Source organism: Juglans microcarpa x Juglans regia, chromosome 2S, assembly GCF_004785595.1.
Source record: "Juglans microcarpa x Juglans regia isolate MS1-56 chromosome 2S, Jm3101_v1.0, whole genome shotgun sequence".
NCBI classification, from domain to species: Eukaryota; Viridiplantae; Streptophyta; class Magnoliopsida; order Fagales; family Juglandaceae; genus Juglans; species Juglans microcarpa x Juglans regia.
In genome coordinates, this window is record NC_054597.1 from 218,878 (window position 1) to 278,730 (window position 59,853).

At 35.5% G+C, this 59,853-nt stretch overlaps 7 protein-coding genes across 8 annotated transcripts; 3 read left to right on the forward strand and 4 right to left on the reverse strand.

Annotated features, from left to right (window-relative positions):
• Nucleotides 1–8,272: 8,272 nt before the first annotated feature.
• On the forward strand, nt 8,273–10,276 carry LOC121253188 (nucleoplasmin-like protein ANO39). Its single transcript, XM_041153135.1, has 2 exons — nt 8,273–9,006; nt 9,841–10,276. The coding sequence occupies exon 1, from the start codon at nt 8,388–8,390 to the stop codon at nt 8,988–8,990; it is 603 nt and encodes a 200-aa protein (XP_041009069.1). The 5' UTR covers nt 8,273–8,387; the 3' UTR covers nt 8,991–9,006; nt 9,841–10,276.
• Nucleotides 10,277–21,407: 11,131 nt separating this feature from the next.
• On the forward strand, nt 21,408–25,132 carry LOC121251774 (protein AUXIN SIGNALING F-BOX 2-like). Its single transcript, XM_041151128.1, has 4 exons — nt 21,408–21,553; nt 21,903–22,542; nt 23,589–24,084; nt 24,169–25,132. Exons 2-4 carry the CDS (start codon nt 22,091–22,093, stop codon nt 24,934–24,936), a joined length of 1,716 nt encoding a protein of 571 aa, XP_041007062.1. The 5' UTR covers nt 21,408–21,553; nt 21,903–22,090; the 3' UTR covers nt 24,937–25,132.
• Nucleotides 25,133–25,768: 636 nt separating this feature from the next.
• LOC121251777 (cysteine-rich and transmembrane domain-containing protein WIH1) lies at nt 25,769–27,730 on the reverse strand. The gene is made up of 3 exons (XM_041151133.1): nt 27,580–27,730; nt 27,175–27,436; nt 25,769–26,043 (listed from the first exon to the last, which is right to left on the reverse strand). Exons 1-3 carry the CDS (start codon nt 27,620–27,622, stop codon nt 25,989–25,991), a joined length of 360 nt encoding a protein of 119 aa, XP_041007067.1. The 5' UTR covers nt 27,623–27,730; the 3' UTR covers nt 25,769–25,988.
• A 1,417-nt stretch (nt 27,731–29,147) lies between these two features.
• On the reverse strand, nt 29,148–33,712 carry LOC121251775 (translocon-associated protein subunit beta-like). Of its 2 annotated transcripts, none has more exons than XM_041151129.1 (6): nt 33,409–33,712; nt 30,358–30,456; nt 30,152–30,260; nt 30,006–30,077; nt 29,880–29,885; nt 29,148–29,487 (listed from the first exon to the last, which is right to left on the reverse strand). In XM_041151129.1, the coding sequence occupies exons 1-6, from the start codon at nt 33,582–33,584 to the stop codon at nt 29,368–29,370; spliced, it is 582 nt and encodes a 193-aa protein (XP_041007063.1). In that variant the 5' UTR covers nt 33,585–33,712; the 3' UTR covers nt 29,148–29,367. The 2 variants fall into 2 exon arrangements, with proteins under 2 accessions (XP_041007063.1, XP_041007064.1); XM_041151130.1 differs by lacking the exon at nt 29,148–29,487 and adding an exon at nt 29,493–29,779.
• Nucleotides 33,713–36,953: 3,241 nt separating this feature from the next.
• On the reverse strand, nt 36,954–38,130 carry LOC121251776 (CASP-like protein 1F2). Its single transcript, XM_041151132.1, has 3 exons — nt 37,809–38,130; nt 37,559–37,685; nt 36,954–37,356 (listed from the first exon to the last, which is right to left on the reverse strand). Exons 1-3 carry the CDS (start codon nt 38,033–38,035, stop codon nt 37,132–37,134), a joined length of 579 nt encoding a protein of 192 aa, XP_041007066.1. The 5' UTR covers nt 38,036–38,130; the 3' UTR covers nt 36,954–37,131.
• A 1,514-nt stretch (nt 38,131–39,644) lies between these two features.
• LOC121251772 (acyltransferase-like protein At3g26840, chloroplastic) lies at nt 39,645–51,273 on the forward strand. Its single transcript, XM_041151121.1, is given in 15 exon segments — nt 39,645–40,260; nt 41,779–41,830; nt 42,817–42,872; nt 43,195–43,353; nt 43,829–43,933; nt 44,574–44,680; nt 45,164–45,285; nt 46,405–46,513; nt 47,719–47,849; nt 48,290–48,377; nt 48,379–48,660; nt 49,228–49,341; nt 49,836–49,921; nt 50,053–50,162; nt 51,053–51,273. Coding segments are annotated over 15 exon segments (2,067 nt in total). The 5' UTR covers nt 39,645–39,905; the 3' UTR covers nt 51,244–51,273.
• A 1,285-nt stretch (nt 51,274–52,558) lies between these two features.
• LOC121251771 lies at nt 52,559–57,894 on the reverse strand. Its single transcript, XM_041151120.1, has 7 exons — nt 57,767–57,894; nt 55,772–57,000; nt 55,164–55,717; nt 54,796–55,047; nt 54,353–54,433; nt 53,386–54,033; nt 52,559–52,765 (listed from the first exon to the last, which is right to left on the reverse strand). The coding sequence occupies exons 2-7, from the start codon at nt 56,511–56,513 to the stop codon at nt 52,712–52,714; spliced, it is 2,331 nt and encodes a 776-aa protein (XP_041007054.1). The 5' UTR covers nt 56,514–57,000; nt 57,767–57,894; the 3' UTR covers nt 52,559–52,711.
• Nucleotides 57,895–59,853: the final 1,959 nt, after the last annotated feature.

The window sequence follows — 59,853 nt, forward strand, 5'->3', positions numbered from 1 at the left end:
GACCTCACCAATCATGTCAATAAATGGATTCAAGTATTATGTTGTGTTTGTGGATGACTATTCGAGGTATACATGGTTGTTTCCTTTGAAATTGAAATCAGATTTCTTTATCTGTTTTGCTAAGTTTAAATGCCTCATTGAGAACCAACTCTCCACTAAGATTCGCCAACTTCAAACTGATGGAGGAAGGGAATACTTATCTCATAAGTTCATTGAATTTCTGTCTTCTCATGGAATTCATCATAAAATCTCATGTCCACATACACCTCAGCAAAATGGTACTGCCGAGAGAAAACATAGACACATTATAGAAACAAGTCTCACTCTCTTAGATCAATCCAAACTTCCTACAAATTACTGGGTTGAAGCCTGTCAAACTGCTATTTATCTAATAAACAGATTACCCTCTTCATCCATCAAATTCTCCATTCCATATACCAAACTGTTTAAACTTAGAACTGACTACACTCACTTGAGAGCTTTTGGTTGTGCATGTCACCCTTATCTCAGGTCATATACCAAGCATAAACTTGAATTTCGCAGCAAGCAATGCATTTTCCTTGGCTAAGCTCCAGTCACAAAGGATACCGATGCCTTGATCCAATCTCAAGCAAGATATTCATCTCAAGACATGTGATATTTGATGAGCTTTTGTTTCCTTCACTGGACAAGACCATTCCTGGATCTTCTCCCAGTAGCCATCCTCCTCAAGGTACATTTCTTATCAATAACTCTCCACTTCCTATTGATCAATCTATTGATGATTCTTCTGGTGTTACTATAAATGATAGCATACCTTCTTTAATTCATTCACCAGAGAGCACTTCACAGATCAGTACACTTTCTGAACTGCCTGATCAACAATCTCACCCTGCATCACAAGCTCAACCACCAATAAATACCACCTCTCTGAGCCAAATCCTACCTCCTGAACAACCGTCATCTCATATAGTCACTAGGTCCCAAACTGGCAATCTCAAACCCAAAGATTTTTCAGATTTTCAGTTATATTATTCAACCAAACATCCATTAAAAGCCCTTACTGCAATCTCATTACCCAGTGAGCCCACTACCTTTCTTCAGGCTTATTCAAATTCCCTTTGGATGGCTGCTATGGAGAGTGAATTCAATGCCTTGCTGGAGAACAAAACTTGGTCTCTCTGTCCACGACCTCCCAACAGAAATATCATTAGCAACAAATGGGTTTACAAACTGAAAACCAAACCTGATGGGACCATAGACAGATACAAGGCAATGCTAGTTGCCAAAGGATTTGAGCAAAGAGATGGAATTGATTTTTCAGAAACTTTCAACCCTGTTATAAAGCTAGCAACTATTAGACTTCTCTTAGCAGTTGCGTTTCAGTTCAATTGGCCACTTAAACAACTGGATGTTTCAAGTGCTTTTCTGCATGGGCAACTTGCTGAGGAAGTATACATGGAGCAACCAAAAGGTTTAGTAGACTCTAGTTATCCACATCATGTATGCAGACTTCACAAGGCCCTCTATGCCTCAAACAAGCTCCAAGAGCCTGGTTTCACAGGCTGTCTCAAGCCTTGCTAGCTCTCGGGTTCACAGCTTCTTTGGTGGACACCTCCCTCTTCATGTTGCACAAACCACCAGTTCATTTATTTGCACTAGTTTATGTCGATGACATTATTGTCACAGGTACTCATCTGACTCATATAAATTAGCTCATTCAGCAGTTACAGATTGAATTTAAGTTGAAGGATCTTGGGAACCTCTCATACTTTTTAAGTATACATGTACATAGGACTGATCAAGGTCTTCACCTTAATCAATCCAAGTACATTGTAGACCTTCTTCATTGGGTTGGTATGGTTGGAGACAAACCTTATGCAGCACCTTGCACTTCAGCAAGTGATTGACAAAGTTTGATGGTGATCCTCTTGAGGATATCTCTCTTTACAAACATATTGTAGGGTCACTACAATATTGCACACTTACTAGGCCTGACATTGCCTTCACTGTGAATCAACTCTGTCAATTCTTGCACTGCCCTACAACAGCTCATTTCACTACAGCAAAAAGGGTTCTCAGATACTTAAAAGGGATAGCAGATCATGGTTTATGGTTTACTTCTGGTCCTTTGACTCTCCAAGCCTGTTGTGATTCAGATTAGGCTGGGGATCCTATTGATCGAAAATCTACAAGTGGTTTTGGGATTTTTCTTGGTAATTACTTGATCTCTTGGCAATCTAAGAAGCAACCAGTTGTCTCAAGGTCAAGTACTGAGTCATAATATCGTTCAATGGCTATTGCTACAGCAGAATTATATTGGTTAAGAATGCTATTCAAAGAACTTCAGCTACCACTCTCTTCTCCACGAACACTCTGGTGTGACAACTTAGGAGCTATTTCACTTGCCTCCAATCCCATCTTTCATGTAAGGACAAAGCATATAGAAATCGATTATCATTTTATTCGAGAGAAAATTCTGCATAAGGATATTGAGCCCCAGTACATCTCCACAGCTGATCAATGTGCAGACATCTTGACTAAAGGACTAGCATCTGCTCGATTCCTATTTCTTAGAGACAAACTCATTATCACTCCACTTCCCATGAGTTTGAGAGGGGCTGTTAAGATAAGTTCATAATCCAATTCATCACAGGACTCTTCCAGCTTATGAATAGAAACTTATCTTCAGTTTTAGTTTTGTTATCTTTATCTTTAATAACAGATTGTATTTATCTTACTCATATAACTTATCGTGTAAATAGATAACTCTTGTAACAAACATTATCTATAAACGTCTTTATATAGAGATCAATACAACAAGAGCCATCATTCTGGCCTTTCTCCAAATCTATCTATATTTTTACAGTTACCGCATATTTACATGGATAACTAGATAATGATATATACATGAAAATCTCTAAAGGATATAAACTGCCCGAAGCATATAATTCAAAATCCAAAAGTATTTATTCTATCAAGCTACAAAAATTATTATATGGATATAAACTGCCCGAATCATATAATTCAAAATCCATAAGTATTTATTCTATCAAGCTATACAAAATTTTATATGGATAAAACTCACCCTTTAAGTACTCAAATGGTTGTTCGATCACTTGACATTGAGAATGACCCTTTTCGTCTTCAAGGGAAAGATGATGAAATTATTGGTCATGAATTACTATATCTTAGTGCAATTGGTGCTTTAATGTATTGATTCACTAAAAAATGAGTAGTACAAAGACTATCCCAAGTGCATGAGGGTGTCGCGTAATAATTAGGAATAAATTCCTATATCGTCTCCTCATGGAAAGTTACTTAAAATTAAACTCGTTTAAAATGGTGAAAATATTCACAAAAAAAAATAAAAATGAAGGTATGTGCAATGCATGGAAGAGTGCAACAAAAATGAAAATGACACTAGTCATGGACTAGATTCATATTTTTGAATTTTTGAGTGTTGAAATGAAATGTAAAAGACTAACAAATTAGAATTAATAATCAAATAATCAGCTAAACTAAACAATCTTAATTAATCTAAAAATTAAACAATAAAACTGATATTATTTAAGTCATAATTAAACTTTAATCAATCTAATATACAATGGAACTAAGAGATTAATAAAATTAAGTTAAGAATTAAACTAGATTAAAAAGTAATTGACAAAATATGAACTGAAAATTGAAAAGTCCCAAAATCAAGATTCTAGGGTTCATCCTTGTATTCAAATCACAAATTCTCAAAATTAATCCATAGCAATTGTAATCACTATTCAATGAAATCTTAAAAGAGCAAGAAAAATAGCGACATTAAGTAAAATAAATAGCAAATAAATTGCCCAAATTTCTAAGCCAAAAATCTCAAAATTACTCCATAAACTTTAAACTAAAATTAAATAAATAGTAGAGAGTGAAAAGAGCAAGCCAAATGAATGGAGATAGAGGTGGTAGGCAATCGAGGAGGCGGTTGGAGCGGCAATTGGACCCTGGAAGAGTTCTTCAAATGTGCGGCGCTGCTCTGTAAAAAGTCCTCAATTTCGTGCTAATGATATGCTTAAATAGGGTAGGAAAGAAACCTTAATGTCTTCATATTCTTGTACACAAAATTGCTTAAATTTTAAGACTCAACTTGGCAGCCACGTAAGTGCTTCAGGAGTTCGAATTTGGAAATCCTTATTAGAGACAACTTTGTAGCCCTTTAAGATAGATTTCCAACGCATCAAGAATCGTATCAATATGATATTTGAGCGGAAAGTTATAATTAAAATACTAAAGTGTGTCCATTCTGAAAACTTGACTTTTCTCAAGCTTTTCATTTCTTAACCTTTTGGTACCTTGACTTTTTTCAAGCTTTTCATTTCTTGACCTATAAAAACAATAGAAATTAGAAAAAAAAAGAATAATAGAATCTCAAAAATATATTGTGCATGTGAATGAATATTATCCAATTAAATCACAAGTTATAAAATTAAGCATAAATCATGCTATTAACCAATTTAAATCACAACTCGGATTTATTCATCTTAACCATTTGTCCATCTAAAACCAATAATAATGTAATAAAATAAATAAAATATATTAGTTCTAAATGTATGAAATATGCAATAACTCAGCTCAATCATGTATCTTGCAAATTCTACAAGACCTGATATTGCATTTTCAATCAATTTACTAGCAATATATAGTTCTGCACCAACTCGAAGACATTGGAATAGAATCGAACATGTCCTACGTTACCTTCGTGGTACGATCGACATGTGATTATTTTATCCAAAAAAATCAAGCACAAGATTAATTGGATATGTAGATGCAGGTTATCTATCTGAGCCGTATAAAGGGTGTTCTCAAACATGATACATATTTACATATGGAGGTACAACTATTTCATGGAAGTCTGTCAAACAAACAATAGTAGCCACTTTTTCCAATCACTCAGAAATTATTACAATACATGAAGCAAGCTGTAAATGCATTTAGTTGAGATCAGTAATTTAGCATATTCAAGAAAAGTGTAGTTTACCCACAATCAAAGGTGGTCCAACAATATTATATGAAGATAATGCGGCATATATTATGCAAATAAGAAACGGCTACATCAAAGACGATAGAACCAAGCATATTTCACCAAAATTCTTTTATACACACGAGCTTCAAAAGGGTGGTGACATTGATGTCAAGAAAATACAATCAAGTGATAATTTGACAGACTTATTCACTAAAACTTTAGCAACTGCAACATTCAAAAAGTTGGTATACAATATTAGAATGCAACGGCTCAAGGATCTTTCATAATGAACAATTGAAGTTTTGCATATCTACGAGGGGAAGTCAATTATCATCTAGATTGTACTCTTTTTTCTTCGCTAAGGTTTTTCCTATAGGGTTTTACTTTACAAGGTTTTAATGAGGCAATCCTAAAACATTCAAAAATACATTAGAATGTTGTACTCTTTTTCCTTCGCCACAAGTTTTTCCCACTTGATTTTTTTGGCAAGGTTTTAACGAGGCATATTCTTTGTGTATGGTCATCCAATGAGAAGTGTTGTAAATTCATGGAATGTATTTGATGGATGACCATTAGAATTCTTTCATGTTCATATATCCCTATTCCCCATGTTCATGTATCCCTATTTTCCAAGTTCATGTATCCCTATTTCCCATGTATTGTTATTCCCTAAGTTCATGTACCCATGTATCCTCCATACCTATAAAATGGTGTCTTGAGGAGCATTTGGGAGAGACTTATAACAAGGAAGTTGAGAGAAATAATACTTAGTTCCTGAAGAACTAATTCTAGATATTGTGTTCTTTTAATTCTTTTGCTACTTTTATTTAGTTTTACAACAGTTAAAAATATTTCTAAGATATTTCTTAGAAAAAAATGAAATATATATGTTTTAAATGATGAACAATAAAAAAAAATTGCTTATATGATAAAAACCAAAGTAAAAGAAAATGAGGAATTAAATGAAATATCAATAAAAAAAATTACAGAATAAACAGTACCCGCTACATGTAGTGGGTTATTATAGCTAATTGTATTTTATAATTCCCTTTATATAATTAGATGAAACTCATTTTTAGAACAATTCTTCGAATAATTTATATTTTTTGTATAATACAAAAACAATTGAGACTGCTCTTAATATTTGGATGAAAAAAGACCAACTTCTTCAAATAATGATTCAAACACTCCAATGATAATATTGGATTACAACTCCGACATTACCTTTCAATTCGTATCTCTTGCTCAGATCACCCTTAATGAGTTCTATATGCATGGTAATTGTTGTTCAATACGAGTTATTCTGTCAGTTGCAACGTCTAGGAACTCTTTAGCCACTGCATCGCCCCGATATCAAAAAGGCCTTGAATTTTCGAGCTCAAGTAGATCAAGTTGCGTTTTGACAGTGAATTGAGATTAAATGAATTAAGATAAAAAATTCAAGTTGAATAAAATATGATTATAATATTATTTTTTAATATTATTATTATTTTTAGATTTAAAAAATTAAATTTTTTATTATATTTTATACGAGAATTTAAAAAAATTATCATGATCGAGATGAAGTGAAATAAGATAAAATATTTTTACAATTCAAACGAGATGAAATGAACCATTCTCTCTACTCTTTAAACATTTTACTCATAGAAACTAGAAAGTTTTTGTACGTCCTAATTCTTATCTGTATCCTACAAATTAATCATTCACTTTCTTGAGAAACATACACAGAATCTCTTCAGATTATCATCCAGTTTGCAACAAACTCATTAGCCCATATAAATTATAAATTAAAAAAATGATAAAAATATTCTTGATTAAAGCATAAATTTTGTAAATAAAAAATAAATAAAATATATTAAGAAAATGAAAAAATAATAATAACAACAGTAACAATAACGAAGACTTAGATATTCTTATAGGGACAACCGGGATGGGAAACTTTTAGGGATTGACTAATTTGTTAATGTCACGTCATATATTAAAAAAAGATGAGATGACGAAACATAAGCAAAAACGGAAGATCTTTGTGTGTATTGTTTTCTCCAATATTGGTTTAAGAGACTTGGTAAACTAGAAGTTCTTAGTTCTTTTAAGGGCTTTTCTTGTATTGATGGATTCCATTTTGCATCAAGAAAGGTTCCGACTTCTTTTGGCTATTTTTATTTGTGTGTATTTGTTCAACTAATCTTACTGTTAGATCATTTGTGCAATTTATTAACATCTTTCCATAGATAGAAATCGGCAACTGTTAGAGACGAAGAACTCTCAAGAGTTGGTGAGAACTGTTTCCTTATGTGAGGGAATTAAGATTCAAGAAAAATCCAAATACTCAAACCTTCAATTTTTCCATTTGAGTGACCAATCAAATATTGAAATTAGAGCAAGAAAACCAAGTGTGAATGTGAAAGAGACCAAGAAAGTGAGGGAATTAAAGTGGAAATTTTGGTTTGGATAGTGAAAATATCTAAAAAATGTTGAAAATGTTTGTAAATAGTAATAAAAAAATAATGAAAAAGTAATAATAAAATATTAAATAGTAGTAAAAAGTAAGTGAAAAGTAATGAATAGTAGAAAAGTATGTGAAAAGTAATAATAAAATAAAGAATAATAGTAAGAGTACTTGAAAAACACTAGAGTTTGCTTACAATCGAAAATGGGAGATCCCAGATAGGTCTTGACAGAGATGAGTTTTGATTTAAGGGATATTTGTTCCTTGTAGATGGTAATGTAATTTGTATACAAAGATAATGTTTTAGATCATGTTTCAAGCTCTTGATGTAAGGCACCCGTGTTTCAGAGCGAGTTTGTTTGTTCTCTATTACTCTAGTGGCTTAGTATCAGCCAAGTCTGGAGTGGAGAAGACGAAGGGAAGGGGTTGGCTTCATGCGAATGGGTTAGCTTGGTGGAGAATATGTGGGTGCAATAGTGCGTTTTGAAAAATCCAAATGAAACGGTACGTTTCATATTCACATGGGCACCGATTCCCTAAGGGCGGTTGCACACAACATTTTTTATAATGATACCCTTACACCTCTTTTAATACTAATTTACTACTCAGCTATTATTTTCCTTTTACTTTTTGAATCTAGATTAAAAATTTTAAAATTTAACATTCTTATATAATTTAAAAATAAATAAATTCAATCAACAAACGTAAACATGTAATTTAATAAAAAATAAATTCAATTTTATAAAAATTATTCAAATAGTAAAATGTAAAAAATAATAATAATAATAATAATAATAAATGAAGTGTAAGGTATAATTACCTTTATAAATTATTTTATATCACTCTCTTCTCTCCTATACACGCACGCCCCAAAACCCTAAACGTCAAAGAGTTCAGACTCGAGAGCCCCAAATTTCACACTGACTGCAAAATCTTTGAGCAGGCAAACTCATGGCGGAGATAAAGCACCAAGAAGAACCGACATTGTCCTCGAAGCGGAAACCCGATCTCACCTGCGATGACAACCCCAAGAAAACTACGAAACTAGAAGCCCCTCCCGATAACAACATCGATTCCTCGGTTTTCAAAGAGAAAAACAACTTTCTAGAATCTTCTGAACACGATTCTTCAATAGCTCAAGAGAAGGACTGTAAATTCGAGACCGATTTACTCGCCGAAGCCGAAGCCGAAGCCGAAGATGAAGACGAAGATGAGGACGAGGACGACTATGATGACGAAGAAGAGGACGAAGACGAAGACGATGAAGATGGTGAGGACGGTAATGGGAAGGCTGAGGTGGACCAGAGGGGAAAGGGGATATTGAGGGATGACAAGGGCAAAGGCAAATTGATTCTGGAAGACGACGACGAAGACGAAGATGACGGTAGCGATATATCGAATGGTGAAAGCGATTTATCGGACGATCCGTTAGCGGAGGTCGATTTGGATAACATTCTGCCGTCCAGGACTCGGAAGCGGACGATTCAGCCTGGGGTTTATATTGCTAGTGATCTTGGTAACAACGACGATGATAGCGACGGTAGCGATGCGTGAGGATAAGGAATGGAAGGTTAGTGAAAATTTTTAGTAAAATTTTGGGATTTTGGATTTTGTAATAGTTTTTAGTGATTCAGTGAGATTTATGTTGTCTTAAGAATATAAATTAAAAAAAAAAAAAAAGCTCTGGGAACTATGGCGGTGAGGGTGAGAATGGTGAGGTCGTGTTGTAACCCAAGGCTAAATGTGATTATGGTTTTCGTTTTCGTTTCATTTTGATTACATCTTTATTTGCTTTGATATTGAGAAAGTAGAATCACACGTCCTTCTGCTCGTTGCAACGTTCGATTTTGACTTTTTTGCCTTTGTGAAAATGCGGAGGCTGAAGCTACTTTACCAGTGATGTGGGTGTATTCATGCAAAAGAACCTCAGAAATTTGCAATAATTGATCAAGTGATAGGGGAGAGAGATCATCAAAACCCAGCATAGTTTACAACGTCGGAACACATAGTTTACAACTAAACAGTTGCCAACATTTGGTGATGCTAAATCTTCTTCGGCCAACTTAAGCATGTCTGCATTAACATATGCGCTACGCAGTTTTCAGTTGTTCGAGGGAGGGGACCTCTCTTGTCCATGAATAAACATGTTACTAAGCTTGTGATAAAATTCTCAAGCAAAGTAGAAGGCCCATCCCAACAGAGGTATATTTTTTAAGTGTTGGTAGGATTCGTGGTATCATTTAATTGTCCACTTTCATGAGATGAAATATCATGACATTCGATTCCCCTACCCCCAGTTTTTATCTAGAAGCCAGATTTGCTCCAAAGTTCTTCACATTGGAGTTTGATGTGCTTTCTGTGTCTAGATTGTCTGAACAACTAACTCCTGATTCTTGTTCTCCAGCTCATCATGAAATCCTGGGGTCCAGTGTTTGTTGGCAGTGCCATCACTGGGGGTTATGGGCAGTCGGGACAGTAGGTATACGTGGTTATTTCTCGGAAACTGACTTGCTACAAGAGGGAAATAGGAGGCTGTTAAGAATTTGGTTTGGGTTGTGTTTGATTTGCAAGACAAAGCTACTTGTAAGCCCAGTGTATATATACTACGTGTGATTGAACTCTTAGTGGTAGTTTATTATATGCAAAAAAGAAAAAGAAAAAAAACAAACACACTGACAATTTTTTTTTTATTGGCATCGGAATAGCGTCCCAACTAATCCACAGTAATGCAGTGTCATTTTTTAAAATTGAGAAACTGGCTATTACTCGTGGTATGAACTATTTGGAATTGGACACCTGGTTTGGCATCTCTGGTTCAAGGTCCATTGAATGTGTTGGTAGTGGTTGTGGATTTTTTTTTTTTTTTTGTTGCGACTTTATTGCAACCGTTATATAGAGTGAAGTGCAAAAAGAGAGGACGGGATGCTGATTATGTATATGCTTACTGGCCAAAACAAAGGGGAATTCGATGTGGTTGATAAGACTTGAATTGCATGGATAGCTACTGCTGATTTATCAATAAAAGGAGATTTGGCCTCCGCAAGAAATGGCAATATTATTAGACAATGGCTATATGGATGGGCTCTTTGCTTGACAGATATCTACTCCTTCAAGACTCGCGCAACCTGATCATTGATTTCCTTCTTTCCAACCATTTCAAAACCCCATTTATGCCACCCCGCGACTGCACCATATCATCAACAGTAGGTATGGTACTAATTCTCTTGGAACTTTGCTCATTGAAGATTGTTTTAAGTGTTTGGTCGCAAGTAAGTTTTATATAAAATTGCGAATAACTTGCACGGATGAAACATATAATCAGAGTTCATGATCTTGGACCTCGTAGGTCGGTAGTAAATGTTGGGCCGAATTTAATTTTTCCACACATGTACCTCAGTTGGGCCGGATTATAACCCATTTTCAAGCCCTCTCCATTCTTTTCAGCTACGTAGACATAGATAGAAACATCCAAGAGGCCCAAAAGTATTCCCCACTTGATACTCTCTCTTTCACTCATATTCCCACCAAGTCCAACGGTGGCATCACAGTCCCAGAATTTAAACCCTTTAAAACTGAAACTGAAACTGAAACTGAAAGTACCTTATCCTAACCGGTTCAGTGGCAGAGAGCAGGTATCATGGTCGAAATGCTATTGGAATGTACTGAAACTTGATTAAAAACAAATTGGGGATGGGCACATGTGGTAGTGTTCATTTCCAAACTTCCAATTCTCTAACCTGGACCAGCTGACATGAGCACCAAGAGATTTGCAGTAGTGGAATTGCCTTTTCCTCCGTCTTTCTTTTTTTAAAAAAAAAAAAAAAAAAAAAAAAAAAAAAAAAAAAAAAATCAACCGACTACTTATGTGGTCCTTTTACCCTGCTCTCATTTTCCTTTTGGCCTTGTTTAGCGACCACGACCAAATTGTCCTTGGTGATTGGTGACTACTAGGAAGCTATGTTGGTGGGACAGTCGTTCATTTTGGGGGACCAATTTTGGGCAATAAAAGCGACATCTTTAGTTTCGTCTCCCTCTTTAAATAAGTTATAGATCAACAATGATGCATAGTAGGCCTCATAATGCAGGACCACGTTGGAGGGCCATGCGTTAGGATATGATGCCGCATGCTGCTCATAAATTACACTCGGGTTCCACGTACAATTTTCCTGGAATCAAGATTGCGTAGCATGAAATGAAAGTGTACGTGTATCCCCCCTTCATTTGCCTTTGAATATATATTTTATATATTATATATGAGTACGCACCTATAATTAATTAATAATAATCCTCTATTCATGATAACTGGAACTCAATAATATATATATATTATTGATTGTTAATAATCATGGGGAGTTGTTTTAGATAATAAAAAAGAAAAGGTTGCGTATGTATAATATAACCCTTTAATATTTTCAATTGTAGTTTATAATCATTGAAGTGAAGTGAAGTGAAGCATATGGAGATGGAAATGATAATGGCAACTGTTAAAGGTTCCTGTCCCTCCCCCTCCCCCTCCCCATCTCTTTTCCAGGCCTCTCGCTTTCAATTATATATATAAATATGTTCTTAGATCTTCTCCTCATTCTTACTATTTTATATATATAATTTGATTTCCACTGATCTAATATTGGCCTTATGTAACCACTCCTTCCCAAATATTGCAGATTACGATCCGGTCCCTCATTGGGTCAATAATTTCTGTCAACGAACGAACGTCATCGCGTATACGTATTTGTTGTTGATTTGTTCGTGGGGATATAATATAGTAGCCACCAGCCTAGCTACCTAATACCAACAAAATTTGCCAGCCAGCTTTCCACATGACCCTTATTTTATTTTTATTGATCTAAATTAAAGCCATTGATCATATTCTAATATATTCACACACTACGCATGATTTGTTGAACCCATTGGATATAATTAAGGCGGCCATGATAAATACGGCCAGATTAACTTTTTATAATTATTAAAAAATAATTGTTTATTTATGATCAATTATTCTAATATATAATTATTTGTGAAAATAATTAATTTTTATTAAAATAAATTTATTTTCATTATAAATATTTATTTTTATTATAAATAATCTGTCACAAATTTTTTTTTTCCTTGATCGTCGATTTATTTCTTTATTATAAGACAGGTAGCTAGCTAGCAACATTGACTCGTTAGATCGATCTTCACGTCCATTTTCTTTTTTTTTTAATTCTCTCGGTCATTGTCTTGGTATGCTTTTTATTTGGGGGTGTAGACCCAGCTCAGCTAGCTAGCCAGGCCGAATTGAAGCTAGCTGCTTCCGGTTCAAATTAATTTATAAGGTACTGCTAGCTAAAACGGCTCGCATGCTTGGCTACCTCATGATCTGTACGTTGTAAACCATTATATGTATATAAATGTGATATATGAAGTTGAAGTTGAAGTTGAAGTTGAACCCTATATATGTATATATTATATAATGTGCTAGATAGCTGCTAGCTACTGCTAACAAAGTAAAATTTTACTTTAGAGATACCCCACCATCACATGGCCACCGGCCATACTCCTCGATATTGTGATGCATGGTCCACTTTAGAGATGAATTTAATAAACGGAATTATTACATATATATATATATATAGCTAGGAAAAAGAAATGTGAATAAGAAAACATGATTGGACGGAGAAATTTTGGGCTACAAGCTAGCGTTAATTAAAAGTAGAAGGAAAAACTACTTGTATGTGGCACACAATTAATGAATTAGCTAGGTAGGTGGGGTATGCTCTTATAAGCTATTATTCATAGATGATAATTAATGACTTCATACTACAAGAAAAATAGATTTTTGTGATCAATTTATTATAATCAAAAGACTTTCACAACTAATTTTATTTGTAAATAATCATTTCGCATGAATTAACTGGTCGCAAATAAGTAGTTTTCTTATAGTGTCAAGGATTTGATCATGGTCCTTAATTCACATGGAATGCCGGCCATATAATACAAAAAACAACAATATATATAATATTTACCCCTAGGCCGTGGATTCAGCTAGGGTTGTGCATGTAACTCGATCACCCGTTGGATCCAATGAGACTCACCCGACCCGAATCGAATTTTTTTTCATGTTATTATCTGAGCGGGTCTCCAACCTGGCAAATAATGGGTTCGTATTTTACATGTCTACCCGTCCGAGCTTTTCAAGTATAAAAGCATACTTTGTTCTCATACCCTAGTCAGTAGCCGCCTTCCTCAGTAAAGTTATTTTCCCACAACTGCAACACTTATGGTCGTGAAGCCTATTTCTAAACTCAGATCTAGCAAGTCTTCAACACCTTCAGTAGTGTCAAGTTCTTTAGCTCTGTAAATGACGCTGGAATCTCGCTGTCATTCGACAAGTCTATGGATTTCAAGCTCATCAAATTGCCAATCTCTGGTTTGCGAGGATCAGAAGTTATTTTGTGACAATGGCAAATTTGAGAACATCAATGTACCTACAAGGCTGAGCAGAGTAGGTTTATGGTGGCAAAGAAAAGAACAAAGGGGGAATTTCTTTTTTTAGAAATTCATCTTCATGTTCGGAAAATTGGAGAATGAGTTGTGTAACACATTTCAGGAAGAAAAAGGTTTCAATTCATTGATGTTGAGAATCAAGGTAGGAAGATGAAGGGTATATTCTGAAACGAGCATATTGATTAATTGTTTGAATGTTTTCATCACAGAATCCTTGTGAGAATGCTTTTTGTTTTTTTTCTCCCCTTATAATTAAGGGGGAATCAATCTTACAATGCCCATTATGAGAAATTATTATTATTTTTGTTTGTTAAAAAAGAAAAAAGGTTGCCAAGTTCAACCGTCAAAGGCCTCGAGAGCGCATTTACTTGCAAAAAAGGAGCAACTCATCGTTTTATGTTTCTGGAAGCATGGAAAGGAAAAGTAAAACGATGTTGATTTTAATGGTCGAGTCATACGACTTCGACCCGATTTGCTTTTGTTCGGGTCGGGTCGCCTTTTGTCTTAAGTGGAGCCAGTCGGGGTCGGACGCAAACCCGATTGTAAATTACCGGGTTGCAAGCCTGGATTCAGTAGTAGTACTACTACTAAAGCCCATAATATTATATATATATATATATATATATATATATTTATATTTATAGAAAGTAGTATTACATGTACTTACACTTTTACTTACAACACTCATTTTGTTAGTTTTTTTTTTTAATTTAAATTTTAAATTTCAAATTTTATGATTTTTAATATATCAATAACTGACATGTAGAGAAGTGAGTTTCTTTTATAAATTTTTCTTAAGTATACTTAGCATTTTTCACATATATATATATATCTATATATAATATAGGTCTATGACTACTACAGGTGCGCGCATGGCCTAGATAGCTGGGCAAGCATTCCATATATAGACATTGGCATGACCGATCAAAAAATATATAGACATTGGCATGCATATGTACGTCTTTCAATGATCTGCAAAACTTAAAGCAATTGCATGCGTACGTTAATCTTTATATATATATAGTGCTTATAAATTGGCGGACGTACGTACACTAAGCTTATTTCTCAAAAGATATATATATATTTTTAGAGAGAGAGAGAGAGAGAGAGAGAGAGGATTAATCTTTCTAGCACGATCGATCGGCTTGATTACATAATATAATTTGTATAGTACTAATTAATTGGACCCCATGCTAGCTAGCAGTACTACATGAGTACGTACGTGCCTGAAAAAACCTTAGCGCGAGGTTATTAATTATTGGGTTATGCAGGTATTACAAGCTGGAAGGAAGCATGCATATTGCAGCATGCCTCAAAGCTGGATATATGTTGCGGGAAATTGGGTTCTGTACGTACGTATTGATGAACACAAATTACTCAACATTGATCACATTTATATATATATATATATATATAGATATATATTAACGACACATATATATATAATCCGTTCTAAAGATCAAGTTTGGAATAGTACGATTCGATGTTTGTGCTTTAGCCATTAAATTAAGTTCGATCGGCACAACATGCATGGAGACTGATGATCTTGATCATAATCTCCATTAATGGAATCGTGGAATTAATTAAAATATAATTATAGTACGTACGCCAAACGTATATAAAGTCAAACATCATGCATGAATCTGATCTCTTTATTCGATCTTCTTATTTTTCCGGGCAAGTACACATTTTTTTCGTCCCCAATTTGAAAAAGAAAAATGGAGAGGTCGTACGTATTTATTAAAACTTGGGGGCGTATTTATTAATTAGTTTATTAATTTGGGTGTCGGCATGCATGCAGCTAATTGAGAACAAATTAAATGGCATATATTATGCTGCAATATTGACCAGATTATCAGGGCCGTACACGTACATGCTGCAACAGACAAAGACATGAACCAAATTAATGTGTCATGATGAAGACGTACTGGCCTCGAGGGAATGGGAGACCTACTAATTATAATGAATTTGAACAATACAAGCAATCCCAAACTACTTCATGATGTTCGTGTGTGTGCTGGCAGTGTTGACCTATATCTATACTATATATAATAAAGAAGCCATACATAGACCAATAATTTGTACAATGAAATTCCGAAGGATTGAAATATGCCATGGTTGATCTTATACATATATATATATATATATATATATATTGTAGCTAGGAAAAGGTGGATAAAATTAACGTATGACATTTGGTCAAAGTGATGCATGATTAGGAATTACGCCCGTAACCAAAAGATAAAGAGCGGTGCTACTCTGTTGCCTACTGGCCACTCATTATTTTACCTAGTTCAAATTATACTTTTATTTTTTTTACTTTTTATTTCAAACATTTTTTAAATATTTTTAAAAAAATAAAAAAATACAAATACATTAATAGTCATTTCTTTAATCATTAAAAAAATTTAAATACATGAACGACTAAAATGAGAGATCAAATTGAAGAGACATAGTAGTATTATTTAAAGATAAACACTTAAGGCTGCGTTTGAATGTTGAGCTGAATTGAGTTCTCTATAAATAATATTGAGTTGAAATGATGGTGTGAGTTCTGTGAGGCCCACTTAAGATAAGTTTATATGTGTTTGGATATTAAGATGAGTTTAGATGTGTTTATGAAAAGTTGAAAAAGGTTGTAGGTCCCACATGAAAAGAGGTATTGAATTGAAAAAAATTGTGAATCTTACATGTAAATAGATTTTGAGTTGATATGAGTTTAGTGATTTGAAAGTTGAATGTTTGGATGTTAGAAGAAATCTAAATCTAAACCGAACTCAGCTCACCTGAGTTCGATCAAGGAACCAAACACAGCCTAAACTAATGAGTCTTGCGTACAATTATCTTATACCACAAAAGAATAATCTAGTGGCTAGCTAAACACCGTACGTACATTTCTTGTTCTTTTTTGCCCCGACTCATGATATTATTATTATTATTATTATTATATCTTAAAAGCAGTTATCTCCTTATGAATAGTAATGAATAGTCTTTTTATTTGACACTTTCTGAGCCGCTTAAGCCCCTATGTGACCTGCTGTAATTATAGTTGTGCCTCTGACTCTTGTATTCTACTTTCCGGTTGAGCCCCTGACTACTTTACTTTATGTTCTGCTGAGTTTGATCTTTCACAACAGGGTTGGATTCACGCATATTTTTGGCCTCTCTTCATGGTATCTTTTAGATTTTAGTCTGAAATAGTTGATTTATGCTGTGTTCCTCTCTTTATAGATTCTTCTGAAGTTCATCGATCATTTCTTGTTTTCCCGCACTTTACCAAACCCAAAAGGTCTCTCTTTTTCTCTACAGGTTGATTTATTTTATCTGCTTTCAATTTTCTTTTTAATTTATATTGTGCATGATGGCGTGAATCTTTTTTATGCAAGCACGTGGAGGCTAAGATAACGTTGAAATGACTGGTTTCTTGACGATATTGGGAACGGGCTCTGTTCGTCTGAGGCGGTGGCTGCAGTGAGGGAGAGAGGGGGATTTGTTATTGCAATGAATGCAATCTTGGTTCTTGGGCTTTCTTCCTTATTGGTGTTGGCCCCTCTGAGCTCAATTTCAGCTCTGCCTTGCAATGGACCCAATTCGGATTCTTACAATTGACATTTTTTTTAGGCCGAAGTAGTTCTTCTCATTTTTTGGTTTTTCTTCCCTAATCGGCATATTGGATTTGATCTTAAGTGTCGTTTTGTTTCTTGTTTGGGCACTGTGAAAATTAAGGAAAACGGAACGAAAAACAAATTTAAAATATTACTATCATTTAATTATTTTTAACTTTTTCTAGGATCCAATAAATCTTAAGTTTTATAACAACTTATTTTTCATTCAACCAGGCAAATATGCCTCGCACATTGCCTCATTACTAGTGTGTGTGTATATATATATATATGTGTGTGTGTGTACACATCCGTATTCGATGATCAAGATCATTGAATGGCCAACCTAACTTTTCTTATTTAGATCTAATTTGGCATCCGTAGAGATCAGAGAATGTACAAAAATAATCAAATAAATCAAAGACTATATAAATATAACACCAAATATATATATTGTTAATTTCGTGTTTCGTACGCTTTAGACACCGTTCTAACAATTCGGGTTTGGACCTTTATATTTAATTATGCATTAGCATTACATGTTATTATATTTATACATTAGTAATTTAATGTTACATGGTAGTAATATTGTAATGATACAATGTTTACATACACTACATTCTTATTAGTCAATTTAGTCTATATATATTATAGTATACATATATTATTTTATAATAATTAGCACATGCTAGTATGTTATTGAATTTAACTAACTATATAAGTTATTGTTATATAAAATTTATATGATTAATACTTTAGTTATTATATATTAGTATTACATGTTATTATACATTTTAGTGTTTATATATTAGTATTACATGTTGATGTTATTATATTTATACATTAGTAATTTAGTGTTACAAGGTAGTAATATTATAATAGTATGATATTTACATATACTAAATTATTATTAGTCAAGTTAGTCTATATATATTATACTATAAATAATAATTAGCTTATGCTAATATATTATTGAGTTTAACAAATTATATAAGGCATAGTTAAATAAAATTTATATGATTAATATATAGAAAAACACATATTTTTATAAAATATGTACAATATCAGAGGCGGAGGGCAAAGTCGGTGTCGGATTGGAGCGGAGTTGGAGTCGGTCCACCAACAACTCCGACTCCGATTCCGACTTCCTTGGAGAAAAAAAAACTCCGATTCCGACATCGACTTGTCGTAGTCAGAACAGAGTCGAAGTTGGAGTCAGATTTTTAAATTTTTGCTTAGCTCTACCTGGAGGGAGTATATATACCTGGTGGTGTGGTCCTAGGTACCTGTCAACAGTAGCATGTCGGTGCCTCGGACATGGCCTTGATGGCGAACGATCTCTTACCTTGTTAGTCATGGTCATGCCACTTCGTACTTGGATTGTATACTTGTCCTTCCAGCTTTTTGTCAACTGACATGTGCGTCATGCTTGATCGTGGCCACCTGGACGGATGTATACCCCTTCTTGTCATGGCGTGTTAACTTTGCCAGTCATTAAATGCAGCGTGCTTCTGCCTTGACATCATGCTCTTCCTTGTCCTTCTTGCCATCGATCATCTAGAGGTGGTAGTGACAGCTTCTGACATTGGGGGCGGGGCTTGTCGGTCATTAAATGTCCTAGGCCTTTTCGCTCGGAGCTCCCACGCTTCGTGTACATAGCTTTTCCTTTCACCCCTGGGCCTGCGAGGCCATCTCCCACGCTCGGGCCGTTCTATCCTTTATCTTAGTTCTCCTATCGAGTGTTGGTTTTGCTTGTGGGCCGGATATTCCAAAGAAAGGGCAAAGGGCTCTCTCATAGAAAGTTCCTTGAGCTGAATTGGGCCTCTGTTGGTCCTATCACACGGGCTGCCGGAAAGGGAAAATATCCTTACATATATAATGATCAAATCAATTATAAACCATTAATAATTAGCAAAAGGTCATATTAATTAATGATAATTTACTTGCGCGCAGTACGTACTACGCGCGTACCAGTGCTAGCTGCTGCTAATTGATTCTAGTCTCTTGATTTATTATAATTTATGTCTACCATGCATGCATGCATGCATGCAAGTGAAAGGATAGATGAGAGCAGTAATCTATTTTCCCCCCTTCCTGGCTAGATGATCCTTTGAATACATTTGTGTGGCTTTTGGCAATATAATGGAATCTCAAAAGTAGTACCTTAATTTTGATACTTATCTATGGGAATTGATCCGATCTTTGGCTTGTGGGCTATAGCTTGGGTAATCCGCACGCAGGAAATTATGCCGCGTACGTGTAGGAGCAATATATAGCTAGCTAGCACCTAAATTCTATCATCCATGATCGGTAAAGTAAAATCTTAAGTACTCAAGTGCAATCGTGATTAATGAAAGCGATGAGATGAGGTTGTTTTGCTTTTCTTCATAATTCTATGGGTTAGCAGATCATGACATCTTTTTTGCAGCTGATGATGTAACAATTACTAATTAATTTAATTAATTACACCAATTAAATTTTTTTTAAAAATTGTCTTAATATGTATTAATTAATTACTACTTGTAAATTAGTTATAATTAATTATATATGGTGATGGTCATGATGTCTGTTCTGATCCTGGCCTGGATCAATCGATTCCCCGACCTCAGGCTCTGGATTTCCAATAAGATCAATCGAAGCTAGATATATCGGATAGCTAGGATGCATATTTATATATATATATATATATATATATACATTATTAATGGGACTTTCGTCTTAATATAAAAAGAAAAGAAAATAAAGTATTTCATGTTAATTACATTAACTCTAATCAAACCTACGTAAAAGTTTTTTGAAGGTGCCTCACATAATTATCAGCCACGCGGGAGCAATAAAAACTTGGAATCATAGTCAACAAACATATAAACATGAGTACAATAATACAGTAATGAATAATTATTGATATATGATTCCCAAAACCAAATGAAAAGCCACCTTAAGAGTCTCATCCTCATGATTGAAGGACCGGATAAGTTGAGGAAAGAAGGTACGTCATGCAAATATATAATCATCTCTGCACATTATATTTATTTTTATTTTTTTAAAATTTTTTTAAATTTTTTATAATTGTATTGTTTTTAAATTAATTAAATTCTTCTACTTATTATTTATATATTACATGTTAAAAAAAATAAAAAATTATATATAATATGTGATATAAAAATAATACGCAAAACTTTTCATCTATATATATATATATATATTATAAAAGAACGACTACACAAAATCATACCCTGAGCAATGAGTAATGCCACTTATAATTTAGTTCCGTAAGTCTCGTCTTCACAAAAGCTGTCTTTTAAAAACAAACGCCAATGATTCACTTATCTACTACTACTACTCCTCGCTGGAGTACTCGCTAGACGATACACACACTGATGTCAGATTACAGTGAGAGATGGTGTACAATCCATATTTTAACAAAATCATAAAAAAAGTTAAATAAATAGATAAAGGAGTTCTGACTCGAGAGTAGTAAATAGAATTACTCGCTTTTTCTGACGCACAGCTGTCACAGTAGAGCCATTAATTTAACCTGCTTCACATGGAGATGTCTGTACAAGGAGCCGCGAGTATCTCCTACTCGCTTGTCTTCTTCTTCCCATTGGTACTTTTGGTAAATTTGATTGAAAACCAGAGACATTTATCTGACAGACCATTACTACTGATCTCTTTGATAACAGTAACACTTTGGCCCAACCCAAAGTGGGCCCGCTGCTGCTCCTCCTCACTCCTCACTCTCTCTCTCTCTTCGATACCAGTGATAAGGACACATGCATGTTCTCCCCCTCGACGCCCCAGATTCCCTTAATTTCCCCATCGATCCAATTAACGACCGTTCGATCTGAACCCAAAAAAGAAAAAGAAAAAAATGCAACCACGGTTGACTACTCCCTCAAAAACTCTAACCATGGTTAGTTAGCTCAAGGCCTTCTCTGGCTCCTTCCGTTCCACTGGCTCTTGAGTTCAGCTGAGCTGAGCTTTAACACGAGCCTGTCTCTCTATGAACGTCAGACTGTGTGGGTGAGTGCTGTGCGTGGGAGGGGGAGAGAGAGAGAGAGAGAGAGAGAGAGGCTGCCTCTCCCTGTTCTTAGATTCATTTCTATTTATCGAAATGATGGGGGAATTTCAGATTCTTATATCTGCGAATTTTGATCTGTTTTACAACGTTTTCTTTTTTTGAACTCGTTGTATTTGCTTTTATTTTTCGCGTCGTTGTAATCATCACTTGCTTGATTTCATAGGTCATCACCCAGACACCATTTTCCTTTATCTGCTCTCCCACTTTGTTCTCCACAAAATTTGATCTCTTCTCTCTCTCTCTCTCTCTCTCTCTCTCTCTCTCTGTCTCTGTCTCTCTCTATGTTTTCAGATCTAAGCTATGCTGAGGAAATCTCCTGTTATAACCACTCCAGATCCGCTCTCTTTCACGTAGATCTCACCACTTTTGCAACGGGATCTACCTGAATCTCTCCAATTTCCCTTGGAATTAGTGTTTTCCGCCGGAGGTTGTATATTTTCCGGGAAAATTGTGCGTCTTGGGTTGGATGTTAGACGGGGATGAACTATTTTCCGGACGAGGTTTTAGAGCACGTGTTCGATTTCGTATCATCGCATAGGGACCGCAACGCGGTATCTCTGGTGTGCAGATTATGGCATAGAGTAGAAAGGCTTAGTAGGCAGAGAGTGTTCGTCGGAAACTGTTATGCACTCAGTCCCGAGATACTGATCGCGAGGTTTCCGGGTCTCAAGTCGCTAACTTTGAAGGGGAAGCCTCATTTTGCAGACTTCAACTTGGTGCCACATGACTGGGGAGGCTATGTGCAACCTTGGATCGAGGCCTTGTCAAATAGTAGGATTGGCTTGGAAGAGCTTAGACTGAAGAGAATGGTGGTCTCGGATGAGAGCCTCGAGCTTCTTTCGCGGTCTTTCGCGAATTTTAAGTCTTTAGTGCTTGTTAGCTGTGAAGGGTTCACCACCGTTGGCCTTGCAGCTATAGCTGCTAACTGTAGGTAAGAAGAAGTTTTTTCCTCATCATCCTGATTATTGTTATGCAATATTATTATTATTATTGAAGTTGTCTTCAGCCTATTTCTTGGGGTTCTGGTTTGTTTTTTTAAATCTATTTTTTTTTTTAAAAAAGGTTTGTAGGTATTGAGTTGTGATAAATGGGTTTCTTTGACTGTTCTTTTTTTTACTGAGTTTGGAAGTTTATTTTGCTTACTTCATCAAGTGTGCTTAGAAATCGCTTTTATTGGACTGAACAAGAATGTCCTATTTTGTTATTGAGGCGGTCGTTTTTGTTTTTAGGAAGTTTTCTTTTATGAGCATTTCTTGGACATCTTTTGCATCATGGTGTATGCTTGTTGCTGAGTTAATGGTAATTGTTATTTGGCTAGGAGTTAAACTAAAGAAGTTAAATACTTCCGTACTAAATTTTTGGTTGCTTTTTGTGATTTTTGAAGTCTGTGATCCAGCCTTGTTCCTTTTTACTTCTATTGGATGTATTCATTGTGAGGTGGACTCCGCATTGACTATACGTATGTTCCATTATTGTTCAAACTTCTCTTTGTTTATATGGGCAGGTGTCCTGCCTTTAAGTGGTTAATTTGAACTGCTCTCTTTTGAGATTTTTTTCAGTCAATTGGAGTGTTTCCTTGAATATAATCAATATATTATTCCTTGTTTTGGATTATAGTTAAGTTTCTGAGAAGTGGCCTTTAACAGTGGTATGATTTATAGGTTTTGAAACTTTGATTGCTGTCTGTTTTCATGTCTTATTGATCATACACTGGGCTGTATTTTTTTGGATTTTCCCCTTCCTTTGGGGAAGGAACAGAAAGAAAGTGGAGGGGAGAGGTTTTTGTGGGAGGGGGTGGGGGTGGGGGTGGCTTATGCAAGGAACCTAAGCTGCACGAGGTTACTTGCACCAAAAAGCGGGAGGTTTGTAGAGTTGATGATGATCGGAGATAGTATGTTTACAACAGTTATCCAAAGAGTTGGTTGAGAAATTAATTTGGTTCTAAACTTTAGATTTCCTCTATTTTCTTCCATCCAGGTTTCTTAGGGAGCTGGACCTGCAAGAAAATGAAATTGACGATCATAGTGGCCACTGGCTTAGTTGCTTTCCTGACAGCTGCACATCACTCATCTCCCTGAATTTTGCGTGCCTCAAAGGAGAAATTAATTTAGCATCTCTTGAGAGACTTGTGGCAAGATCTCCTAATCTCAGGAGTTTGAGGTTAAATCGTGCGGTGCCTCTTGAGACGCTCCAAAATATATTGATGCGAGCGCCTCAACTAGTGGATTTAGGGACAGGATCATATGTCCATGATCCTGATTCAGAGACCTACAATAAACTCAAGCATACCATTCTGAATTGTAAATCAATTAGGAATTTATCAGGGTTTTTGGAGGTTGCTCCTCGCTGCCTGCCAGCCTTTTACCCTATCTGCTTGAATTTGACCTCCTTAAACCTAAGCTACGCCGCAGGGATTCATGGTTCTGAGCTTGTAAAGCTAATTCGGCACTGTGCAAAACTTCAGCGCCTATGGGTATGATCTTTAAACCTGGTCCAACTGAAGTTTACTCTCTTCTTTTAAACTAACTACTGACATTCATTTTATTAATGGCTGCAGATACTGGATTGTATTGGAGATAAGGGACTAGAAGTCGTAGCTTCCACTTGTAAAGAGTTGCAGGAATTGAGGGTTTTCCCATCTGATCCCTTTGGGGTCGGGCATGCTGCTGTGACAGAAAATGGCCTGGTTGCTATATCTGTTGGTTGCCCAAAGCTTCATTCATTGCTGTACTTCTGCCAGCAGATGACAAATGCTGCTCTCATAGCCGTAGCCAAGAACTGTCCAAATTTTATCCGCTTCAGACTCTGCATTCTTGACCCTACAAAACCTGACCCTGTGACCATGCAGCCTTTAGATGATGGCTTTGGAGCAATTGTCCAGTCATGCAAGCGTCTTCGACGATTGTCGCTATCTGGCCTTCTAACTGATTGGGTTTTCCTTTACATTGGGATGTATGCTGAGCAGCTTGAAATGCTCTCAGTCGCATTTGCTGGGGACAGTGACAGGGGCATGCTCTACGTGTTAAATGGGTGCAAGAAGCTTCGCAAGCTTGAGATCAGGGACTGCCCGTTTGGTAACAAGGCACTTCTAACGGACGTGGGAAAGTATGAAACAATGCGATCCCTTTGGATGTCGTCCTGTGAAGTTACTCTTGGAGGCTGCAAGACACTTGCGAAGGAGATGCCTAGGCTTAATGTGGAGATCATAAATGAACATGATCAGATGGAAATTGGCTCAGATGAGCAGAGAGTAGAGAAGATGTATCTGTATCGGACACTGGTCGGGCCAAGGAAAGATGCACCGGAATTTGTGTGGACATTGTAGGTGAGGTGTATTCGGGCTGTCTCATAGGCTGTGCCATTTTTATTTTTATTTTTATTTTTTCATGTTATTAAGTAGTACTTCTTTTAGACCGTCATGGTGAATTAGCGTTATGTTATTGTTATATGTACAAGAGGTTTGCTATTTGTAATTTTCGTTATTATAAATAGAGTTGTGCTGGCATTGGCAAATTTAATAACTGCTCTCTCTGGCTTTAGATGAATCCAATAGGCAGTTGGTTTCGAAATTGACTTGTGTAAGTGGCCGATGGTGTTACCATGTTTGGTTGACTTTTGAATTTGGAGTAAATTCATTAATTTGGATTTTCATTGTACGAAAATGAAAACTTTTTGTTACTGCTCCTGCATCTGAGCTCATCTGCTTAACTCGACTCATGGTTAGATACTTTCACGGAAAGATACTTGCAACCAACCCAAGACTTCCATCCTGATATTGTATCCTGAAGTAAAATTCTTCTGAACGCCGAAGATATTCCGAGCATGGTCCATGGCGACCTCGTTTTCAATTCATTGATTTGAACATCCAATGTTCAGACATCTGTCTACTTGATGTGTGTGTGTAAAAGTTCCCAAGTAGCTTGTAGAGCTTTTTTCAGGTGAGAAAGCTGCTGAAGAACCAAACTATCTACTCAAGGAAACAAAATAAAAAATATACTAATCACACATCAGCGAGTTCACATTAGTTTATCAAACGGATGCACCACAAAAAGCATGGATTCGATAAATAGCACTGCCTACAAAAGTTACTTTGGTGACCTGCTTAAATTGGTTTATGACTGAAGCCTCGCATAAAAAGATATCCATATGTAATATCACACACAAGAATAAGAACAATTTTACTAATGAAAGTACCCGTTGAAATACAATAAGATTACAAGGTCACAGCGCCCCCCATAAACTACATCATAAAACCTCCTTATCCCACACGAGGCGTAAAGAAAAAGCATTCCCAGAACCCCCCGCAAAGATTATGTAAAATCAAACAAAATAGCGAACTGCTCCAAGCCAACTCAAGAAACAACATTTGTTGTGACATTAAAGAAAAAAACAGCATTCCTCCAGCAAACAGCAGCAGCAAAGCGCAGCCAAACTGCACATGCAGAAAAAATACTCATTTGTTGTTCCATTATCGTACAAACGAAAGCAAAAAGAAATACAAGTAGACGACTGAGCTTTAGCACCTTTCCAAATGATATATGCATAGCAAGCCTGTTTGTTTCAGAAGATCTAATTGACAGGGAGAAGCCAACTAACATTGCAATTTTAATAAATTTGTAACTGGCAAAAAGCTACGACCAAGGGTGTGAGCTTGATTGTAAGGGACTTACTCCCACGGTTTCCCCACATCAACCACTCTTCCATGGTCTCTGCAGACACATCTAGGCTGGTCCAACTCAGCGGGCAAGAATGGTAGGCAAGGGTGCAGAGAGTAGTACCAACGTGTGGTAGCCCCAATCATACCTTTTTGCTCATTACAAAAATGTTTTTCAATCAGACAGATATTCCATTCAGTCACAATCTTTCACCGGGGGGGGGGGATTGGATTGGTTCCCCGTGGGGTTTGGTTCCCACATTGAAGTTTCATTGGCCATTTTTTTTAATGCCCTTAGTATTCAGTTTCAGCCCATCCTAGTGCTACCACATGAGAAAGACAAATACAAATATAACGTTGAAGAAACCCCTAGCGATTGGCTCAAGTGCTACGAGCCTTGGTCTTGGTGGTATAATCCCTTCATGTCAATTTCTAGGGGGGGTCATTGGACTGGGAGAATTTTACCTGGAATTTCCCAAGGTGCACCTGCGGAAACTCATTACTGAAGGTCTGTGCAACCTCAGATTAGTTGGATCTTTGTTCTCAGACAACCGGGGCCAATAAAAAAACAATTATAATATTGAAGAAAATATTAAAGATATAACTCTAGTCAAAATTAAAGGTTATTACTTATACGCATTTCAGAGTCTGTCATTGTGCATTTTTCTCAATTAGAACCCGGCATGTTAAATAGAAATGGTTTGGTAGGAGCAAGAGACATGGTCGCAACAACTTGGCACATGTTATATAAAGGCCATTCATTGAACATGAAAACTTACCACGTTCTTTAGAACTCAGTTAAGTATAGTGGGAAACTTACATTATCTTCAATGAAGTTTGACAAATTCCACGTTAGATGAATAAAATGGAGAAGAGATAAAGAGAGTGAAAGATGGGTATGTTGCATACCAGCCTTGTAAGAAAGAGGCACAACCGGTCTGGTCTTCATAATGGTGGTGGTAGTGCTGGTATTGCGGAGCTGGTGGCGGAGGCGGTGGAGGGTAGCCTTGTCCGAAATACCCCTGATAACCTTCATAGGGCGGAGGCTGAGGTAACGGCGGAGGGTAGCCCGGATACCCAGGCGGCGGTGGGGCGGCGGGTGGATACCCTTCGTATGGTGGAGCTGATGGGTACCCCGGTGGCGGCGGCGGCGGGTACGGAAAAGTATACCCTGCACGTATAATTGTGAAATTTCAATCAAAAGAAATCGGAATCGAAAACTAGAGAAAATCAAATAGTTTCCCAAATCAAATATAAAACGAAAAAGGGAGGAATTGATAGTAAGAGAGATTAGGGATGAAAGGAGCGACTGACCTGGTGGTGGATAGGGTTCTTGGGGAGCTTTCTGGTAACTCATCGTCGGGATGTGAGAGAAAGCCGGGGGGGGGGGGGGGGGAATTGTGGTTTGTCTGGGTTGACATATATTCCCAAGATCGTCGTTTACTATTTATCTATTTATATTTTTCTTTTTTCTTTTTTTTTTATAGGTATTTTAAACAAATGAGGTACGATATGAACGTGGAGATGAATTGAATTCTTTATGAATAGTAATAAGTGTAAATGATGGAATGGATTTTGTGAGACCCACCTAAAATAAGTTTAGATGTGTTTGGATGTTAATATGAGTTTAGATATATTTATAAGAAGTTGAAAAAGGTTGTAGGTCTCACGTATAAAGAGTTATTAAATTGAAAAGATTGTGAGTTTCATGTATAAAGATGTTTTGAATTGAAATGAGTCTAGTAATTTGAGAATTGAGTATTTAGATATTAGATTCAGATTAAAATTAAAAGTAATGCTACGTACAATCTCTATTTAGGGATTGTATATGCAAACCTAGTCAATTTTATCTTTAATTTTTTTTAAAATTACAATAATATAATTCTCAAAATAATACTTTTTTTCATTTAATGAAGTGTTTGCACATGCAATTCCTATTTGAAGACTGCAAAATAAAATTTCTCTAAAATTAGACTGAATTAAGTTGATCCAAATTCCAAACATGCCTTTTAAGTTTTAACAACTAATTAAGGCATCGATAAAATCTAATGCACCAAGTATTTTCGCAAACACATTACGAAACTTTGGGAAACTTTGGATAGTTAGATAGGATGAAATAATTTATAAATATTAATAAAATAATTTATAAAAAATTATTTGAGTTAAGATATTTTATTAAATTTTAAAAAATGAAAGAAAAAATTTGAATAAAAATATTATCAAGTTAAAATTTATTTTGTGAGATTTTTAAACTTATTTTGTTCTATTTTGAAATTTTAAAAAGTTAAATAATTTTTTATGTTTTATTTTGAAGTTTGAAAATTTTCTAACAATTAAGTAACGATCAAATGAAAATATTGAATAGTATTTGTATTAATAATATTTAGATATTGAGATGAGAGGGTGTTACAATTCAAACGGGACCTAAAATTACGTAGCTTCATTTTTTTCCAAAAGAAAGAAAAAAAAAAAAAAAGAGAAGAAATGGGTGGCCATGGTATTATGGAGGCAGTGGGGTGGGGTGGCTCAATGAGGCCTGCATTGCATAGTTAGAGGAAACTTCGTACTCTCAACTCTGGTGCTACCATAATTCATTTCTATAAAAGATAGTACCACTTTCCCCCATTGGGACCGGACCAGACCGTAACCTACCATTTTCTATTAGAATCTACCATCTAATCAACACTCACAAATTGAAACCTACCAAATAACTTAAGGACTGACTTATATGGCAAAACCCATTTCACCCCCCCAACAGCCTTTTTTTTCTAAACCAAATAGCATTCGCCTTCGTATTCTTGTGTTCATATTCATTGTTTTTTAAAACACAGAGAGAGAGAGAGACAGAGAGAGAGAGAGAGAGAGAGAACCGAAGAAAAGGCTTTGTCCTGAAAACACGTAGTACAACTTTTTCCTAGAAATTAGCAGTGTCGACGATAATTTAAGCACTTGTGCACGTAACTATAAGTTTCATTTCATTTTAAAGTTGTCAACAAAATTCCTAAACTCGGGGGCAAAATGGCGAAAAAACAAAAACCAAACAGCATCATGGCAGTAGAGGCCCGGGCCTCGAGCTATTCATCAAAACCAAATCTCTCATGCTCAGCGCTTCTTCTTGCTTCCTTTCGCAGCGCTGGATTTCGATGGGGTACTGATCAGGTACACAAACAGAACCATAATGGAGATCACAGACACGAGAGACCCATATTTTGCCAGCAACTTCTGCAAGTAGTAAGGTTTGAAATTTTTAAACGAGAAATGAAAAGGTACAGAGTTTTGAAACCCCCAATGCAGACACAAGGCCTGTTTGTACAGAAACATGACACAAGTTGCAAGTGTTTTTCCCCCCTAACATGCACATGAAGAGTGATAATCAGGAAACCATGCACGAGAGTCATCCACGTTTGGAGACCAACATTCTAATTTATTTGCCTCTATAGTTTCTTGAAGATCTGTGAGTATTGCATCATCCTCCACGGTCAAGGAGATTATAGTGCTCCAAGATAAGGGGGATTTATTGCAAAACAATGTATTTCAATTTATATTATCCATGCGCATGTCAAATTAACTTTCAAAACCTAGACAGTTCAAAGAATAAAATGGACGATTCATACCTTGGCCTGTGAAAATGTGGCCCCGAGAGAAGACAATTGCATGCAGAAAACAAAACAATGCTTACGTTAACACATTCAAGATTTCCAAATCAGAAAGCTGAATGTATACGTCTAGGGAAAACTTACCCACTCAAACTTCTTCTCCGGGGGTCTATCTGCAAGGACATCTAAAGGCAAGATTGGAGTTGAGTATGCTTCCTAAAACAAGAACCAGTCAGAAGATCAAATATCAACCAACCCCTAGAAAAATAGTCATTGTCGCAAATCCAGACCTGCAGGGCAGCCTTTGTGGGGATGCGGAATGTAATGACAGCTGGAGCACCATAGAACAATCCTTTTGCTTTGCCCTCCAACTCAAAAGAGTGCGTTAGAAGACCACCCCTGCAAACCAAATTATTGGAAATTACCAAATGGAAACATATATGGAACAAGCTTTCTGTTTGAGAAAGGAATTTTCACTAACAAAGGCATTACTTACGCATCAAGCCTTTCCCATGAGATTGAAGTGTTACCACTTACAACTTCGAATAAATCTTGAGGCCAGCTATTGTCAGTAAGGATTACATCATATGCAGTCCTGGAAAACAGAGAAAAATACAAAACTACTTGTAGCCGAAGAAGATCATATGAAGACAATAAGAAAATTCAAGAGGTTCACAAAACAACTTCAATTTGATTTTACCAGTTAACACGAAACTAATAACCTATTATAAGTTATCAAGACTCGAAGTGGAGGGATATGAATCAGAAAAAACAATTCCAGAATAAAGGATGGTAACCCGCTGACTCCATTCTTCTTGGGTAATTCAAACCAAACCCACTGCTCATATATAGAGGGAGTATTCCACCCAACCCTCCCAATTTTGACCACAACGACCATATATTTAGCTTTCTATAAGCCCATAGAAACAGAAAGGGCATGCAGAAAATCAACCTACAAATCATAACTAGCAGGAGGAAGTAAAAATAAGGCTCCCATACCTCATAAGAGGAACCCTTGGCCCCATTCCCCAGTCTCCAAAGCCAGAGAACCGACATATCACTTTGTTTGTTTGTTTTTTTTTTTTTTTTTAAAACTTCCAGTATGGTTCCCTGCATTATCATTATTTTAACTTTCCATTAACGTAATATCCCATTACCCAACCATCTCTCCATCAAATTGTACAATGCTCAGGGAATTTCATCACTATGATGACCATTGCCTTACAATAAACTACAATTCTATCCCTTGACAACCATTCTCAAACCAACCAATTAAGACAGGCTACAATACGATCATCAAACACTAACTTTAAAAGATCCTTAATTTTCGTTACTTTACTGCATCTCACTAAGATGTTGAGGTGGCAAAACTGGGAATTTGAACTAAAATAATTGTTGTAAAAAATGGACTTGGGGGACAGAAGAGAGAACTGCTGAGAGAAGAGAAGATGGCGTGAAAATGTAAGATATTATTGCACTGTATATGATTCCTACACATGAGAGGTATTTATATACAACACTTGAGCTTAAATCCTTTGTTAACAAACTAACCACTTCTAACTAATTTGTAACTAATAGCTAACAGTAGTTACAATTCTAATACTCCCCCCTCAAGCTGGAACAGTTTGAAGTACACAAAACTATTGCAAACAAGAAACAAATCTATTACAAGTAGATAAAATTGTACATGGCAAAATCTCTATACTCAAGCAAGTTCTATGCAAACAAATCCACTTGGATGATGGCCGCCCTTGACTTCTTTTTGTGAAAACCCCATCTGACAAAAGCTTCCATGGCCATCCAATCACTTCTCACGACAGATTAGTTTATCTTTTATAATTAATAAAGTTTATTCATCTTCAATAACAAGACCCAAATTGAATTGCAAACACTGCTATTCACGCTATCCATGGTGGGAATGGAAATGAAAACCCCCATTGGCTCTAGCTAAGTGGAGAGAGAGAGAGAGAGAGATTTCATTTGAAAAGAAGGGGAGAAAGGAACACCGAATATACATCAGATTTTGCTTTTCTTTTCTTTTCTTTTTCAAATTTCACCAAAACTATGCTGGAAATCATTTGAACACACCAGAACAAAGCTGGAATAATGCTAAACCAGTGGAAAATGCCATGAACCGGAAAGCAAATGTCCTAACAGAGTTGAAGGAGAAAGAAGAAAAAAGAGCTAAATCGAGAAAGAAAGAATCTTGCATTTTTCTGATCTTGCAAGAAAGAAGAAAGGAAAGAAATCAAGAGAGAGAATCTTGTATTTTCTGATCTTGAATTGAATTGACAAAAGAAGAGTAAAGTTGAAGAGGGATATACCAGAGAAGAAAGAGATTCAACGAAAATCAACTTTTACGGTCTATGGAAGCTTTTACAGAGTGGCTTAGAGAAGGAGGAATATACCATGAACTAGACTTTTATTTAATTGCAAATGGGCCAGAGTATGTTTAACCAGTCTTGGAATAGAGCGAGGATAGCCTCATTCCAGATAATCAGCGCAACAACCAAACAGCAGTCGTCTTCTACCTTGAGATGTTTCCGATCATGATTTCAGGCACTAACAACTGTAGCAATCACCGCAGAACTCACCGGAGCAATTAGGAGAACATAAAACATCACAACCACCAAAGATCATAAAAACATCCATTCTTTTTCACTAAACTTGCATAAACACCATCAACATCAAGAATGAGAAAAACAGAACACCGCCAAAATCAGCACATAGTTCACTGGAATGATCACCAACGATCACAGAGAATTACAAGAAACACCATAGATTGCATAGAACGTGCAATCACGGTCACTTTGCAAATGACATTGCCGAGAATTTCAAGTTTTCTTTCTTTTGATTCAGCAAAACGAAGAGAGATGAAAAAGAAACTAGAATGAACGAAATCTTCATGAGAACAGAACTCTAAACAAATTCACAGAGGCACAGCCCCCCACACGGGCAGAGTAGCAATATGCGGAAGCTTTTCTTAGAAAAGCTCTGAAACCATATCAGAAATGGAGTTGGGGGACAGAAGAGAGAACTGCCGAGAGAAGAGAAGATGGAGTGAAAATGAAAGATATTCTTGCAATGTATCTGATTCCTACACATGAGAGGTATTTATATACAATACTTGAGCTTATATCCTCTGTTAACAAACCGACGACCTCTAACTAATTTATAACTAATAGCTAACAGTAGTTACAATTCTAATATCGGTATTTTAAAAATTCCGTGCGCCGTTATTTAAAAATTCGTCCTGGTTAAAACTTAAAACCCAACAAGGATGCATGCTCTTTTTCTCATTTGAAGACACTCAATCCGATACAGAAAATTAACATAAAAATATAACCATGAAAAGCCAAAGATTCAAATTATACATCTACTGGTCTACTAAAAAAAATCAGAAAAGCCAATTTTTAGGGACCACTTTCATTATAAGATAAATCAAACAACGCATGCAACCATTTAATTGGATCTACTACACAGGCCAAAGGAAAACCCAGATCTAAATAAAAATTGTTCAAAAAAGTGTGAGATTTGGGGAAAGTACGAGGATCCTTGGTTGTAGATGTCTACGGAGACGGAGACGTGTTCGGCGCCGGACTTAAGCCTGGTGAGGGAGGCCTTCTTGTGCGCCACGATGAAGGGTACGTCTACTGAGCTTCCAAGAGAGAAAGAGACCAGCAAAAGAGAAATCAAACCGAAGATCAGGAATGATCGAGCCATGGGTGTGGTCAGGGGTTGAGAATTCTGGAGGCCAGAGACGGAGACTCTCAGAATTAGTCAGACTCCTACGTACCGTAGTTGATGACTAGTATAATCCTCATGTGCCAGTTTGAAGGCCCAGGCCCAGTCAAAAAAGAAAAGAAAATGCTATTCGGTCTCTAAGTTTATTTTTCAGATATGTCATATTAAAAAATAAAACGCAACACTTTTTTTATTATTTAAAGGTAGATCAATTTCTTGTTCTATATATTTTTTTTTATTAATAACAATGACTATAAAACAAGGGCCCTATTATATTTCTTTGGCACAATAAAATAGAAATGAAATTTTGAGATCATGTTTTGAAAATAATGGAGATTGATGGAAACTAATTGAATGATACATTGTAAATGCACCTGCAAGAACCATAGTTTCTACATGGTAGATCCACCTGCCTAACACGAGATCTAATTAGAGCCTGTCAGTTTAGCCTAGTTGACTTGCGTGCGTGCGTGCGTGCAGGGGAACCAACTACAAATGTTAATGCCGATCAACACTTATAACTTCTGCATGCAAGTAGCAGGCAAGTCATCCTCGGCAACCAAATGGATCGTCTTCAAAATTAAAGCGATTTACCATGCAGAAACTATGGTTATTGCAGCTGGATCTACTATAAATGAACTACGGCGAGCACTCGAGCAGTACATGTTAATTTTGTTTGGACTCGTGAAGATAAGTATCATGAGTCATCTCTCTCTCTCTCTCTCGATCTCAAACGTGAAAATAGTATGCATAAGAAGGAGAATAATGGTGTCTTAAGTGGAAGAATTTAGAATATGGACTGGACGACATGCAAGAAAGTCGGAATCTCAATAGTAATTAATCGAACGTAATCTAGACGTTTGATTGTTTTCAATCTTGTAATTGAATCTGAAACTTTATGAGCAGGAAACGTGTATAAAAAAACTCCTGGTTTGAATTGCTCTCGACCGGTTGTTCGCCTAATAGCTATGCTGACTTTTTCAGAGTCCAACTTCTTATTGATTTCTAAGGACCATTCTGGTTGCGGTGGAAGGGACATATTTACAGGTATGTGCTTATGCACGTGTATTTGAGGTTGATTCTTCAATTTTTGGTGGAGGCAAATCCCATTAATGATGATCTATACGTTAAATAATCAAATGTCTACTACCAGATTGCGAGAGGTATGCTGTTGATCTGTTACTTAAGGCACCAGGATACTTCAATTTGAATATCCACTTTGCCATTTAAGCAAAACTCTCATATTACCTCTTTTGCATATCCACTTTGCCATTTAAGCAAAACTCTCATATTGGTTTATGCATATTTGAGACAAAATAATAATAAAATAATAATTTTTTGTCTAAATACAATTTCATAGCATCCTGTACATAATACAATTTCATAGCATCCAAATTTAGCAATTCCAAATATAATAAAATACATCAAATTCTTGTCAAAAAAAAAAAAAAAAACATCAAATTTATATACACAAAAAATGAATCCTATGTGCTCATAAACAGCACATATTAACATGGAAATACAATACAAATACATTACAACACAAATTCATTACAATACAAATACAATACAAATTTCTCCAACATCATTACAATACAATACAAATTTCTCAAGGGAGGAGAGAGAAAAAATGAATAAAATATGTTTTGGAAAGTGAATAGTTGATCTCCAAATTTACATAGATTTTGTTCATAGCTAGCTAAATATTTGGAGATGCATAAATCAATGTGGAGGAATTTAGCTCATATTATGCAAATATGACTTTGCATATGGATATGCATAGACCAATGTGAATGCTCTAATCTTTGTTATCCTATTTTGTATAATGATTCGTCAAAAAAAAAAAAAAAAACTATTTAACGCACCAACTAATGGCTAAACTCTAACCTGACTTTAGAGATATTGAATAGATATGATTTTGATAACAAATTCAGGAAACTGAGATTCAACTTTGTTTAGCTGTTGAATGCAAAAAAGGCCACTTTATCAGTTAAGAGGAGGTAGGCATGTGAGCAGCTGAGCTATTTTAGCCAGGTGTGTATTCCTATTCTATTCTTTAATACGCAAAAAGCTGAACTCGTCATCCACAATGCTTTATGATGTGCGATGAACTATATTTCCGGAACTCTATTTGATAAAGAATTCATTCAGGGTGATGTGATGCATCTAATAGGAACTAACATCTTTTAAAGTGACTGAAATATAGAAGTGTATGTTCCTTACTTTTAAATACTTGCCTGTTTGTCTAGTTATTAACTTTCAGAGCTGTCCTCTCTTGATTTAGTTTGTTTTCCTATGTATGATCAAGGTTATCACTGCTTGTCATGATATCATGATCATACGGAGACTGTTAATGGTATGGAAAGAAGCATCTCGGGTTCATCAAGAGCAAGAAGGCCTGCTTGAACTTTTGCCTTGCAAATATTCTGATTAACAACCCAACCCCAACTCTGGAGATCTATGAAGCATTTATATCAGAAAATTCCTTAAGTTACATCAAGGAAGTCTGAGACATATGTACCCGAAGTTACTCTTCCTCTGCCATCTAAGTTCATTTGATTCTCCCTTGGCACATATTGCTACCTAAAACATGAATGTTAAGACTATACAACAAATTATTAAACTGCTAATGATGCTGGGCTCTCCAAGCATTGCCTGACCAACCAGATTTCTAACTGTCTTAGGGCCTGTTTGGGAACACAATTGTTATTAGATATTCTCAGACTATTTCACTACTATTCACAAATTATATGAGATACTCTTAGTATCCAAACAAAGCCAAAGACCTAAAACACTATCAATCGCCGGAAATTAGATTTAGCGTGTGGTGATGAAAAATGCAGAATTCAGGGAGAGCCGTTAAAATGCCACCTCAAGGATAGTGAAGATGAGATTGAAACTGAATGACTTCTTTTTTCTGTCATTGGATATCAACTTTGAGGACTAAACTTCACTACATTGTTATAAAAGATAGCATATTTCTAAAGAACAGAAACGATTTATTATTGCTTGCAGCTCACCGTTCACCTCTCTCTCACCTATGGAACCTCCTTTCACCCCTTTACCCTTCAGTGGGACGAGACACTGAGGCTTGAATTTCCATATCTAGGTAAATATTTAATTTTCTTTTGTCACAAATCAGTCGTGTATTCTGGATGTTTCTACAGCTATATATTATTCGTGATGTTCCAATAGTCAGAAAAAGATTTGCCGTGCATACAATCCACTATATGCAAAAAAAAAAAAAAAAAAAAAAAAAAAAAAAAAAAATGACAAAAGTGATAAGCTGCACAAACCCAATTTCCCAAATTAATTTCTTCAAACAAAGAGAAGAGGGGCAAAAGAAGAAAACTCCAAACATTGTAGTTGAACTACAGTAGTTCTTTCATTTCTTAAAACATAAAAAGACAGACAAAGAAAAATAGCCTTTTTCCTCCATTAATTATGTAGCCCGCACTTGGCCTTTATAACTATATCATTCTCAAACTTCCCAGTATTTTAAAGTCTCTGTTTGCTTCTGGTGATTTCACTCCGTAGCTCTAGACATGAGTTTGCTAGCAGAAATAATTGTAAGTGCCAAATACGCCAAGAAAGTCAAATAAGATAAAACCAAAGATACCAAATTTCTGTTGCAAAACTTGCCAATACGTCCACACACTGCTCCCCAACCTATCCGGTCTTCTCCATAACGACCAATGTAACCAACCGCAGTTGCCGCGGCACATCCAGATATCATCAAAACCGTCATCACCTGTAGTTTACTTTTTTGTTTAAGAAGAAAGAGCTACGTATACAATGAATTGTACAAAAATTTCGTACACAATGATATGAACCCAAAAAGATAGATATTGATATCGGCAATTTTGTAGGGGCAAGTAGAGCACTTCACATACACTTAAGTAGAAATGTTTACAGGTCCATCTAGTAACAGAAATCACCAAAGATTTGCTCACCATATCATGCAAAAATAGGTAGAAATAGTTTGTGAGGTGTGACCCCGAGCGGTTCAGAAGAAGGTAAACAAAGATCAAAGACAATGCCGAGAACGCGCACACCACGGCATCAACACCAAGCAAGAACCTGAGAGAGACACGAAACTAAAGGGGTCAAACTCGGCACTCCCAGGTATAAAAGATTGAAAAGTTGGAATCTTCCAAATGGGTATTTTGCCTCTTGAGTGGGATTAGATTAGATTAGATTTACCTCATGGCAGATGAGTAGGAATAGCGGGCTTTGAACGTGAAGCCAAGTATCACGACGGATTGACCGCTGGTGACCGTCACGGAGATTGCAGCCGCGGTGAAAGCAACGGCTAAGACTCTAAGGATGACTTGGGCAACTGAGCATCTTCTCTGTGATGGGCTTGACATGCCTGAAGATTTCGTTTGGAGCATAAAGGAGCTTCTTTCTTTAGTCATCGGGGAAGCCATAAAAAAAACAAAAATGAAAAATTGGTTTATTCACAGCAGAATAGAAAAAGGCAATAAATCGGGTAAAAATCAGAACTTTGTCTGTATAGTGTATACAGAGAAAAGGGGGAGGTGGGGGTACGGCTTGGTGCCTTGCATTAATAAAATATTTTTTAATATTATTTTTATTTTATGATTTAAAAAAATTAATTAATTTATTTTATTGTATATAAAAATTTGATAAAGTTATAATGATTAAGTAAGAGATGAAGAGTTGTGAAAATATAAATATGTGTATGATATAGGATTGCTAAGCAGAATTTTTTTAAAAATAAATGGACTTGCTGTTGCGATTAAAAATGAAAAGGAAAAAGAGCGAAAGTAGTGACTCCATTCATTCAATTATCTGCAAGATAATAGCTGGTGAAGTCAGCTAAGGTTTTGTCTTATCAAATGCTCCCAAATATCTCATATGTGGATGATAGATATTGTATTCTACTTGTAGGATATTCCTTGTTTTCTTCTTATACTTACATTCCTCTTACTAATTATAAATAACGACGCCAGTTACGCAAATTAATTTAGCTCATTCTGGGGCTAATATATCTACATTTCAACGACTTCCTGGATTTTCTTAAAAAAAAAAATCATGGATGGTTGCACCTGTTGCCATGCTGCTGCCATCATCATGGCCTGAATTCAAAGTCTATTTCATGTAGGCGGCGGGTCCGGTTTTGGTCTACCTTGTTTTTACAGTACAGTACTGGTCCAAACTCGAAACTCAGACCATTAGTTACTAACTCAAGGTCGAATATATATTTTCAGGAAGCCATCCCAAAGCCCATCGCAAATATTCTGATTAACAACCCATTTTCTTATTCTAGTATACTTTGATATGGTGCTCCAACTTGCGACTTTATTGAACTTAAAAAAAAAAAAAAAAAAAAAAAAACACTAAAAAGAATACAAGAGGACAAAAACAACCTGCCGTATAAGAACTTATTTCCTTTGGGCATTGAAGACGAGAGACACGTTTGAATTGCCCAATTCAAATTGTTCAGTCAGACTCAGGGAAGATAATTTGATGGTCGATCACAGCGACCGCACCATTTTAACTCTGATCAATTAGAGCAAATCGGAACCTTCTTGCCGCTCTTACTTTCCACGTTAATTAGAAAGACCATCTTGTTTTGTTTTTATCTTATATGGTTTTTCTGTCGAAAAAGAAAATGAGAGGAAACTGCGACAAATAGTGATGTGCACATACAAACACATCACGACACGTCGGTTTTGTTAATCCAGCCAACTGTAATTATTTTGAATAACATCTTGATGTTATGATTAAGTGTAAAAGATTATTTTATATAAAAAAAAGTGTAAAAAATTATTTTATATAATTCATTTGTAAACGTGATACACTTAATATGATATATACAAAACTAAAAAAGATATTAAAAATCCGGTATCTTTTCATCGCACAACCAGAAAAAAACGGGAGGGTGGGAACAATAACAAACCGTTAATCCTCGGCTTGCACAATTATTAACACAAGTAATTAGAACAATAACTTTAATAAACATTTTAAATCGGAATAACAATTTTAATAAATAATTTTTTTTTTTTTTGTAATTATCAGAGATCGCTTCTAAGTTTTCCCGTTGTCTCTCTTTCCTAATTTTGATTTTAGAATATACTCAGTCACTGCTATGTCGTGCTATGCATAATATAATAATAATAATTGTCAGGGTTCAATTTCGTTTTTATTGTCTCCCCTGGCTTTTAAATCACCGAGGACCGCCGGTTGAGTGCTCTGTGATTTGCAGAGTCCCCCAGCCAGCCATGACTAATTGATTATGTAGCTTCGCTTAGCTAATTAGCTACCTATCCATCCATGGCGGCCACCGGGACTTCTCTTTTTCACTCTAGTTTGTACCCGTTATTCCATCGGGACTCGACGTCCTCATCCCTTGGGAAGTTGATATCTATTTCGATTTCGACTTGGCGACTCGCAGAGCAAGCGCCAACCCCTGCGACGAAGCTGAGGAGGTTGCAAAAGCGTGGAGAAGTTGAGGCGGTAGCTGCAGCGAAGTATGAGGATCCGGTGGTGGGGAGTAAGAGCTTGAAGGAGTACTTAGAGCGATCAAAGGAGTTGATTATCAGATCAGACGGTGGACCGCCTAGGTGGTTCACGCCCTTGGAGTGCGGGCCTCCGTCGATTAATTCACCCCTGCTCCTCTTTTTGCCTGGTTCATCTTCTTACATTAACTGGTTTCCGTTATTTTTTACTCAATCCCCTAATTCACCCCTAGTTCCCTTCGGTTGCGACGTATTTGGAAGAGAAGTTATATAATTATAAAGATTTTATAAAAATAAATTTATAAATTAACATAATTTTATATAATATATTATATCTATTTTTTTATAATAAAAATAATTTTATAATATAATATATTACCTTAAATCCCATTAATTTATAAATCTATTTTTATGAAATATGTTCATTAAAGTATTTATCAACTACAACATTCGAAAAGTTGATACATGATATTGAAATGCATCATCTCAAAGATTTTTCATTATAAACTATTGAAATTCTACATACTTTTTAGATGGAGAAAATGATCATACGTATTGTATTCTCTTTCCTCTACTATGATTTTTTTCACAGAATTTTCCTTTATAAGATTTTAACCAAACAATCCTAAAATATTTCAAAGTACACAAAAATATTATATACTTTTTTCTTCACCCTTTGACAATGTTTTAATGAGACATGTTTTTTGTGTATAGTCATCCAAAGATGAGTATTATAAATGTACACATGAATTTGATAGATGACCATTTAGTTTCCACCACATATACCGACTCTTAAAATTCTCATTTATGCACCAACTCTTAAAATTTATAAATTTATTAATGTATCCCAATAATTCATGTATCATCTTTTTATATCTTTTATCTCTTATGCCTATAAAAATGCATCTTGAAGATTATTTGTATAACATAAGAAATTAAAAGAGGATGATTTGAGCTCCTGGGAGCTAAGTTTACAATTCTATCTTTTAATTCTCTTAGAGCACTAGTAGTGACCTCAATAATAAACTTTGGCCAAAATTTGATTAGAAAATTTATTTTTAAAAATTTAGCTAGCCACTTTTAAATAATACTAAATAATATACTCAATAAATGTATCACTATTCTATTAAAATATTAATTTTAAACTTTTTATTTATTTTAATTCTAATTATAATTTAAATATTTATTTATTATTAAAAAATTATATATTAATTTTCTATCGTTCATAATCAAGAACTACTTTTGCCTTAAAATAAAAATGAAAAAAAAAATAAAGTCAGTACACGAAATTCACCCAATTGCATAATCAATAACTACATCAATACATATCCAAACGCTACATCACCAAGCTTTCTAGGACCTCTCAACTTTTTCTAATTGTAAATATATTGTGTATTGTTAGAATATAGTCAGATCGAGTATATTGTTGCTTGTGACAGTCCCAAATAAAGTACCCTTTTTTACTAAATAAGGGATCGACGATATCAGTAACTCTTTCTTCTGAAAATTTATTGCTGCCGTAACTAACTTTATCTTCCATCACACCCATGAGAAATTTCTACTTTACATATCCATTTTGATCAGTTAAACTTCCGTTTACATCTGGAAATCTTTTTATGGTTATAATATGTTTTTCTGGTTGAAAATAGAACTGATTATATGCTATTTTTTGAGTGGGGACTTTTCAGGGATTATCGATTCTGGACTTGGACTTATTAAGCAACATCATCGACTTGGAAAGTATGTGTTCACTCGTATTTGAATGCCACGAACATTTATTCAGCAAAAAATAAAAATTAAGCAAATAAGTATGCCACGGACAATTAGTACTGTCACTTTTTCTTTCCGTGTCTAAATTAGTGCAGCTAGTTTAAGTCATGGATACTTTGAAAGCAACTTTTCATTAAAAGAGTTTTCCTATATCTATGAAAAATAAAAGAAAAATTCTTCTCATTAGCCATTATTTACTACTTCATACTTTATAAAAAATATTCTCACATCTTATGAAAAAAAAATTATATGTATGGAGTGCGAAAGTGAATAGTGGCTAATGCATAGAATTATTCAAAATAAAAACAAGACAAAAAAATATACATAAAAATTGTCAAATAGTCCGAATTATTAATTTTGAAATCACCTCTTAAATTACTAAAAATTGTAAATCACTTGCTCCATAAAAAATAAACACCCTTGACTAAAAACTTAGAAACCTAAAAAGTCATAAACAAGCAAAAAGCATTAAAAATGATTTAAATATTTAAAAAATATTCATACAAGTAAAAACAAAAGAAAATTTGAAAAAACTAAAAATCTTAAAAATTAATATTTGTTATCAAACGAAAGTTAAGAAATAAAAAACATGAAAAGGCATAAAATATTTTTGTTGAGTTATATTTTTTGGTTTTTATAAAATTATTTTTCAAAAGATATTTTTTAATTCCAATTAAAAAAAAAAAAACATAACATAGGTACAACGTTGTGGGTAACCTATGTTATGTTTTCTTTTTTTTTCTTTTTTTGTTCTTTTTGATAATCTTTAGCGGTACTGTTTCCTTTTAAAGGAAAAATGGAGTATTTTGCAACCTTTTTATTAATTTAGAGTTCATTGTTGAAACTGATAGTTTGGGGTGATTGAAATTTTGTATAAGGAATTGCTACAGAGTAATGATTATATGAGGCCACCTAATTTTTTTTTTTTTTTTTCCTGTTATTCAACTTAAATGAAGGATTTTTGAGATATGGTGCTTGCACACTCCAGTTATGGATCGAACACCATTTACAGGTCCTTCTCTCTGTCTCACTTTCATTGTTATTAACTACATTTTTCTAACATGCTTGCGAAGTATACTCGAAGTTATTGTAGCGTTGGTCATATATATTGTGTAGCATTAACTGTTGCTCTAGTTTTGGGCTTGAGATCACAACATATTAGAACTGACAAAGTTATCACGAAGCTATGGTTGAAGAAATGAGATCAACTTTTCTCTTGTTTTATATCTTGCGAAAAATCTAGTAAACTGAAGAAAAAATAACTGCTTTTATCTTTCTTTTGTTTTTCGTTTTTTTGAGCGTGGAGCTCATTACTCTAGATTTTCATTTTTTAGAGCTGGTGAAGCTGGTTGAAAGAACAATTAGGTCCCAGAATCACCTTTCACCCAATAGGCCCATATATCTTGTTGGAGAATCATGCGGAGGATGCCTTGCTCTGGCCGTGGCAGCTTGTAATCCCGATATTGATCTTGTGCTAATTTTGGCTAACCCAGGTAAATTTTGTTTTAAATCAACTGGAGTAATAGGTCAAGTTGATTGTATTAATCCAAGAGCTGTATAGTTGTAGTGTTTTTATGACAAAGCAAAATGTGAAAGAGTCTTCAAAGCAAGAGCAGTGATAGAGACACAGGAAGCAGTGCTCTTCAAAGTAAGAGCACTCTTTTCACTTTGTTGCACTGCTCATGCAGTGTTGAAAGCCACTGCTCAGCATAACAAACAACACGACTGAATCTATACTGTTTTATTTTTTATTTTTTCACTTTTTAAATTTTATATGAATAAAAAGTAGTTATAAAATGATGAAAAAAAGTGAAAAAAAAAAAAAAAAAAAGGGAAGCGAAAAGAAGTCATATAAAAAGATTCGGTATAAACTCGTTGTCATGCCGAGTAGCGGCACTTTTTTATTTATTATTATTATTTTTTTTTTTGCTCACTCTTCTTAGTGCATAAATGATGTTTTCTTTGCAGCTACATCGTTTAGTCACTCTCAACTACAGTTGTTTATGACACTATTGGACATTATGCCTGACCTACTCCCTCGTGGCCTCCCTAACATGTTGAGACTGATGACAGGTTTGCTTTCGTCGTTGTGACTCCTAGTCGCTTGAGACATAGAAGCATTTCCACCTAGCACTGTCGTTCTCCACAATATAATTGACCTTTTATTTTCTTTGTTCTTTTTCACTCTGATCTCTTTTCTTTGGTGTGAAAAAAAATGATTTGTGAATAGTCAACATCAATAGTGATCATTCTCCGCATCTCAATTTCTCATGTTAAGAGACAGATCTTTGCCAAGTTTTTTGGTTCCCCCCGTATTGCCTTATAAAACGGATGGGTGGAGAGGGCTTGATGACCTAAGGTGTAGACTTGTTGGACTAAAACTTTTTTTCCCCTTAAAATTGGAGAGCATGTATTAAAGGTTTCATTTAAATGTTAAAATGGACATCTTGGAATTAAAAGAAAAAAAAGATCCAAATTCTTTTAACCCAGAAACTGATTTAGTGCCTCTCTTTTCGTTATCCCAAGCATGGCGAAAATGATCAGTTCTAAGAAAAATGAACTGTTTTCATATCAAGTATCCATACCTATGTTACTCATCTAGTTGCATATTAAGTATCCATGCCTATGTTACTGATAAAAAAGTATGCATACCCATGGGTATAGATTTACATACATGCTCACTTGACACTAGCAATTGTATAATGTCCATTAGGGGATCCTTTGAGGATGATGATGTACAGTCTGCTGGAGGGACTTTCTTTACAACAAACGGTTGGAGAGCTATCACAAGATCTTCTTGCAATTTCATCTTATCTCTCTGTAAGGCTCAACTTTAAAACATGAATAGGTCGGTAGCATATGTATGTGTATGTAAACTCCGAGGAGATGTCGTTCTATTAACTTTAATGTTGGTTAGATTACTTGTACACCAAAACTTATCCAAATAAATTTATAAACAGGAAAAATAGATGTTTTATAAATCTTGATGAAATTTGTGGAGCCAAATGGCTTACTTTTTAACTTGATCTTTAGTGTTGGATAGTTTTCTTTTCTAAAGAACATTTGAACTATCTCACTTTCTGATTTTTTTCCTTTTTCTTTTTTAATTTTCTTTTGTAATGAGTAAAATTGTCCTGCTATCAATTTGATATAACATGCCACTCTATATGAGATTTTAAATATCGACGACTCTGGACTTCTGTTTGAGTTCATACAAAGAGAGTTGGCTAGTCCTTACTCTATCATGTTTGTCCTTGTGGAAATATTTTTCCCTTCATACATCTCTGATGATTAAATTCTCAGATTCTGCCTGATGTCTATCCAAGAGAAACACTTGGCTGGAAGCTGCAGATGCTTAAATCAGCTTCATCAGTTTCCAATTCACGCCTCCATGCTGTAAAAGCTCAAACACTGATACTTTTTACGTTCGTATCCTTTGCTGTAACCCAGCCCATTTCAATAGTTACCTGAACATCCAAGCTCTTGTTAATATTTGGCTTAAATTGGTTGAACTGCTTACAAGCCACAAAAGATTATTAAAAAAAAAAAAACACTAAGAAGTAAAACTGCCCCTTTTTTGTTATTTTGTAAAAGAACAACTACAAAAACAAACATATTTAGCATTTCGTTTCTTTTGTAATAATTGGTCTACTTGCAGCCCTTTTTAATAGAATGATGTTAAAGCAATTAAACCAAGTTTTCTTCAGCTGAAAAACACTAGGCACATTGATTTCAAAAGAGAAAACCTTATCCTCTAAGAGCTCATTGATGATTATAATCAGCTTCTTAAAATGACAATGAGATTAATAATTCCTTGTAGATCTTTGCATTTCAGATCAATGTACTCTAGATGATAATATAACCTCCGCTTCCATCTGGAAAGTGGAAGCTAAAATGAGGCAAAGGAACCAAAGAACTACAGTATTCAAGTTTCATAAGATATGTAAGTTAAAAAGAGGCAAATGTACTTGCTATATTTTAATCTATATAAAACTAGGGATATACTAATAACTCAAGATAGTCTAATTTTGTGATACCCCATTCTGAAAAGTGATAAAGGTAGGTGGTGTATGAGATCCTACATTGCTTAGAAGGAGAAATTATTACTCTTTATAATGTTTTAATAAGATTCCAATTATATCATTAATTAGTTATTTTAAAATATAGATCATGTAACTTGAACTTTCTACTGGGGCATTATAAATTTCTGACTGGGCTAAATGGCAGCCTCTTTTTCCCACTACATGCTACATAGCTCCGTCTTTGGAACCTAGAGCTTATGCCCAACATTGGAAAAGGCAGAACGTTGGCCTAATCAAGAATGATGTGTGGGCCATATATCTTGTACAAATGGCATCTTCATTTTGAAACATTGGCTTTAAGCTTTCAAATGCTTTTTCCCAGTGAAAGTATGGTTATTTGTCTATTGTAAAGACATTATGGGCCATGGCGATGTTTGTTCTACACTCTTGTTGGGCTTCCCTTTTCTTATCTCGTGGTTCTTTCAAGAATGATTGTTCGAGTCCATTGTTTGACTTTTTTAGTGAGAGAGATCAGTTGCTACCTAGTCAAGATGAAGGTGAAAAGCTGCGTCGTGCACTGCCAAAATGTGAAATTCGTAAGTTCAACGAGAGTGGCCATTTCCTCTTCTTGGTATGAATCTCTCTCTCTCTCTCTCTCTATATATATATATATATCTCCCCTCTGCGTGTGTGTTTATGGGTGTGTGCACACGTTTGTACACGAAACCATGTGTCTGGTTTCGTCTGCTTGCTGAGGCTCTGTCATTAACAGTGACTTGGTAATTACCGGTGTTCAGTTTCCCTTACTTGTCTGGAAGTTCCATAATCCAAGGCCTGGCAGAAGAGTTCAAGCAAAACAATAGCAGAGAGTTTATAAATAAGAGGATAAAAATGTATACCTATGGTGGTTTTGTTGTGAATTGTTGTGCAAAAAACACACACCAACAATGACAAGTAAAGTAAAAGTAATCACGATCAAGCACACGACGCACGATATACGTGGTATGATAAATTGCTTATGTCCAAAGAGTTGCAAAAATCTTATTAACCAGAGGAGATTACAATCACTCAATCACAACTCATACTCTCTAGGGCTTCCTGCTCTCTTACACAGTATGCACTCACTAGACAATTGTTCTCTCTCAAAATATGCTGAAAGTCGTACAAAACAAGTCAAATATAATATATATAGCAAACGGCACTGGAAATCCTAATTTGGCAAAATATGCATTCTTTGCTCGAGCGGTGTGTCGAGCACGCATCAAGCGAACAATATTGGTTCGAGCGGGGTGTCGTACCAACACTAGGGTTTGTGTCTAGCTCGAACTCACGGGTTGAGCTTCGCTTGAGCCTATTGTCGAGCGCTGGTCGAGCGCACATCAAGCAAACACTCTGTTTCTCAATTTTCAGCTCTAAAACCAATCTCCACATACACCTCAACAGGTTTCTGTGGCAAATATATGTGTGTGTGTGAATTTAGTGTAAACTTAGAATGCTCTTCTTACAATATGAAACCAAAATGGAGCTCAAACACTTCCTGTACGAGTCTTAGATTCATATGCTGTTAAACATCAAAGAAAGAAAATGATTTCTTTCATCTTTTGAAAATTATATAGTTATATATATATTTTTTTTGTCATATACCGAACCATCATGCATCAGCATTTGTATGAACTTGGCATAAAACTGCTTATTTTGAAACAGATTTTTTAGGATTATATTATGTGCTCCAATTACAGGTTTTGTCACAGTTAGTTTATACAGTCCCTGAATTATATACATTCTTTGAGTTGTAGATATATCACACTTTGCTTGAGTTTTTCACATATATGGCAGCAAGATAGTATTGATTTGGTCACTATCATCAAGGGTGCTGGTTTCTATCGTCGCAGAAAATGCAAAGACTATGTTTCAGATTACATGCCACCAACCTCTACTGAGTTCAATAAAATATATGCTGAAAGCAGGTAGGTCCAAGAAATAAACACACATACACAGATTATTTCTGTGATAACAACATGTTCAAAAACCAAGGTGCCTGACCAGTCCATCCATGGTTTATATATGGCATGGGGGCATGCCGGTGTCAACCAAGTAAAATGGATTGTAGGATTTTGTCGACTAATAACATTAGAATTTAGAGCTTCTTCTAGGACCATATGCACACAAAACTATGTATATGGTAGCTAATGTACTAGATGGATATGGCTGTTTCGCCTTTTTCGTTTCGTCTGAGACAGTAGGAGAAAGTTCTCAAGATCGACTCGATCCTGATACATACCCACAATGATCAAGGAGAATACTTGCAGCTGATCTGAAAGTCATCTTAGAGATCAATTTTCCAGACTTCTACGATGAATCTATATCAAATTGCACACCACATTGATTGTTTTTATGATGTTCTCAGATGGATTAATGCTGTTACTAGCCCTGTGATATTGTCAACTTTAGAGGATGGGAAGATTGTGAGGGGCCTTGCTGGAATACCTTCAGAGGGGTCCTGTCTTGCTAGTAGGCTATCACATGCTACTAGGACTTGAAGTGGTTCCCTTGGTAACCAAGATTTATCTGGAAAGAAACATTCTTGTGCGGGGGATAGCACATCCAATGATGTTTATAAAGCATAAACAAGGAAGGTTACCTGATTTATCACAGTTTGACACATTACGAATGATGGGTGCAGTTCCTGTCTCAGGGATTAACTTCTACAAGCTTTTCTCTTCAAAATCTCATGTCCTGCTGTATCCAGGAGGCATGCGTGAGGCTCTCCACCGGAAGGTAACATTTTAATTTCTACTTTGATTTACTCCTTTTATATCAATGTACATACACACAATCACAATATGAATGTTTACTTCTATTTTGGTTGAATTAAAATCCAGTGTCTCAGTTTCAAACATAATAAGACTCTTCATCTATCCTTGGGCTGCAACTCAGACAAGGTGCCTGGGGTAGAGATTAAACCTTGCTCAACCACTGGAATAGCACTTCTTCCCTCAATAGCATACCTAGCCCCACCATGTGCCTGGTCATCATGTCTGCTTGGGTCTACTGGGCTGGAACCAGCAGCATAAGGATGTTGAATATTATGTGTTAAACCTGACCTGTATCCCTTGCTCAGCCCCTCTGTGGTGGGGTCTAGTGTTCCCAATCAAGACTCAATCCAAGATAGGGAAAGCCTAACTTGCTAATTTATTGGTTTGGATCTGGTTGGTTTGCATCTACCAGCTCAAGCTGCAGTCCTAAAAGACATCTTTATCATTTTTGCATGCATTCTTTGTTTTCATGATGTGATAAAACGCTAATTTAAATATTTCTAAATCCTTGACTTTTTGTACTTCCTAGGGTGAAGAATACAAGTTGATCTGGCCAGAACAGTCTGAGTTTGTCAGGATGGCGGCAAGATTTGGAGCCAAAATCATACCTTTTGGTGCTGTTGGAGAAGATGATATTAGTGAAGTAAGCTAAAAACTTTAGTTTGTATCATCTCCTTTTAATCAATGATCAATTCCATCTCATTGATAGATTTGCATCCAGCGAAGTCTGATTTTTAGTCTGCTAGCTGAATACATCTTGCACGAGTCTTCACCTGGCCAGGTTCAAAATTAAAACCTGGATCTACATGCACACACTTATTAATTTAAATTGTACGTAACATGCATCCTTATCATTGTTCAGTAACTTTTAGTCTGTGTTATGTGGTGAGAACCATAAGTAGAAGTGTCGTAACAAAATGGTTCCTTGCCATAATTTTTTATGTTATGTATGGGGAACCTTGTTAGAAGTGTCCCAACTATGCTGAACACAAGCAGAGGTGGGAATATGTTTTAAGAACTATATACTTTATTGCTATTTGTTGTTGTGCCTAGCTTTTATTCAGATTGAAATTTTTTTCACTGGATTTGACTGGTCTATGCTTTCTAATGTATAATTGGTTTCATGTTAATTGATAGCTGGTTTTTGACTACAATGACTTGATGAAGATTCCTTACTTTAAGGCTGAAATAAGAGAATTAACTAATGAGGCCGTGAAGTTAAGGTATATTAAGCTCTTCTTGTGTTGACTTGCATTACACGTTTTCTTCACAAATACATACTCTCAAGTTGAGTTTTCCCTTGCGTTTTCTTTGCCCATTCTTCCTTTAATATTACCGTCATCCTGTATTATAGGACTAATGATTATGGGGAGGTGGCAAACCAAGATGTACACTTTCCAGGAATTCTACCAAAATTTCCTGGTCGGTTTTATTACTACTTCGGGAAACCCATTAAAACAGAAGGTATGGCCACTCAAATTGATAAAATACTAGTAAAGATAAGGTTTTATGATACTGTGGTTCATGTAATTGGGAATGATAGGCATCTCCTCATTGCATCAATCTTACAGATATCATAGGTTGGAAATTAACTTTAAATTCAGTCTGCGAATTAAGTTCATTTAAAGTACCCAACTCACTGAGCTGGCTAGAAGCAGCCTAAGAAGATTCATACTATATAGCAATCATCGAGTTATAATCATATCTTTACATGCCATTCTCTTCTAACATCTCTGCGATTTATCATGTGCTTATAGTCTATCATCACAATTGCATAACATGACACGTGTAAGGTTTTCTTAGAAATCACTACTACATCATACACCTACCCACGTGCCAATTAAGATCGATATATGGTAGGTCGTTTGGTTTGCAGGTGTAAAGGGACGCATTGGGTACTTTTAACTTCTGTAGTCAACCCCCCTTCTTCGAGTCCGCCGTATCTTCGCTATCTAAAAACAGTCTATAATTATCATCCCCTACACTACACACCGTAGTGTAGTGTAAATATCTATGTTTAAATAGAATGAAGAAAATGATAAATCACATATTAGTGTGTGGTATAGGAGAGGATAAGTAACATTTCTTGCAGGTGTGTGGTGTTGAATAGAATTTTTCGTCTTTACTATTCTAAATTAGAACAAATACGAAGTGATGAGATAAGATAAATCTTAAAAAAAAAATATCTTGACAAGGATATATAATAATCAACTCAAATTTTTTTATTTGATTTTGTCTCTCTAGCATACTAGTTCTTGATGCAATTTTGTTTTTCCTTTCCACCTTTGGTAAGATACAGGTTGATTAATCTGTTTTTTTTTTTTTTTTTTTTTTCTTTTTTAAATCTCCTGAAGGAAGGGAGCAGGAATTAAGAGACGGGGACAAGTCTCATGAATTATATTTACAAGTCAAGATCGAGGTACAGAGATGCATTGGTTATTTGAAGGAAAAAAGAGAAAATGATCCTTTTAGAAATCTATTGTCTCGGTTAATTTACCAGACCAAACATGGCTTTTCTGCTGAAGTTCCTACATTTGAACTTTGAGTTTTTCGTAAGAGATGAATTCCATCTTCACTTCCCCTCCCAACCAAAGATACACATGAGCTTTTGCCGGTGGGCGCGATATAGTGGCCAGGCATGATGACGATGACAAGAATATTACACAGCAGATCAATGGTTTATTTCTTGGTCATCACGTGTGTTACCTATCATGCATCACAAGTAGGAGTGACAATATGTAACACAATCCGTTAACCCAACACGAATACGATACGATAAAAACGAGTTAGGGTTTAACCTTAACGGGTTTGGGTCAAAACGGTTTGACCCGTTAAGACACGATTGCTTAACAGGTCAATCCGTTTTGACTTGTTATGACCTGTTAAGAAATTTAAAGTTACAATTATACCTTTATATCTAAAAATAAAATTGTTAGGATTTTAATTTCAATATTTTTATTGTTTGGATTGTAATTTTGGACTTGTAATTAGTTTTATATTTTTTTTTACAGATATTGTAATTTTAACATTTATATAAAATTATGCTAAATTTAATTAAGTCAAACTGGTTAATTTCGAGTATATTTTACTCATTTATATAAACGGGTCAAAATGGGTTGACACGACACGAATACCACTCGTTAACACAATTTGACACCCGATTTATAAGTCTCAAATTGATTATCGGAGACTACGATTGAATGTAATAATGAAAAAATGTGGTATTTTTATTTTAATGGAATAATGCTAGATACAGTTATGGAGTGAGTATACGCTGAGCAATCATTCTAAAAAATATATAGTCTATTATTAAAAAAATAATTTTTTTTTATATAGTTCTTATATTTATTTATTCTTTTTTAGAAAGATTGTACAGTATTTAAACATTCTACTGGAAATATTATTACTCAAATTTTCAAGAGGGGCCATGTCCTTTTTATTCGCTGCAGGTAAACGTATTTCAATTTATTCTTGATCAATTGGGTCATCATGATCCGAGGCACGTCGGGCAGTTAATAAAACACGGCCATGGGCCCTCTTCAACAAAACAAACCCCCAGCCCACATAACGAATACGATGTATAGACAACAATCGCACTTCTTCGTCGTGTTCTTTATTCATGTTGCCCAATTTGAATATAACTTCCGGCCCCTCAAAACTTTATTGTTTTTTTTTTTTTTTTTTTTTTTCTCAAAAAGAGAAGACCACAAGAAGGGGAAGCCCCCGTGGGCCGTGCTTAGCTAAACATAACACAGCAACAGCACTGCTGATAATCGCAACCGTCAAAGTAAGTCAACTTGACCTCGGTTGAGTGAATATGATTTTTGGGCGCATTAATAAATAGATATCGACAGTGATGCTGCCATATAATATTTAACCCATCAAATTATTTGGAATCTAATTCTTTACAGGTAAAGAAGTCAAGGTTAATGCAATTTTGAGATGAGATGAGATGAATATATACAGAGCAAATAATCTTTGCTTTCGGGGAGAGGTTAATTAGAAATTTCACTTCAGTTGATTTCGAAGTATCTTGGATCTTCTGGGAAATGGTATTCCGCCCTCAACTGCCATAAGACAGCAAAAAAATCCAGGTTAGACATATAGACATATGACAAAGCTAAATTTCTGAGATATCAAAAAATAGGTTATTGGTGAATATATAGGTTATTGGTGAGGCAGACCCCCGCTTCCATCCAAATTACCAAGAGTGGTTGATTCCATTGTTTTCAAAGAATTCGAGACTATACAGCATAACCATTGACTGGAGACTCATCTTTCGGCCAACGGAACTGCCATATTGACGGTCTCTCTTTGTTACAGCAAACTAAAGCATGAGAAAATGCAAAACGTGTTGTCCTTTATACGTTAAACCAACCACCAATTTACGATAGAAGTTGGAAGCATTAGCTTTCCCACTGATTTCCAATGTCGAGAAACAAATATATTGTATCCAAAAACAAGAAAATTTCATACTACTATATTGAAATGTTTATAACATAAAAGACCAACATGAAGAAACAATCAATGGAGGAAAGCTTGAGCCATCATGGTATGCGAGAAGGATGATATTTACAATCAATCAATGCACTGCTAGCAAAAGCTAAACAACGAATCAAAAGAGGTCTGTCAAAAATTGGATTAACAAAAAGCACTCTTAAAACCATGCATGTTAAAGTTCACATACCTTGCCCTCATCAGCATCTGAATGGCGTTGAGGGAACACAACCCTCAAGTCATTGTAAAGGTAGAACCTCCGCTCCCCTTCCACGTGTTTATTTTGTGGTGCAGATTGAGGATCAGATTTGCATTTCTGAACTGACCTAGAACATTTTGTGATGAAAGGGCAAATAAAACGGAGGTGAAGAGCATAGCGAAGTGCACCAGCACCAGCACCAGCAGTATTATCATTGACCTTTGAACAACCATGTGATTTCCCGAGAGTTTCACAACATTTACCAGCACAGCTGTTGTCCTTCCCCTCAATCCTCTGGCATTGATCAGTGTCACACCCATGCTCAATAATAAAGGATGGACAACCTAGCCCTCCCATGTTGAGAAACTTCTTGGACAGCTCCCCTTTATCTGTTGAATCCACCCGTTTAGATTCTTCATTTCGATTAATTTCATTTTTTTGATCCACGGATCTCACTGTATGTACAGTGCCAACTCCACCTGCACTCCTTACTTCCTCGCTGAACTGTATAGTACGGCTTTGCTGTGAGGCTGGAACCCCCTTGTCTATAACTTTACTGTTTATATCTATATGCCCTTGCTTCAACTGTGCAGAATTTGGGCTGGATGAAGCTAGGGTGAGCTTCTGCCGCAAGAATGTCTACTTTCATGTAAAGAAAAGAAACTCATCAGAGACAGCGTGTTACATACAAGTATATGAAGGCCCCGCTAAATATTCCACACCCCTTCCCTCAAAAAAAAGAGGGTGGGGGGAAATGCCCATATGATCAGAAATTGGATTTGCACTTACAGTTATAATATGTAAAGGGAATATTAAATTTTACATCATCAATTGTCAGATTCTCTGGGGAGGAAATTAAACTTAATCGCAATCTCATGGGAGTTTTCAGGTGTCAAAACAGAACAAAATATGTCATGGCGGTCATTCTATCTATACTCGGGATATAAGGTCATCTTACTTTGGTACCAGCAGGCATGTCAGTCAGATCATAGTTGCAAAGGAAAGTGTGAAGAGGTGTCTTCTCTGGATTGCTGAGAACCTGTGGAGATCAATTCAATTTAACAGTAAACAGAAACCATTTCTTACATCATAAGACGTTAAAACCAACAGTATGTACTAAGACTTAGAAATCATCCCCAAAACTGAGAAAAAAAGGAGTCTTTTATTTTTTGATAAATTTTTTGATAGGTAATTACAACATTTTTTTTTATAAATAACGTCACTGAGTTTATTAAAGAGCACAAGGGGTGCCACCCAAATATACAAAGAGGGCAACACGAGCATGCTATGCTGTATCCATCATGACAAAGTTTTCCAATTAAATAATCCAGTAGTTCAATGGTCATAAGGGTGGTACAAGATGAAGATGTAACAATCGGTTTCAAGATAGAAGCCATGTACCAGCTGTATACGCCCTTTCATTGGAATGCGCAGGCGGCTCTTGAAAGTTTGCGAGTCATCATTGCCAAGGCCTCGTCTTAGTTTTTGGCCACTGCACTTCTTCAATGATGAACTCCCCGCAAGATCTATGGATGCATAATACAGCAAGTAGCAATCTCCATCCACACTGGATACTGAAAATGGAAGCTTCCTTGTCTGTGGTGAAAAATTCCCTCCAGTAATGCTTAGTACAGCTAGAAAGCCATCAATTCTCTATACAAATAAGATACCAACAGTAAGTGGCGGACTCCGATGTCTGTCGAGAATGACTTCCAAAAACTGGATCCATGGTATAAACAAAACTTACACAACATAAAATCATCGCTAACCTGACTGAGTTTTCCGGATAAGAACCGACCAGACAATAGAGACTCCTCAAATGAACCAACCAGGGACCTCCGAACAGGAAGTCCACTTAGACTTCTAATGAATCTTTTACATTGGAAGGTTGGAACTGACTCTTGGGAAAGAGGCCAACTTCTGTCAGCATTACTTTCCAAAGAAGATGGATGGAGCTCTTTTCGCAAAATATAAATTTCTTCAAATGATTTGCTGGCAATCCTATTATCCTCTGCATTACAGGCAAGGATAATGCCTCTGTCAGATCTTTCAAGTGATTGTCCTATATCTTTTAAGGTTAAATGACGGTCCTCCATCTTGTTTTTGATTGTCCTGCATCCTCCAGCAGTTTTCATTCTTTCAGCAAACTTTGGACCAAGAGGTGACAAAGAAAGTGAAGGTGAGTCGACCTTTAGGGGAGATATTGATATTGCCCCACTTTGAGACCTTACCTTACTTGAATCTATGCAGTGATCAAGCCCAGGTGAAAATAAACAACTATTACAATCTGGCAGTTCTTTGTTTTCCAGCAAAGGGCCATCAGATAAACAACTATTGCAATCTGGAAGTTCTTTGTTTTCCAGTAAAGGGCCATCAGTGAATAACATTGATCCCTTTCTACCATTATCGGACTCTGTATTCTTCTGTTCCAAGCAATTAGACAAGGACCAGGTTGGCAAGGTAACATGGTTTTGGCTACCAATATTTGCTTTCTTATTATCTTTCGCTAGAGAAATACTAGAATTATGGTTAAAGGTTGGTGAATTTGCCTTAATATTTCTGCACCCAATGTCTAGCGAATCAATGATAAATTGATCAGGGGAAAGCATACTGCTCAATGGCGACAACAATCGCTTCCTGGCTAGTGCCCCAATGGACTCACTTTCATTGAGTGTGACATTATTCCCAGCAGAAGAATGAACATCAACAACTGAGACTCCCTTGAGCCCAGTTGGAGAACTTGTTCCACCTGATTCAAAACCCACGACCCTAGAAACAGGGTTCTGAATATTCCACCCACTTTTAGAAGTCGACCAATTACCTTTATCCACAGAACCAATTCTCATACCATGAATATTGGAAGTAACTTCCATTGCCCCTCTAAACTTAAATGAATCTTCATGAACCTTTGCAAGCTCCAAGCAGGTGTTTCTTTGGAAATCTATCCTGGAAGAGCATGGTGGATTCCCAGTAAATCGGCTCATACTTTCGCTGCACATTCCCTCCATGACACAGGTGCTTGCATCAGTAAATCGAGGTGGGTTCTGCAAAAACGTACCCAACGGTGCTTCTTCAACTTCCCCGCCTGTTTCACTTGAAGGAACTTGCGGCAAGCCCATCAGTAGTATTCGCAAAAACTAATGTGTATACTTTCTAAAAGATCTTAACGACTTGCTTTTCTAAGGTGCAATGTCAGTTTTCATTCACCCACACTACTTGTATGAATTCACCATTCTCCACCTAGTTTTCTAATCAACAAAGAACCTGTTATTTTAATCAGATGTACATGTGAACTTGTCACTCCAAATGTTATCAACATAACAATTACTTTAAAAAAGAAAAAGAAAAAAAAAATGCTCCACAAATTCTGCTATATCACGAACCTCGGACCTACAGTATTGATTCTCAAATCTAGAGAGAAGCTGAATGCTATGTACCTACTACGGGCATCCACATTTCCAACATTTTTACTCCTGCTCCCTTGGAAGGGTGCAAAGAGAGACCCAAGCACATTACAGATATCCAAAAATCACAAGTAGCACAGACCTTCCAACCTCCACACCAGTACATATGGCTCATGGCCGCTTGAAGAATCAATGCATACACCTGATACAAAAGACGGTAATCCAGATTTTAGTTAGGTGCCACATTCAATTCCGAATTTACTTTAAAATTGACACGTAATTTATGGTATTCTATTGCAATAAATTGCAAGGGAAAAATAAGGCAGAGGAAGAGCCTGACAAACAAAACAAGCTGCAAATCAACCAAATCGATCAAGATAGAAAATCCACAAGCCAACAGCAGAATAATTAATAACCCAGAAAACAATCAACGACGAATAGCTGCGGCAAGAAGTCACAAGGGGTTACTTGTACGAAAGGCATTCAACACGAAGCCAAGACCCATAAGCTTCTGAGTCGTCATATACTAAAACTACAAGCAAACGTTGTTTCTTCATTTCATTTTTCTTTCTTTGTTTATTTTAAATTTTGTTGAAGAGAATAATCTATTTCAATTACCACAATTCCTCAAAGAACAACCAAATCAAGGCAGAATCAAACTAACCACAGCATTAGCCTAGCTTGATCACCCAAATTATGGACTAAAAATAACCAAAATCAAACAACAAAGAAAATGGGTTGCTAGTCCATGGTTAGTTCGATTGAGAGACGAACAAACAAAGGCCTGTGATCAGAGACGAACCACGTAGCTGAATCATTACAGGGATATCTCATGGCAAAATAAATCCAATCCTCAGATAAAATAATGAGTAAAAGCAAAAGCAAAAGCAAAAGATAAAATCACAGACAATTTAGAAAAAGGGAAGGGAGTGGAGAGAAGGGTGTAGGAAATTCAGGAAAACGAATACCTTCTGTAAGGGTGAAGAAGGAAAGGGAAGAGGAGGTAGGAGGGGAAGAAGAGAAGGCGAGGGCTTGGGTTTGTCCTTGTAGAAGAAGGAAGGATTGGGCAATGGGCAGGGATGGGACACGTGTGCTTGCCAATTTGTGTTTATAAACCCAAAACAAAACTGAAACGCACCGCACCGTAGCTTGCTATTTTGTGCTACAGTCACCTTCGGATATCCTGAATAGTTTATTTTTTATTTTTTTATGTATTTTTTTAATCATTATAAATATTTTTTAAAATAATAAAAAATTCACAATATCATTAAAAAATATTTTTTTAATCATTAATTTAAACAAAAAAAAAAAAAAAAAAAAAAAACAAAAAGAGGTTTCGTGAGAAATGCTCAGGACCCATTTTCGGGATCCAAGCATTTCTCATTTTCTAATTTTTCTTTATCAATGTATTGTCTGTGTGTATATTCCACACCACACCTATTATTATGTAGAATTACAATTATATATATAAATAAATAAAATGGTTCAAAGCTTTTTCTATTTTAAAAAAACTAATTAATTTTCAGAGCATTAAGAATTAGTTTAGTGGTATAGGAAGAATTTTTCAAAAATTATGTTCAAAGTCTTTATGGGTATGCATTTCATTTTATGGCAATTGTCATCTATGGGTAACAATATTTGACATAACTCGTTAACTTAATACAAACACGATACGAAATTAGCATATTTGGATTTGATGTTAGTGGTTTCGGATCAAAATAGGTTGATATGTTTTTTTTTTTTTTTTTTCCTATCACTAATCAATAAGTTTTAATCAAAATAATAGGCAAAATCCAAGAATACATTGAGTATACATGAAAAGTACCTGGCTATAATTTACAACTGAAAGAAGAAAGTCATGGACATTAAGTTCATTACAAACAATAGCCCCCACCGAAGAAAGCATTGTTTTAAAAACGGGATATTTTGATGCTTTGTAATTTTGGTACTTTTATTGTTTGGATTGTGATTTTGAACTTATGTAGTTAGTTTTATATTTTTAAGAAATATTTTGATTTTAGCTTTTATATAAAATTATATTAATCATGTCGAATTGATTACTTGAATCAATTTAACCTATTTACATAAAACGGATTGAAACGGATAGTATCGTGTCACTATATTTTTAATTAATTTATAATGGGTCAAAACTTGTCTTATCATATCAACCCGTTATTTTAATGGGTCATATTAGGATTTAAAAATCTGATCCATTAAACTTAACGGGTCATGTTCGAATTGACATTTATTATATAATATACATGATCTGACACGACATGAACATGACTCGTTAATACAATTTGCCACCCCTATCGCCATCCTAAGTCAAGTGGGGATGGATGTAATTTTACAGATATCGAAGATGGTGTCAAAAGCATAAGAGAAATTATAGAGCCATTGAAAAATTATATATATATTTGTACCAAATTTTATTTTTATTTTTTTATTTAATGATTAATGAAGTGTTTTTTTTATAATGATTTTGTGATTTTTCTTTCAAAAATGTTTAAAAGAATTTAAAAAATAATTGAAGAAAAAAGAAAAAAAAAAACAATTTACACTATTTAATTCCCATTCGGGTACCGAATTTTCGGTGGGACTAGCACCACTAAAGAGCAGAAACGCTTCATGCATCTCTTGTCAATTAAAACCACGTGGCCTTTTCAACAAGAGACATGTGGCTAAGAAAGAAGCCTAAAAAATAAAATAAAAGGCAGCTCTGGCCTACGCTCTTGTTGGGTATTGCCGTGCCAATCCATGCATGCTAGTAATTGCATGTGAGACTTGGCCCACTCTCACTGTTCCATTTGAGCATCCGAGAGAGAGATGGTTATCCGTCCATTTCATTGAAAATGATAGGATTTTTACTTTTATCCTATTTATTTATTATTTATTTTATATTTAATTTTTTATTTTCTTAATAATTAAAGAATTGACTATTAATAAAATTATATATATATTTTAATCTTTTTTAATGATTAAAGATGTTAAAAAAATACTTAAAAAGAAAATAAAAATAAATGATGGTTTAGGTTCTCCCATGGTGATAGGGTTA

Coding starts and splice junctions, on each gene's coding strand:
- LOC121253188 (XM_041153135.1), top strand. CDS start 8,388: ATGGCGGAGATAAAGCACCAAGAAGAACCGACATTGTCCTCGAAGCGG.
- LOC121251774 (XM_041151128.1), top strand. CDS start 22,091: ATGAACTATTTTCCGGACGAGGTTTTAGAGCACGTGTTCGATTTCGTA. Junction 22,543..23,588: donor GCTATAGCTGCTAACTGTAG/GTAAGAAGAAGT, acceptor TCTTCCATCCAG/GTTTCTTAGGGAGCTGGACC. Junction 24,085..24,168: donor CAAAACTTCAGCGCCTATGG/GTATGATCTTTA, acceptor TAATGGCTGCAG/ATACTGGATTGTATTGGAGA.
- LOC121251777 (XM_041151133.1), bottom strand. CDS start 27,622: ATGAGTTACCAGAAAGCTCCCCAAGAACCCTATCCACCACCAG. Junction 27,437..27,579: donor AGAACCCTATCCACCACCAG/GTCAGTCGCTCC, acceptor TTATACGTGCAG/GGTATACTTTTCCGTACCCG. Junction 26,044..27,174: donor GCCTCTTTCTTACAAGGCTG/GTATGCAACATA, acceptor CTGCATGTGCAG/TTTGGCTGCGCTTTGCTGCT.
- LOC121251775 (XM_041151129.1), bottom strand. CDS start 33,584: ATGGCTCGATCATTCCTGATCTTCGGTTTGATTTCTCTTTTGCTGGTC. Junction 30,457..33,408: donor ATCTACAACCAAGGATCCTC/GTACTTTCCCCA, acceptor TCTGTTTTCCAG/GACTGCATATGATGTAATCC. Junction 30,261..30,357: donor TCATGGGAAAGGCTTGATGC/GTAAGTAATGCC, acceptor TTTGGTTTGCAG/GGGTGGTCTTCTAACGCACT.
- LOC121251776 (XM_041151132.1), bottom strand. CDS start 38,035: ATGGCTTCCCCGATGACTAAAGAAAGAAGCTCCTTTATGCTCCAAACG. Junction 37,686..37,808: donor TCCTACTCATCTGCCATGAG/GTAAATCTAATC, acceptor TGTCTCTCTCAG/GTTCTTGCTTGGTGTTGATG. Junction 37,357..37,558: donor ACCTATTTTTGCATGATATG/GTGAGCAAATCT, acceptor AGTAAACTACAG/GTGATGACGGTTTTGATGAT.
- LOC121251771 (XM_041151120.1), bottom strand. CDS start 56,513: ATGGGCTTGCCGCAAGTTCCTTCAAGTGAAACAGGCGGGGAAGTTGAA. Junction 55,718..55,771: donor AAAGGGATCAATGTTATTCA/CTGATGGCCCTT, acceptor ATAGTTGTTTAT/CTGATGGCCCTTTGCTGGAA. Junction 55,048..55,163: donor TATCCGGAAAACTCAGTCAG/GTTAGCGATGAT, acceptor TTATTTGTATAG/AGAATTGATGGCTTTCTAGC.